The following is a 72,089-nucleotide window of genomic DNA, read 5'->3' on the forward strand; positions in this document are numbered from 1 at the left end:
GCTTATCGTTTTAGCCATATCACAAGTCATCAAAATCAAATCAAATCAAATCCAATCAAATCAAAATCAAATCTTCCTCTTGGGAGTCTTGAGATAGTGTTGATGGTCCGTGGTGGAACAGTGGTTAAGGGCGCTGTATTGCAGCGCCAGCTGTGCCATCAGAGACTCTGGGTTCGTGCCCAGGCTCTGTCGTAACCGGCCGCGACCGGGAGGTCCATGGGGCGACGCACAATTTGGCCCAGCGTCGTCCGGGTTAGGGAGGGCTTGGTCGGTAGGGATGTCCTTGTCTCATCGCGCACCAGAGACTCCTGTGGCGGGACGGGCACAGTGCTCGCTACTACAACAATTGGACATCACGAAATTGGGGAGAAAAATTCAACAAAAAATAAATACAAATAAAAAAGAGATGGTGTTGATACACAGCACCACCATGTTCTGGGTTTGTCATTATCCAGGCCTGCTGGGGTTCATGTTCAGCTGACGTTCCTCTAGGACATGGGTGTCAAACTCTGGCCCGTGGGCCAAATTTGGCCCGCGGGGTAATTATATTTGGCCTGCGAGACAATACCAAATTACTACTAGAGCTGGCCCGCCGGTATTATACAGCGCATTCACCACTAATACTACGAATCCCATAATGCTCTGCTGTTTTCGCGCACCAATCAGGACAGGACCCAGAAACGAAAATGAAAAGAAGTTTGGTTTCACAACAGAATATGTTTAAAAAAGCCACATCACAAAGCGAGGCTGCTGTAAAGGCTAGTTATATAGTGGCAGCAGAGATCGCAAAATCAGCCCGGCCCTTTAATGAGGGAGAGTTCATGAAAAAGTGCATGATGAAGGTTTGCGACCTCGTATGCCCAGAGAAAAAACAAGCATTTTCAAACGTGAGCCTGAGCAGGAACACAGTAGCTGATCGCACATGTGATCTTGCCACCAATCTGTATGACCAGCTGATGGAAAAGGGAAAAGATTTTGTTGCGTTCTCCTCGCTGTGGATGAGAGCTGCGACGCATCTGATACTGCTCAGCTGTCAGTCTTCATCCGTGGAGTGGACTCAAATCTGTGTGTTACGGAGGAGCTATTAGGATTCAAATCAATGCATGGCACAACCACAGGAAAGGAAATCTTTGAGGAGGTTTCCAAATGTGTAACTGAAATAAAACTGCCGTGGGATAAACTCGTTGGATTAACGACAGATGGTGCGCCAGCGATGTGCGGTAAAAAGAGTGGACTGGTGGGCATGGTTCGGGAGAAGATGCGGGAAGAGAACTGTGCAGGTGAGCTAACTGTTTACCACTGCATCATACATCAGGAAGCACTGTGTGCCAAAGCCCTAAAGATGGAACATGTTATGACCACAGTAACACAGGTAGTTAACTTTATAAGAGCCAAAGGTCTAAATCACCGCCAGTTTAAATCTTTTCTGGAGGAGTGTGGTTCGGAATACGCAGACGTGCCGTATCACACAAAGGTGAGATGGCTAAGCAGAGGAAAAGTACTGAACAGATGTTTCGAGCTGCGTGAGGAAATATGTCAATTCCTGGAAACCAAAGGGAAGGATACAGCAGAGCTCCGGGAGCAAAAGTTCCTGTGTGAGCTGGCCTTTCTCTGTGACATCTCGAGCCATCTCGATGCGCTGAACCTGCAGCTTCAGGGGCGGGGGCGCATCATCACAGACATGTACGCTGCAGTGAGGGCCTTCAAAACTAAACTGTGCCTGTGGGAGAATCAGATGCTGCAAGGAAACCCTTGCCATTTTCCCTGCTGCCAATCCATAAAAGCGCAGATCTCTACCGCCGTGTTCCCATGCGCACAGTTTGCTGAAAAACTCAGTGTTCTCGCCGCTGAGTTTAGCCGGCGATTTGCCGACTTCGATGCCCAGAAATGCAAGTTTGAACTGCTTAGTAATCCCTTCGCAGTTGATGTGGAAAATGCACCAACCAACATCCAAATGGAGCTGATTGAACTCCAGTGCAACGACACGCTGAAGTCAAAGTATGATGCTGTGGGCGCCGCACAGTTTCCACGGTTCATCCCTGACACAATGCCTCAGCTCCGCACCCAAGCTGCTCAGATGCTCTCCATGTTCGGCAGCACTTATCTATGCGAGCAACTTTTCTCCTCGATGAAGATGACCAAAACAACTCACAGGAGACGTCTGACTGATGAACATCTTCGCTCGATACTGAGGATTTCTTCAGCTCAGAGCTTGAGCCCAGACATTGATGAACTAGCATCCAAGAAGAGATGCCAGGTATCTGGCTTGGGCACATCAGATTAGACCAGTGTGCAATAATTAACGTTTTCTTTATGCACTTTTTCTTGCTACAAGGCATGGGCTTGAATGGTTGATTGATTTATTATCATTTTATTTGTAAAATTATTAGCCAGTGGAAAAATTTTATTTTGGTATTTAAATCAGAAGGCTGCAAATAGAAAAGAGGCATACAATTTTTATTTAAATTTTATTTATTTAATAAATGAATGCCATTGATGTGTTTTTTCATTTGAAATTCGATTTTGCATGTCTCCACTATTAAATTATATATTGTATGGTAATAAGCGATGCTTGTTCCATATTCAATGTTAATGCAAAACTTGTTTGGGTCCATATTAAAAGGTTAATTTGTTCAATGTTGGCCCGTGACTTTGTTCAGGTTTTACATTTTGGCCCGCTGGGTATTTGAGTTTGACACCCCTGCTCTAGGACATGCACACACACAGGCACCATATGTTGTCTGTATGATTCCCTGATCACACTGTATGTCAATCAAATCAATCACATTTATTTATAATGCATTTCTTACATCAGCTGATGTCACAAAGTGCTGTACAGAAATCCTGCTTAAAAAGCCATGTCTATTACTAAAAATGTTTATACATAGATGAGAAACTGTAAAAAGTATTACTGTATAGCTCCTGAGTGGCACAGCGGTCTAAGGCACTGTATCTCAGAGTCCCATAAGGCGGCGCACAATTGGCCCAGGTCATCTGGGTTTGGCCGGTATAGGCCGTCATTGTAAATAAGAATTTGTTCTTAACTGACTTGCCCAGTTAAATAAAATAGCTATTTACTATAGCATTTTACTGATGATTGATTGACCCTACTAACTAAAGGACACAGTAGGTGCTATGGCTTCATTTAATCCCCATTTTGGTGGATTTGTATTGCTCATAGTTAATAGATGGCCTATAAGACAGACTTTATAAGAATATAACACATTTATTGTACATTTCAAGGTCCAATTGCACATCAGTATACACCATTGTGGAGAGGTTGAGAGGTAAACTACAAAACAACTTAACGGTTTTAGTGACAAGTGTCCATACATTAGAGGATATATAGTAATAACAATACAACACTCATATAAAACACTTCCTGCATGATATCCAACACACACGATACAGCATAACACTTTCTTTCATCTGCAGCTCTAGTACTTGTAACGAAGTGAACACCCTGGGAAAAAGTGATTTGACTTTCTTCGACAGTAAGTCAATTGTATTGAAGTTCATGAACATCTTATAATTTTGCCACCACAATTAAATAGAACACATTGTATACATTCTTACTCAGGTGGTAACTACAGTTGTTCTTCTACACGTACCATATACACACATCACAGGAGGTTGGTGGCACCTTAATTGGGGAGGACAGGCACGTAGTAACGGCTGGAGCAGAATTAGGTGGAAAGTGATCAACAACATCAAACACATGGTTTCCACGGTTTCCATGTGTTTGATGCCATTCCATTCGCGCCATTCCAGGCGTTATTATGAGCCGTCCTCCACCCAGCAGCCTCCACTGACACGTATTACATACTTAAACCACTTTGCATTAGTAACAAAGGCGAAAACAATCATTCTGAGCAAATGTCAAACTTGGTTTGAGCAATATGAATTCTCAATCATAACTCTTTTAAAGACACCGCCTCCGAAACATTGGCAACGACTAAGTATTTTTTAAACATCCCACTTTGGGCTGGATGTGTCAATGTGCAGTTCATACATGAATAATCTATTATCAGAATTACTGTCTTACTGTAATTAGCCATGAAATCACTAGCTTGAAAGCGACTGTTTTTCGGGAAGCTGTACTTGTCCATTTTCCCTCCATGAAAGCGACTGTTTTTCGGGAAGCTGTACTTGTCCATTTTCCCTCCATTTTCCAGTTTGATTTCAACTAATGAGCTTCAACCCCTCTTCATAATAGTGACAGCTAGCAAGAGGCACATCATGCACCACAGTAGAGCGAGCGAGAGAGCGATGACGTGCTGCTCATACAGTATCTGCACACAATCTGATATAGTATACAATTTCCAGGGACCACTTTTGGCTTGTGAGAGCTACTTTCAGAACTACTGGCTAAAAAGTCTACAAAAGTACCTAGTTCTAGGCTAAAAAGTCTACAAAAGTACTGGATAATCTCTTTAATTCCTATTGAAAATAGTTTGAATATAGAATCTGAATAGGACTCCTTTCCAGTGACATCTATGCCTCTTCTTTAGTTGCTGGTTTGTAGATAACGTTCTGCCTGGAGTCCTTTTTGATACTGCAGAGAAAGGAAATACACAGACTTAGTCTACAAAAGGTGTACCTGCAGCCTCTGCTTAACTCAAAGGCATAGGAGTGTACATGTAACCCGTATGCTATGACATAACAATGTTCGATATTGACCAGTTTATATAGGTGTATGTATAGCTGTATGCATGTACTATAGTATGTTGGGTGCAGAGGGTCCAATCATTAGAAAACATGACGAATCCCGGAATCAAGGGAACAAAGGGTCACAAAACGACTTATTCTTATTCAAACAATCTTTTGACAAAGGACATTTTGGTCTTTGACGAAGGACATTTGGTCTTCAGCAATGAACATCTGTTGCATACCAAAACAGAGGCATCTTTCCATGGACATTTGGTTTTTATGATTGGACAGGCAGGCCAACGACTGTCTTTATTCTGGGAAATGCTGGGAACAACACCAGAACTCATAATATGTCAGAAATGAGAAAATCAAGAAGTCTTACCTACCTAGAGTATTTTTTACGCTGTTGGTATGCGTAGAGCGTGAAGAGCAGCAAGGTGACGGCAAAGAGAGCTCCGAAGGCTATGGCCAAGATATCTCCTGTAAATCAAGAGATAAATGAGATGTTTACCATGTAGATGTTTTTATAAAACCTACCTTAATAGGGCAGTTACAAACCAATTCTGAATTTTGAAAATGTAACATCATCAGTTATCAATTACATATGTTGTTTTTTAACTTAATTGAAATGCTGTTTAAGAAGTGAATACATGGGAAAGTATTTAAACGGTTCAAACTGTATATCTTATATTTAATTAGAAGTTGTACACGTTGGATTTGTATTACCGTTGAGCACAGCTTACCTCTTGCTAGGACCTCTACAGAAACATGACAAAAAGACAGATGTATATTAAAGCATGTAAAACATATACTCCATCATGTAAAATGTTAAACAGTCCGACATATAAACAGTCTGTGTTCTTGTCACACAGGTAAGGTCAGCATGGTGAACGTATAACATCAGCTCAGAGCACAAGGCCTTGTTTAACTTCTGATATGTACAATCTACATCTAAACGCCCCGTCAGACACTGATAATAGTGCTCCGGGGTGAAGTTTCCCCTAGGTACAGATCTAGGATCAGCTTCCCCTCCCCCAATCCTAACCTTAACCATTAGTGGGGAAAATGAAGTACTGACCCAAGATCAGCGTCTTGGGGCAACTTCACTCTACTCCAATAACAGTTTACCTTTACAAATAAAAGCTCTGGCATCAAAGCCAGTGACATCTATCACATCAATAATGAAAAGTCAAGATGCTGTGTACACACCGCACAGTACACACAGGACTCCAGTTAACTGTATGACAAACAGCCTAAGAGCATGTTCAAGAAAACATTAAGATAAGGGGAGTATGGCTACCATGCGCCACCTGCCCTTATTAAAACCCATGTACGTCCAGAGAATAATTGTCCTATGCACCACCAATGTTTTAACCTGGCCCCAGATCTGTTTGTGCTCACCAGCGTTTTAACCTGGTCCCAGATCTGTTTGTGCTCACCAGCGTTTTAACCTGGCCCCAGATCTGTTTGTGCTCACCAGCGTTTTAACCTGGTCCAAGATCTGTTTGTGCTCACCAGCGTTTTAACCTGGTCCCAGATCTGTTTGTGCTCACCAGCGTTTTAACCTGGTCCAAGATCTGTTTGTGCTCACCAGCGTTTTAACCTGGTCCAAGATCTGTTTGTGCTCACCAGCGTTTTAACCTGGTCTCAGATCTGTTTGTGCTCACCAGCGTTTTAACCTGATCCCAGATCTGTTTGTGCTCAGGTCAGCTGCTTATCAACTCCTTGTCACTCTTTGTCATGCCAAACCATGTTGAAATGATAGCACAAACTGATCTGGGACAAGGCTACCATATTTTTTCTAAATGGATGACAATTGGGACCTGCATAGTCAACACGTGATTATTAGCCCACATTTAAATGACATGGTTGTCCTTCCATATCTAGACTCTCTCGGTGCTCCGCATGACAGCGGCTGCGAGAAGGCACTATTATATATCCTATAACTTCAGGGTCGTCAGAGTTTGACTTTTTTTTAATCATACTAAAAATAGTCTTTGGATTTATAATACTTTGCTTACCAGATGGCCCAGTTGATGGCCCTTCACTGTTAGAGGCATCAGTCTCCGACAAGGTGTTGATAGAGATACTTGGATGTCCTGCAACTGCAAGCAAAAACATTGACTTATCTCAATGTTAATGGGAATAGATACAATATAAGTACAATATTAATAATAATACTATTAATAATCATATAAATAATAATACTATTAATAATCATATTAATATCAATAATATTACAAATAATTATATTAATAATATGATCAATAATCATATTAATATTAATAATATTAATAATTATATTAATAATATGATTAATAACCATATTAATATTAATAATATTAATGATTATATTAATAATATGATTAATAATCATATTAATATTAGTCATATTAATAATTATATTAGTAATATTATTAATTAGTCATATTACTATTAATAATATTAATAACTATATTAATAATAATAATATTAGTAATAATATTAATAATCATATTAATAATAATAATATGAATACTCACACTAATAATCACATTAATAATAATAACATTAATAATCATATTAATAATCATAGTAATAACATTAATAATCATTCATAATAATAGTAATAATATGAATACGCATATTAATAATAATAGCAATAATATTAATAATCATATTAATAATAATAGTAATAATATGAATAAGCATATTAATAATAATAGCAATAATATTAATAATCATATTGATAATAATAGCAATAATATGAATAAGCATATTAATAATAATAATATTAATAATCATAGTAATAATAATAATAATAATCACATTAATAATCATCATATTAATAATCATATTACTAATAATCATATTAATAATCATATTAGTAACAATAGTAATAATATTGATCATATTGATAATAACTATAATAATAAATATAATAACAGTAATAATATGAATAATAATATCAATGTGAATAGTGTAGTGGTCAGAAGAACATGAATGAATAAACAAATAAATGACAAAATTCCCTAGAGTCGACCACCTGCGGCCCTCGCATGCAACCGTCACACTAATAATATGAGATGCATCATGTAGAAGAAGGAATTTTCCGATTTTCTCGTGAAGGTTGCACGTTACCATGCAATACCCCTGTCTTTGAGTGGTGAGTTTGTTTCTGAAAGGTAAGTACTCCCAACCTTGACAAGGTCATACATGAACCCATTTGACATGAAGTATATGTATGCACACTGGGTTTCTGTCTTGTTAAACCTGTGTCGTGTTTACATACAAAACCTCAACAGAAAGTCTCTGGCTTGTAAGATATGTGCAACCAGGACCGTAACCCTTGACCTGGGCTCAGCTTCTCAAATGACGTTGGTCTATAGTTTGTGAATGTCTCACAAGACAGCAAGGTTGCCTAAGGTGGAACACACGTCAAGTGTGCATAGTGGGATGATGTTTACTAACCGACTATGGTGGGAGTGTCTGTGAACGAGGCGAGGACGTGTCTCCCATGTAGAAGCTGAGGTGCTCTGAAGTTCTTGGTCAGGTGCTGGTGTTGGCCTGCTTTCAGGGTGTCCTCCAGAGCACCCAACTGGAGAACACAACATGGGCACCATCAACATGGAAAACTATTACCATATTGTAGATTGAAGATAGATTCTACTGTTATGTTCAGCCCACATGACCCACACAGTTTTCAAACAGATTACCATATAATTGAATTTAATAAATGTCTAGAACAAATTAAAACAGTATCTAGTAGTGCTCTGTCTAAAGGTTATTTTGATCTTGTTTGAAGATCTATTTTTAGACATGAAAATACAGACAGTACAGGTAGTAGTGGGTCTCTTGTACTCTCAAGGAGGTATTCATGTCAATCTGTAAATCAATCTCCTTGGTTGGTGACCGACCTGCCTCCTGGAAACCCTGGTATCATTACTGACCTACCTCCTGTACACAATGGTATCATTACTGACCTGCCTCCTGGAAACCCTGGTATCATTACTGACCTACCTCCTGTACACTATGATATCATTACTGACCTACCTCCTGTACACTATGATGGTATCATTACTGACCTGCCTCCTGTACACAATGGTATCATTACTGACCTGCCTCCTTTACACTATGATGGTATCATTACTGACCTGCCTCCTGTACACTATGGTACCATTACTGACCTACCTCCTGGAAACCCTGGTATCATTACTGACCTGCCTCCTGGAAACCCTGGTATCATTACTGACCTACCTCCTGTACACAATGATGGTATCATTACTGACCTGCCTCATGGAAACCCTGGTATCATTACTGACCTGCCTCCTGGAAACCCTGGTATCATTACTGACCTGCCTCCTGTACACTATGATGGTATCATTACTGACCTGCCTCCTGTACACAATGGTATCATTACTGACCTGCCTCCTTTACACTATGATGGTATCATTACTGACCTGCCTCCTGTACACTATGGTACCATTACTGACCTGCCTCCTGTAAAACATGGCATCATTACTGACCTGCATCCCGTATACTGTGATGGTATCATTACTGACCTGCCTCCTGGACACTGTGATGGTATCATTACTGACCTGCCTTCTGTACACTATGATGGTATCATTACTGACCTGCCTCCTGTACACAATGGTATCATTACTGACCTGCCTCCTGTACACTATGATGGTATCATTACTGACCTACCTCCTGTACACTATGGTACCATTACTGACCTGCCTCCTGTAAAACATGGCATCATAACTGATCTGCATCCTGTATACTGTGATGGTATCATTACTGACCTGCCTCCTGGACACTGTGATGGTATCATTACTGACCTGCCTCCTGTACACTATGATGGTATCATTACTGACCTGCCTCCTGTACACTATGGTATCATTACTGACCTGTCTCCTGTAAAATATGGCATCATTACTGACCTGCCTCCTGTAAAATATGGCATAATTACTGACCTGCCTCCTGGACACTATGATCGTATCATTACTGACCTGCTTCCTGGATACTGTGATGGTATAATTACTGACCTGCCTCCTGGACACTGTGATGGTATCATTACTGACCTGCCTCCTGGACACTGTGATGGTATCATTACTGACCTGCCACCTGGACACTGTGATGGTATCATTACTGACCTTCCTCCTGTAGGCTATGATGGTATCATTACTGACCTGCCTCCTGGACACTGTGATGGTATCATTACTGACCTGCCTCCTGGACACTATGATGGTATCATTACTGACCTGCCTCCTGGACACTGTAATGGTATCATTACTGACCTGCCTCCTGGACACTGTGATGGTATCATTACTGTCCTGCCTCCTGTAGGCTATGATGGTATCATTACTGACCTGCCTCCTGGACACTGTGATGGTATCATTACTGACCTGCCTCCTGGACACTATGATGGTATCATTACTGACCTGCCTCCTGGATACTGTGATGGTATCATTACTGACCTGCCTCCTGGACACTGTGATGGTATCATTACTGACCTGCCTCCTGGACACTGTGATGGTATCATTACTGACCTGCCTCCTGGACACTGTGATGGTATCATTACTGACCTGCCTCCTGGACACTGTGATGGTATCATTACCAACCTGCCTCCTGGACACTGTGATGGTATCATTACTGACCTGCCTCCTGGACACTATGATGGTATCATTACTGACCTGTCTCCTGGACACTGTGATGGTATCATTACTGACCTGCCTCCTGGACACTGTGATGGTATCATTACTGACCTGCCTCCTGGACACTATGATGGTATCATTACTGACCTGTCTCCTGGACACTGTGATGGTATCATTACTGACCTGCCTCCTGGACACTGTGATGGTATCATTGAACATTGTCCAGTTGACTGTTTGGAAGCAGGGAGGAGTGGTAAGGGAGCCATTATATCTGTAGAAGCGCTCCAGCTTGTTTGGCAAAAGATGACGGACATTGAAGGCAGGGATCTCAGTGTTAGACTCTGGAAAGGTGTAAAATAGTTCATCAATTGTGTGGACCATGTGGGTCCTTAAGCTGTCATTTTGTTTCTCCTTAATGACTATGTCTCTCCTTCTGTTGTGGATTTCTTTTAACGCACTACAGTTTCTTTATGGAATACACATTTCTGTGAAAACTGACATTAAAGTACTATCTAATCTAATCACTAAGAATGTGAGAAACACCATGGGGGTTCTTAGTAATCTCTTGTGGACAGACGCACATAAATGCTGATTCCCGTTCGCAGCTAGCATACAGAAATCGGTGGTGGTAGTCCATGTTGTTTTTAACTGTAATGCAGTTGATTGGTGGCGATGACGTGAACATGTATTGGGTTTAACATCCATACAAGCATTATACTCTGATTTTACCTGAACATAGTGTGAAATATATATAAATATTAGCTTAAATGCAGGCAAAGTTTGCTGGGGGGGAAAGAGGAGATTCGGGATCTTTCCCCAACCCGTTTCCATGGCATTCCCATTGTTTTGGTTGAGTTCCATTGACCTCTTTCGTATCTATGGAAGGGGAAGCTTTCCACAAGAAGTGAAGACAGTTGTAGGATAAGCTCATAGAGCTAAATGAATGGTTGAAGTGGAGATGCAGGTGGGAAAACCATGCAGCCTTTTTACTTCATGTTGTCTTGGCTGAGTTCCTATGTCGAGCACCGGGAAATGGATTCCAACATCTGAGAAAAGGTCAAGTCTTGTTTTTTTTAAATTTAGCCAGTTGCTCGTAATTAGCTGGATGGCTAGATTAGCCCTGAATCTCTACGAGTATTGAATGCGTATGACAGCCCCCCGAAGCGCAAGAACTATGAATGCTCTTACTTCTGCAGATGTCAAATCTGGTAAATGTTGTACGGCCACTGAATTCAAATTGGAATTCATATGTTAGGTATAATACCTGTTGGGGATAATACCAAAGTGAAAATTGAATTCTTGGAATTTACCTAACATTTGAATTGATAGGAATTAAAAAAAAAAAAAAAAATTAAAAGACTAACCTGGAATTTAATTTAATGAAATGGAACTTACAGGTAGAGGTATTTGAATTAGAATATAATTTTCCCGAATTGACCCCAACCCTGCTGAGAGTTTCTGTTTAGGGGGGTGAAGACTTTGCTCGTCTTGTTAGCATCTTTTCTCATATATCTCCCCTAGAAGCTAATGGAGCATCTGATGCAATTATGCAAGATTTTAGTTCTGGGTTTCCGAGATTAGATTCTCAGTAATACAGTGCTGTTTAAATTTTCAGTCAATTTTCTAAAATGATCTTGCTATGTTGATTTTGTGAACCTAGAAAGCATAAATGAGAAAACAGTCTCCAATCTGTTGGACATTTCAAGAAAGGAATATGTAAACTACATCCAACGTTGTAGTACACAATGTTATGGCCACAAAAAAAAGGTCTATGGCTAGAGGTGTATCACGGGGTTACCTTCGATGCTGACATCAGCGAGCGCAGACAGGATCTTTTCATAGTTGTCATTCTCATGAAGACCAATCTAAATCAAAAAGAGTCAGAAAGAAGCAGATTAAAGTGATTGCTTCTGTATAATTTATTTAATCATCTCGAGGATTCTTCTGATTAATGTCTGTTTTTAAGTGTGTGAAACCCGAGACAAATGTCTTATCCTAGAATCTTATCCAATAGTAGTGCATGAAAATAGACTAATGACACTTCAAACCTTTGAGTCACCATGATGAGTTATTATGAGGGTACTGGTATAATTCTACATGTGTGGAATAACTTACCCCGATGAAGCCCCCTAATACAGCCAGGCCATCTGATTTGCTGGCTGCCTCGGACAGATTTGCATATTTAGAGTTGTAATGAACTATGTGGATCTGGGAAGAGAAGCATGGGAACATGATGATTGCACGGAACACCCTTCAATCTCCTACTGCTCAAGTGAACAGCAAACCTGGTTTCAAAAATCAGATAAAGCAACACCTCTCCCCTATTTGATCTGAATATGTTGTATGCATGTATTGATATGTAGGCTATGTGTAAGTGATGGCCTTGATGCTACTGAATATGCATTTAATATATGAATATGTAAATGTTAAAGGCCTAGAATATGTAAATGTTAAAAGCCTCGAATAGCAGGTTTTTATTCTCAGAGTTGAGTCAGTACAGACACTGCAAGTGTCAGTGAAACTATGAACACCAGCTAGAAAGAGTTTGTAGTGAATCATGTAAGTGATGTCCTCGGTGCTTCTGGATGGAAATGTAATGTATGAATATGTAAATATGTAAATGGTAAAGCCATAGAATATATGAATATGCAAATGTGTAAATGGTAACGTCCTAGAATATGTAAATGTTAAAGCCACAGAATATATGAATATGTAAATATGTTAATGAAAAAGCCCTCGAATGTGTAAATATGTAAATGTTAAAAGCCTAGAATATTAGGTTTCTTTTCTCAGTACTGAGTATGTACAGAACTTTTTTCTTGTTATACATTTCTGTAGTTCTGTCCTTGAGCTCTTCTCGTCTATTAATGTACTGTATTATGTCATGTTTCATGTTTTGTGTAACCCTGGAAGAGGTGTTGATGCTATCGCAACAGCTTATGGGGTCCTAATAAAATACTAAAATAGCTGTGTTGTCTTGTCAGTGTTGTCGCTTTTAGTATGTTGACAATGAGCCACATGCCAAAGACAACTTCCTGTCTTGACATATACATTTGATGGGCAATAAAATGATTTTGAGTTTAAACTAATTGAACCTGCAATAATTCTGGGGCATTTTTTCAGTTCCCCAGTATTTCTGACTTCCTCACCTCTGCAGGGAAATGGACGTTATCTATGGTGTGTTCAGATCCTGGCACCTCTTTGGTCCCCCAGTGGAAATGCAGTTGGGCGGCCCGGAACTCATTGTCAAACCCACTGGTGATGCGCATGGTGTTGGGCAGGACCAGCTGCACTGGAGACACACACAGGGTACAACAACTACTTGGTTCTATTTAGTTTTTCCAGTGTAGAACCCTCTGCAAAGCCATCCACGTTTTGGTACAGCTTTATAAGGAAAAATGTTGCCTAATAAATGTTGCTTGTACCGTCAATATAATGCATATTGGACGGCCAGGAACTTACAGGTATGGCCGTTGTTCAACAGTGTCAATGCTGAGCTGTCTGTCAGATCATAGTCCTCCAGAGTTATGGGTGGCAGGCTGCGGTCATAGAGGGCTCTCCTGGTATCAATGTCAATGGGAGACTGGGATTTTCCACTGCAGTGTGAGAACTCAGAGGACCAGGCAGCTTGATCTGTCAATAGGATGTGGGGAAATTATTAACAGAACAATGGCCCTTCGGCAGTGTGACTTAGTTAATGATAAGACACAGCTCTCTTCTTATGAACACAAGTTTTTTGCACATGAGATTTACACAGGAAATCCCAGAAGTCAATATGCATGACACTTCAAGTGTCAAAATGAAACTATGAACACCAGCAAGAAAAAGTTAGTAAGGAATCATTAAATACTAAATGGTGATGACCACCAGGAAATAGTGATGACCACCAGGAAATAGTGATGACCACCAGGAAATAGTGATGACCACCAGGAAATAGTGGTGACCACCAGAAAATAGTGATGACCACCAGGAAATAGTGATGACCACCAGGAAATAGTGGTGACCACCAGAAAATAGTGATGACCACCAGGAAATAGTGATGACCACCAGGAAATAGTGATGACCACCAGGAAATAGTGGTGACCACCAGGATATAATGATGACCACCAGGAAATAGTGTTGACCACCAGGAAATAGTGATGACCACCAGGAAATAGTGATGACCACCAGGAAATAGTGGTGACCACCAGAAAATAGTGATGACCACCAGGAAATAGTGATGACCACCAGGAAATAGTGATGACCACCAGGAAATAGTGGTGACCACCAGGATATAGTGATGACCACCAGGAAATAGTGATGACCACCAGGAAATAGTGATGACCACCAGGAAATAGTGGTGACCACCAGGAAATAGTGATGACCACCAGGAAATAGTGATGACCACCAGGAAATAGTGATGACCACCAGGAAATAGTGGTGACCACCAGGAAATAGTGGTGACCACCAGGAAATAGTGATGACCACCAGGAAATAGTGATGACCACCAGGAAATAGTAATGAATAAGCTGTATACCGTCTTATTTAACTCCAGGACGACAATATTTGATTAATGAAGTGGGAGTATTAATGTGTTTAGTTTAACACCTGTAACAAGAGGCTATAAATTAAAGTTCCTGATCACAACCAGTCATAAAGAGATCAACATTAGCAAACACAATTATTATTATTATCAATGAACTGTTTAATAACTATCAATCTTAGGTCACGCTAACTTCACTCATTCAGTTACATTATGGCTTCTTCTCACTAAGTAATACCAAGCTACAGGTAGAGTGGGATGTTCCACTCATATCAATGAAGACTAGATTCTAAGTAAGGTGTCTTGAGTATTGGTAGAGTTGACATCTCTGGCTTACATTATGATCTTATTTTACCACCGTAACTAAAACAAAATATGGTTCTCTCTTTATTACAGACATGATAAGCCTTTCTTTGAGCGACAGAAAAAGAGACTTGTGTTGGTAACTGATAGTTGGACTGATAAGGCAGATTAGCCTGTGCAGAGAGAAGGATACAGTGCATGTATTCTCGTAATAACAACGGTTGTGTATATTTACCTTCGTAGCCCCAGTGTCCACCATGTGGGACACCTGCAGAAAAAGAGGGAAGAGGATTAATTCATCAGTGATTTGTAGTGAAAGGCAGCAAAACAATATGAGCAAGCATGAATATATGCATTTGTGAGTTTATAATTTTACTGGTTACAAAAAAAATTGACGTTATATTAGAGAATAATAATTCAAACTGTTTTGTGGCTAAAGCTTCAGGCTAACAGGTTGTCTCATCTGATCTTGAAATATTGTGTCTATTAAAGTTAATTGCAAACTATGCTAAAGCAACATCAGGCTATTGCAGCAACCAAACAGAAATTGGCAAATGTACTCATCAAAAAAATCACTTGGATTATAAAGGCTGGGACATGGAACAACTGTAACCCATTGTGAATTTACATGTGTTAGGCTAAACCAATACATATCCGTTTACGATGAAAGTACATATTTAGGCATAACTGTACAATTCTGGTCAACCATTCAGGATGTATTTCATCAGTGCAGGTTCCTCTAATGGTTAAAAAGGAAGCAGCCAAGTTGAAAGAGCCAGGTATCTGAGCACTCTGGTTCTGGATGACGCAGATATTTGCTATTACTCTTTTAACCACACACACAATCCTAACTGTATGCTATTGTGTGAATGAGTCCATTATCAATCCCCACTGTATGCCCTTGTGTGAATGAGTATATTATCCAGGCTGCCAGTAAAGGCGTCAGCATGCTTCAGTTCGGCTGGCGCCTTGCGGAGAACCGAACAGTAGAGAACCTAACGAGTGTACTCGCATACTCACTTAAAAGACTTTCACTTGAAAAACTTGAAAAAAGCTGCAATAGTACTATTTGTCCATTTTGAGACACCGTAGCCAGTAGACACTTCCTCAAAATAGTCTGAATACATTTTTATTTGATTTATTTCACCTTTACTTAACCAGGTAGGCTAGTTGAGAACAGGGTTCTCATTTGCAACTGCGACCTGGCCAAGATAAAGCAAAGCAGTTCGACATACAACAACACAGAGTTACACATGGAATAAACAAATATACACTGCTCAAAAAAATAAGGGAACACTTAAACAACACAATGTAACTCCAAGTCAATCACACTTCTGTGAAATCAAACTGTCCACTTAGGAAGCAACACTGATTGACAATAAATTTCACATGCTGTTGTGCAAATGGAATAGACAACAGGTGGAAATTATAGGCAATTAGCAAGACACCCCCAATAAAGGAGTTGTTCTGCAGGTGGTGACCACAGACCACTTCTCAGTTCCTATGCTTCCTGGCTGATGTTTTGGTCACTTTTGAATGCTGGCGGTGCTTTCACTCTTGTGGCAGCATGAGACGGAGTCTACAACCCACACAAGTGGCTCAGGTAGTGCAGCTCATCCAGGATGGCACATCAATGCGAGATGTGGCAAGAAGGTTTGCTGTGTCTGTCAGCATAGTGTCCAGAGCATGGAGGCGCTACCAGGAGACAGGCCAGTACATCAGGAGACGTGGAGGAGGCCGTAGGAGGGCAACAACCCAGCAGCAGGACCGCTACCTCCGCCTTTGTGCAAGGAGGAGCAGGAGGAGCGCTGCCAGAGCCCTGCAAAATGACCTCCAGCAGGCCACAAATGTGCATGTGTCTGCTCAAACGGTCAAAAACAGACTCCATGAGGGTGGTATGAGGGCCTGACGTCCACAGGTGGGGGTTGTGCTTACAGCCCAACATCGTGCAGGACGTTTGGCATTTGCCAGAGAACACCAAGATCGGCAAATTCGCCACTGGCATCCTGTGCTCTTCACAGATGAAAGCAGGTTCACACTGAGCACATGTGACAGAGTCTGGAGACGCCGTGGAGAACGTTCTGCTGCCTGCAACATCCTCCAGCATGACCGGTTTGGCGGTGGGTCAGTCATGGTGTGTGGTGGCATTTCTTTGGGGGGCCGTACAGCCCTCCATGTGCTCGCCAGAGGTAGCCTGACTGCCATTAGGTACCGAGATGAGATCCTCAGACCCCTTGTGAGACCATATGCTGGTGCGGTTGGCCCTGGGTTCCTCCTAATGCAAGACAATGCTAGACCTCATGTGGCTGGAGTGTGTCAGCAGTTCCTGCAAGAGGAAGGCATTGATGCTATGGACTGGCCCGCCCGTTCCCCAGACCTGAATCCAATTGAGCACATCTGGGACATCATGTCTCGCTCCATCCACCAACGCCACTTTGCACCACAGACTGTCCAGGAGTTGGCGGATGCTTTAGTCCAGGTTTGGGAGGAGATCCCTCAGGAGACCATCCGCCAACTCATCAGGAGCATGCCCAGGCGTTGTAGGGAGGTCATACAGGCACGTGGAGGCCACATACACTACTGAGCCTCATTTTGACTTGTTTTAAGGACATTACATCAAAGTTGGATCAGCCTGTAGTGTGGTTTTCCACTTTAATTTTGAGTGTGACTCCAAATCCAGACCTCCACGGGTTGATAAATTTGATTTCCATTGATAATTTTTGTGTGATTTTGTTGTCAGCACATTCAACTATGTAAAGAAACAAGTATTTAATAATAATATTTCATTCATTCAGATCTAGGATGTGTTATTTTAGTGTTCCCTTTATCTTTTGAGCAGTGTACAATCAGTATAATACAATACAGTATAAAAATCTATATACAGCATGTGCAAATGAGGTAGGATAAGAGAGGTAAGGCAATAAATAGGCCATGGTGGCAAAGTAATTACAATATAGCAATTAAACACTGGAATGGTAGGATGTGTAGAAGATGAATGTGCAAGTAGAGATACTGGGGTGCAAAGGAGCTAGATAAATAAATAAATACAGTATGGGGATGAGGAAGATTGGATGGGCTATTTACAGATGAGCTATGTACAGGTGCAGTGATCTGTGAGCTCCTCTGACAGCTGGTGCTTAAAACTAGTGAGGGAGGTAAGAGTCTCCAGCTTCAGAGATTTCTGCAGTTTGTTCCAGTCATTGGCAGCAGAGAACTGGAAGGAGAGGCAGCCAGAGGAAGAATTGCTACGGGTGGGTGCTGCTATGGTGACCAGTGAGCTGAGATACGGCGGGGCTTTACCTAGCAGAGATTTGTAGATGACCTGGAGCCAGTGGGTTTGGCGACGAGTATGAAGCAAGGGCCAGCCAACGAGAGCATACAGTAAGCAGTGGTGGGTAGTATATGGGGCTTTGGTGACAAAACGGCACTGTGATAGACTGCATCCAATTTGTTGAGTAGAGTGTTGGAGGCTATTTTGTAAATGACATCGCCGAAGTCAAGGATCGGTAGGATGGTCAGTTTTACTAGGGTATGTTTGGCAGCATGAGTGAAGGATGCTTTGTTTGCGAAATAGGAAGCCGATTCTAGATTTAATTTTGGATTGGAGATGTTTAATGTGAGTCTGGAAGGAGAGTTTACAGTCTAACCAGACACCTAGGTATTTGTCCACATATTCTAAGTCAGAACCGTCCAGAGTAGTGATGCTGGATGGGCGGGCAGGTGCTGGCAGCGATCGGTTGAAGAGCATGCATTTAGTTTTACTTGCATTTAAGAGCAGTTGGAGGCCACGGAAGGAGAGTTGTATGGCATTGAAGCTCATCTGGAGGTTAGTTAACACAGTGTCCAAAGAAGAGCCAGAGGTATACATAATGGTGTTGTCTGTGTAGAGTTGGATCAAAGAATCACCAGCAGCGAGAGTGACATCATTGATGTATACAGAGAAGAGAGTCGGCCCAAGAATTGAACCCTGTGGCACCCCCATAGAGACTGCCAGAGGTCCAGACAACAAGCCCTCCGATTTGACATACTGAACTCTATCAGAGAAGTAGTTGGTGAACCAGGTGAGGCAATCATTTGAGAAACCAAGGCTGTTGAGTCTGCCAATAAGAATGTTGTGATTGACAGAGTTGAAAGCCTTACCCAGTTCGATGAATAAGGCTGCACAGTAATGTCTCTTATCGATGGTGGTTATGATATCGTTTAGGACCTTGAGCGTGGCTGAGGTGCACCCATGACCAGCTCTGAAACCGGTTTGTATAGCGGAGAGGGTACGGTGAGATTCGAAATGTTTGGTAATCGTTTTGTTAACTTGGCTTTCAAAGACCTTAGAATGGCAGGGTAGAATAGATATAGGTCTGTAGCAGTTTGGGTCTTAAGCTAAGATTTTAAAAAATATGTCATTAATTTTGACGTTATGCAGAGATCTTAGTCACATCTAACTAGGATGTTTGATGCAGTATTTTTCAATGAAAAAAATGCATGAAAAGGAGCGTAGACTTTAACTTGCCTCAAGAAAAATAATTGTGTGTCTGAACAGCCGTAAAAAACCCCACTGAAGTCCAAAATGAACAAAAACTTTACAAAGTGTCTTCATAATATATGCACAAACTCTTCCAAACTGCTTTGGCTGAGAAGCGAGCGGACGCCTTTAAACCTTGATCAGGGGGATCAGACAGGACAGAGAGACAGGTTCCTAAGGGATCAGACGGGACAGAGAGCCAGGTTCCTAAGGGATCAGACGGGACAGAGAGCCAGGTTCCTAAGGGATCAGACGGGACAGAGAGCCAGGTTCCTAAGGGATCAGACGGGACAGAGAGCCAGGTTCCTAAGGGATCAGACGGGACAGAGAGCCAGGTTCCTAAGGGATCAGATGGGACAGAGAGCCAGGTTCCTAAGGGATCAGACGGGACAGAGAGCCAGGTTCCTAAGGGATCAGACGGGACAAAGAGCCAGGTTCCTAAGGGATCAGACGGGACAGAGAGCCAGGTTCCTAAGGAATCAGACGGGACAGAGAGCCAGGTTCCTAAGGGATCAGACGGGACAGAGAGCCAGGTAGAAGGGTCCAAACAGGGGTAGAAGGGTCCAAGCAGCCTGATTGGAAAACCCTGGGTCATTGTTGCGTTACATGGCCCCTGAGCCACCAGGGAGACCAAGGAGACAGACTGGCCTCCATTGTAAATAGCTCCTCCGTCAGTTTCACCATTGTGAGCATGTCATCACCTAAAGACATGCCTGATGATGATATCATCAGAATGTTGACATCACTAAAACCGTGATCCAATTTGGAATACAGTTATACCCCTTTAAGAATAGACCATAGGACTGGACTGAGGAATCTTAGTGAGAAGTTTGATGCATTGAACTGGCAGTGAGACTTGACTGTGAAAACCTCACTGTGTCTGTCTGAGACATACTTTAGGAAGGGAGGTGACCCTTCATTTTGAAACCGGTAGTTCTGTGAGTGACGTCTTCAGACTTCATTTAGAAACTGGTGAGAAGTCACCCACTGCACACAGCCAGACTGAGTTGAGTCACCCACTGCACACAGCCAGACTGAGTTGACTTTCAGTTAGGTTTCATTTTCTCAAAAGGTTACCGTTTATTTTTTTTTAAATTTCAGTTAACACATTTTCCCCCCTAGTTTTAGTTTACTATAACAACCTCGCCAACAACTTTGGAGGGAACGTTCAGTTGATTCACCTGTCTGTTTGATGTATGGATATACTTATTGTACCACTGAGAAAAGCCACAAGCAGAACCCCAAGTTTAACACTTGGTCAGTAAATCCTCGAAATCAATATTTTACCCCAACATTGGTGATGCCTCTTTTTTTCATTCTACGGTTTCAAAAGAGCCACCATACTATTGGTTTGTGGTTGTGTCTCTGCGGCAGGCAGCCACACAGAAGACAGTAGTGTATTACTGCTATTGAGTTTGACACGTGGAAGGCCTGGCTGATGAAATGCCAGACTGCACATTCTGAATCACTGCACCTTTTGCCAGGGCAAATGGACTCTACGTGCCTTTAAAAACGTACAGTCAAGTCTCAAGGCAGAATGTGCTGTGATTCAGAATGTGCAGTCTGGCATTTAGTACCTCACTTCTTCCACAGTAAGTCAGTAGAAGGGAAAACCTGATGTCAGTATTTTTGAATCATTTCAAATAAATGTTACTATATTAGTCCACCTCATTCGAAATAATTGCATTATTACACCAAAAGATGCTAAAGAAGCACAAATTTGCTTTTATTTTTGGGTAGCTGTAATTCGACTTTTATATTGCCCATAAGGTGGATGAACATTAATTACAGTTAGGTTACAATGGTTACAATTTAATTGGGTGTAAATACTTTTCTATAAACTACTTTACCAAATCCCACTGCATCTGATTATTGTATCAAAAGAAAGATAAGAGTTAGAAATGAAAGCCCTTCCTATTCCTCAACAAGGATGTGTTAAAGTAAATGTTGAACTTTTATTTAGACAGTTCAAAATACCGCTGAGGCCAAATTTAGTTTCAAACAACTATCATGGAAGCATGTCTCTGTGTGAAAATAAACAGAAAATGTGTTTGTTCTCACAAGTGCTTAATATGGATTAGTAAACTCACTGTTTTGGTATTTGTAAACACTGAAACCCTAATTAATAAGTTTGTTGGGCAACTTCCATCGATGCCAAAAATCTTGTTTTAAAAGAGCTAAAGGATTCCTTGTTTTTGGAACTAAATTAAAATCTTCAAGTATTTTCAAAGGTCTGATTATTTGGAAAAAATAATGTAACTTTTTTTCTTTCTTCTTTTTTAAAAACATATTCTATCCATATTGGCTGTCTACTTAGCCAAACACAGCATGTCTTTTAGGGACAGCTATCTTTTTGACATATTCTATCCATATTGGCTGTCTACTTAGCCAAACACAGCATGTCTTTTAGGGACAGCTATCTTTTTGACATATTCTATCCATATTGGCTGTCTACTTAGCCAAACACAGCATGTCTTTTAGGGACAGCTATCTTTTTGACATCCCCATTTTGCTTCATAAATCCAATGTTACAGAATGTTCATCCAGAAGCTTTAAACAGTTTTAGTTCAGTCTTGTTCTTCATGAAAACCTGTCTCAGCCATATAAAAAAAAACGTATGTATAAATCATGTGTATAAAATTGGCTAGATCTAATATTTGAGACCAGATGCTGCCAAGTCAAGTGTGTAGTCTACAGTGTCAACACTAGTCTTATGAGTGGAGACATGGTTTATAGGACCTGTCTTGCTGTCTCCACTTTGTAACTTTCTGTCAAAAACAGACTGAGTCAGCCACGATGAAACATCATTGGTTTAGTTGTCAGTACTCCCAATACAGCACGTATCCCAGTGACTTTGCCTGTACCCCCCGAAATACCACAGACGCACTGCACTGTTGGCTGAGGCAAATTCAAACTTTTTTATTTTTTTGAATGAATTCCTGTGAGGCTTGTGTTCAGATCTGAGGTATTTTCTTTGGGAGCGAGCACTTAATTGTAAGCTGTCAGTAGAGTCCAACCTGACAGAAATGTGTTTTACAGTGACAATATTAAATAATTTAAATTAAGAAATTAGGCTGCCATTGGAATATTCATAAAGAGCAATAATTGAAGGTTTTACATGTCATGAAAAGAAATGGATGTAAAATATGATTTTGAATCTTGAAATCCTTACTTTGATTACTCGTGTATGCCTTTTCATGATGGAACATCTCTAACCAGCTTAAAACAAACAAATGGTACAATAGACTGGTTAAATACTGAATATTGCCTAGTGTTCTAATCTCAGGTGTAGGCCTCCTCCTGTTGAAATCAAATACATTCAACTAGGAAGCACTAAGTCATCACTTGTTGGAATATAATACTCTGCAATAAACAATATCCTCAAACTATTTGTTGAAATTTGAGATAATACTGTAGGTTATAACATAATCAATACTCCTTTCCCTGCCCCTGTATGTCTCGTCCATTGTCCAAAGTCTAAAGGAAGGACTCGTTTATCTAGGTGGTAATTGCGTCTGACACAATTAGGTGACTTATCTGCACTGGTAAATAAGCCTGAGGTGATCTGGAGGAGTGATTATGACAGTGGTGAAAAACACTGGCTCTATTTTCCTCGTGTTAGAACGCTTACCCACACACATCCGCAGCTTTGCCTAATCACTCTTACAGGCTTTAAAACACATGTTTTGGGTTTAAATATTTTTTTAATGAACTTTAATCAAAACCATTTTGATAAGACTTGCATAAAAGGTGAAAATTATTGCTGGAAAGACTAGCTTTTGAATACAAACTTGAGTAACAGTCTTTATTGAGATGTTACAATAAAAAAAACAGTATTGTAAAAAAAAAACATTTTTATATTGAAAGAAGTATTCAAATAAAAAAGTGAATCATGAATGAATCTCTAAATGAAGCAATGATGCAATACCAAAGACCTTGTCTTCTGAACTGAAACCAGGTCCACTGTCCATTCACCGTTTCGCCAACGTCTTCTGAAGCACCACACACATCACACTGCTACACACATCACACTGCTACACACAGCACAAATCACACTACTACACAAATGAAATAACACCACCACTAAACATCATAAAACATCCCACCTGACCAGTTGAAATAACACCACCACTAAACATCATAAAACATCCGACCTGACCAGTTGAAATAACACCACCACTAAACATCATAAAACATCCCACCTGACCAGTTGAAATAACACCACCACTAAACATCAGAAAACATCCCACCTGACCAGTTGAAATAACACCACCACTAAACATCATAAAACATCCCACCTGACCAGTTGAAATAACACCACCACTAAACAACATAAAACATCCCACCTGACTAGTTGAAATAACACCACCTTGCTGGGTCAGTAGCAGCCACAAAACTCACCTTTAGGATGATGCTCCCCGCTGTCCTTCTCACTGCTCCCGCCATCCTCCTCTTCGGAGGATGAGGAAGAGGAGGATGCATTTAGCACCAAACCATGGAGGAAGAGGAGGGTGAGGAAGATCTTGAGAATCATCTGGTCAAGGTATTGTTAGGATCTCCTGTGTCAAACGAGCACTGTGGCAGTTCTCTGAAAATGGTCTGTCAGCTATTCAGTCGACAGTTAAACTATGTCATGAAGTTTACTGTCTGTCTGTTAGGTAGTCTCCAGTTAGACTATGTAATGAAGTCTACTGTCTGTCTCTCAGGTAGTCTACAGATAGACTATGTAAGGAAGTCTACTGTCCGTCTGTGTTCAGTCAAACTGTCTTTAGTGAGACAGCACCCAGCTAGTTATCAACCGGACATTCAGTAGTCATTTTGTCCTGAGAAGAGAAATGTTCAGCTAGGCAACAGAGCACGTTTCCACAAAGCGCATTTCGCAAGAAGGTAAGAGGAGTAAAGTTGTCTTCAATATGCCCAGCTTCAGTCTTCATACTCTCTCTTCACACATTGACCTGTGTCTCCTCTCCTTCACCGTTACTGGATCCAGGGCCAGGACATCTGGGCTGGGCTTTTTAAAGGCAACTCAGAGGACAGCCCAGGCACCAATCAGGATCCTAGGAGCTGCTCAAGGTGCCTGGTACATCCCCTGTTCTCCCCCACCCCCTTCTCTTTCTGCTGGACTAGACCCACATACAGGCACAGTTGGTCAGACACACACACTTGTGCACAATTTCACACACACAGACACACACAGTCCCTATCTAATCTCCTGCCTTGTCAGACTCTCTCTTTCTCTATCTCTCAGTCCCTATAGCTGCACAGAGCAAAGTCCAGAGGACTGCCAAGAGGAGGTGTGAGAGGGGGAGTTTGATGGAGTGAGGAGAAATATATGAAAGTGAAAAATAAATCAATTAAGATGTATTGTCACATACACCGGATAGGTGAAGTGTGTTGTTTTATAGGGGTCAGTCAGAGTTGTACTGTGCCCCTGGAGCACATTAGGGTTAAGTGCCTTACTCAAGGACATATAAACATGTTTGTCACCTTCTTTGTTCTGCCTGACAAGGGGGTGTAACTGTACTTTGAAAGATAAACACATTTACTACAGCCAGGGATTTTTACTATTACTTACACATGTTGTTCACTGGCAACCCTAACAACAACACCAACAACAACCCCAATAACAACAACCCCAACAACAACCCCAATAACAACAACCCCAACAACAACTACCCCAACAACAACAACGCCAACCCCAATAACAACCCCAACAACAACCCCAACAACAACAACGCCAACCCCAATAACAACCCCAACAACAACACCAAATACAATGCCAACAACAACCAATAACAACCATAACAAAAACTCCAACAACCCCAATAACAACACCAACAACAACCCCAATAACATCCCTAACAACAACCCCAATAACAACACAACATCCCAAATAACAACCCTAACAACAACCCAACAACCCCAATAACAACCCTAACAACAACCCCAATAACAACACAACATCCCAAATAACAACCCTAACAACAACCCAACAACAACCCCAATAACAACCATAACAACAACCATAACAACAACCCCAATAACAACCATAACAACAACCATAACAACAACCCCAATAACAACCCCAACAACAACCTCACAACAACCCCAATAACAACCCCAACAACAACCTCACAACAACCCTAATAATAAAAATCATTTTAAAAAACAACAACCCCAACCATGTTTAGCAGCAATATTGAAACGTTTTTTTTTTTATTCAAATCATTTCTGGAAACATCAGCATTTTGCAACAGGAGAAAATGAGCAATTCTTACTCCCTATTCTGTGGAAGCCACATTCACCCTCCATTCTGTGGAATTTGTCCCCTCCCACTGCAACACACACACACACACACACACTTTGGCCCTCGAGGGCTTGAGTAGAGTCTATCTCAAGCTGGAGGTCATCAGGGATCGGTATGATCACATCTCTCAATAAATCACGCATACAGATTAATTCCATAGATAACTGATCCTACTCAGATGACAGTACATGAGGCTATTCATATTCATCTCCTGTTTAGGCACTTATATATAGAGGTAGCTTGCTGCATTCATCAATCAAATTCATTCATATCTAAACTGGTTTTCAATAGTATGGACCAACAAGTCATTGGGGGCCTTTTTCTCTGTGCAGATAGGCATCGATAATAACCATATCCTACTTCTTCTTCCCTAATTCTTGGTATTTTCAGAGTCATTGAGCGTGTAGACATTTGGGAGATCAACATGAGGTCAGCCCTGGATGATGAAAGCTAATGAATCAGGTAAAGACAAATAGCAGTAAGTAGCCTTGCCTCATAGTAGCAGGAAGCTATCTCCGGTTTCTGTAGCATGAGGGAGCTTGATGTACAACTACACCCCCTCAACAGGACAAATCAAATCAAAAAATCAAATCAAATGTTATTTGTCACATACACATGGTTAGCAGATGTTAATGCGAGTGTAGCGAAATGCTTGTGCTTCTAGTTCCGACAATGCAGTAATAACGAGCAAGTAATCTAACTAACAATTCCAAAAAAAACTACTGTCATACACAGTGTAAGGGGATAAAGAATATGTACATAAGGATATATGAATGAGTGATGGTACAGAGCAGCATAGGCAAGATACAGTAGATGATATCGAGTACAGTATATACATATGAGATAAGTATGTAAACCAAGTGGCATAGTTAAAGTGGCTAGTGATACATGTATTACATAAGGATGCAGTCGATGATATAGAGTACAGTATCAACGTATGCATATGAGATGAACAATGTAGGGTAAGTAACATTATATAAGGTAGCATTGTTTAAAGTGGCTAGTGATATATTTACATCATTTCCCATGATTAAAGTGGCTGGAGTAGAGTCAGTGTCATTGACAGTGTGTTGGCAGTAGCCACTCAATGTTAGTGGTGGCTGTTTAACAGTCTGATGGCCTTGAGATAGAAGCTGTTTTTCAGTCTCTCGATCCCAGCTTTGATGCACCTGTACTGACCTCGCCTTCTGGATGGCAGCGGGGTGAACAGGCAGTGGCTCGGGTGGTTGATGTCCTTGATGATCTTTATGGCCTTCCTGTAGCATCGGGTGGTGTAGGTGTCCTGGAGGGCAGGTAGTTTGCCCCCGGTGATGCGTTGTGCAGACCTCACTACCCTCTGGAGAGCCTTACGGTTGAGGGCGGTGCAGTTGCCATACCAGGCGGTGATACAGCCCGCCAGGATGCTCTCGATTGTGCATCTGTAGAAGTTTGTGAGTGCTTTTGGTGACAAGCCAAATTTCTTCAGCCTCCTGAGGTTGAAGAGGCGCTGCTGCGCCTTCCTCACGATGCTGTCTGTGTGAGTGGACCAATTCAGTTTGTCTGTGATGTGTATGCCGAGGAACTTAAAACTTGCTACCCTCTCCACTACTGTTCCATCGATGTGGATGGGGGGTGTTCCCTCTGCTGTTTCCTGAAGTCCACAATCATCTCCTTAGTTTTGTTGACGTTGAGTGTGAGGTTATTTTCCTGACACCACACTCCGAGGGCCCTCACCTCCTCCCTGTAGGCCGTCTCGTCGTTGTTGGTAATCAAGCCTACCACTGTTGTGTCGTCCGCAAACTTGATGATTGAGTTGGAGGCGTGCATGGCCACGCAGTCGTGGGTGAACAGGGAGTACAGGAGAGGGCTCAGAACGCACCCTTGTGGGGCCCCAGTGTTGAGGATCAGCGGGGAGGAGATGTTGTTGCCTACCCTCACCACCTGGGGGCGGCCCGTCAGGAAGTCCAGTACCCAGTTGCACAGGGCGGGGTCGAGACCCAGGGTCTCGAGCTTGATGACGAGCTTGGAGGGTACTATGGTGTTGAATGCCGAGCTGTAGTCGATGAACAGCATTCTCACATAGGTATTCCTCTTGTCCAGATGGGTTAGGGCAGTGTGCAGTGTGGTTGAGATTGCATCGTCTGTGGACCTATTTGGGCGGTGAATGCCGAGCTGTAGTCGATGAACAGCATTCTCACATAGGTATTCCTCTTGTCCAGATGGGTTAGGGCAGTGTGCAGTGTGGTTGAGATTGCATCGTCTGTGGACCTATTTGGGCGGTAAGCAAATTGGAGTGGGACGCTAGTCTATCTCAGGGCACAAGTACAGTGAAATGCCTTTATTGCAGACTCAAAACACAACAATGCAATAATCAATAACAATGTATTACTAGAAAAAACACACAAGAAATAAGAATAAGAAATATACTATAAAGTAAGTAAGAATACTATATACAGGTAATATTTAAAAGGTCAGTTCCAATACCATATTTACATGTGCAGGGATACTGGAGTGATGGAGGTAGATATGTATAGGGGTAAGGAGACTATATACAGGGTCAGTTCAGTACCATATTAACAATGTACAGGGATACTGGAGTGATGGAGGTAGATATGTATAGGGGTAAGGAGACTATATACAGGGTCAGTTCAGTACCATATTAACAATGTACAGGGATACTGGAGTGATGGAGGTAGATATTGATAGGGGTAAGGTGACTAGGCAACAGGACATAAGATAAACAGAGTAGCAGTGGCTTGTATGTGAGTGGATGTGTAGAGTCAGTATAAATGTATGTGCATATTATGTGTGAGGGAGCAGATGATGGAGTGAGTGTTTGTGTGTGCGTTGGAGTGACAGTGTGTGTGAGTGTGTAGGGCCCTGTGAGTGTGCAAAGAGACAGTGTAAATAATGAAATAAAAGGTCAATAAAGATACAAGTTAAACTCGGTCCGTCCGTGTAGCTATTTATCCATTTTATTGCTTGGGGATAGAATCTGTTCAAGAGCCTGTTGGGGTCAAACTTGATGCACCGGAACCTCTTGCCGTGTCGCAGCAGAGAAAATAGTCTATGGCTTGGGATCTTTGACGGTTTTACGGGCCTTATTTTCACACCACCTGATATAGAGGTCCTGGATGGCAGGGAGCTCAGCCAAGGATCAAACTCACAACCTTCCAATCTCAGGGTGGACACTAAGCACGAGGCTACAGAGTTGGACAAATGCCGTTAATCCTCCTGAATCCCAATGGGGATCAGCAGCCCCCCCCCTCCCCATTGTTGCCACCAACGTGGAATAGACGTTGAATTGAGGTCTGTGTCCAGTGGTTTACTCTCTGTCACTACAAGCAGTTAAATTACCTCTCTTCACACTGTGCTGGAGCGGTATTTGGAGAAAACATGCTTTTGACTGATGTAGCGACGTCACACCACAACACTAGATCTCAAATACGGAGTCGCCTCCCACCACCCCTCTCGTCTATGCCGTCTGGCCAGGAAGGACACCTTCTCCCAATCTGCAAATTAACACTAAAATGGAGAAGGCTGAACAATCTCCAAAATCACAGGAGACACCTTTCCACCAGGAAGAAGGCCCCCCATTCTACTTCAATGGCTTCACCTTATCCAGGAAGGCACCCAGCTGAGAACCCTACATCCCCTCATTCAAATGGAGATTAGACTGAGATTAGAATGCTGCCAAATGGCTATGGTTGGATAACAAAGGAAGTAGCCAAATGGTCTGCTTTCAATGGAAGACTATTCCAGTTTTGCATAACAAAGGAGATATGCAGAGTGTATGTCCTGGATGACACCCAGGAACCAGACAGCTACAGTAAAAAGTCCCTGAAACTTCCATTCACTTTTTCCTTTATTTAACCTTTATTAAACTAGGTAAGTCAGTTAAGAACAAATTCTTATTTTACAATGACGGCCTACCCCAGTCACCCCTTCCCTAACGACACTGGGCCAATTGTGCGCCGCCCTATGGGACTCCCGATCACGGCTGGTTGTGCTACAGCCCAGAATCGATCCAGGGTCTGTAGTGAGGCCTCTAGCACTGAGATGCAGTGCCTTAGTCCGCTGCGCCACTCAGGAGACCTATGGCCAATGAGTATTTCTGATATCCAGCGTTATAAATTAATGATAGAGTAGAATTACTATGCTTTGTGTAATGAATTTCAGATATTTGCTAGCAATCAGTTATTACTATGTCAATTTTGGTATCCACAAGGAAAATACACAAACATTGGGCGGCAGGTAGCCTAGCGATTAAGAGCGTTGGGCCATTAACTGGCAGGTTGCTAGTTTGAATCTCTGAGCCGACTAAGTGAAAAATCTGTTGACGTGCCCTTGAGCAAGGTTGTTAACCCTAATTGCTCCAGTAAGTCCCTCTGTATGACTAACCTGTACCCTCGCACATTAACTTGGTACCGGTACCCACTGTATATAGCCTTATTTAAAAAAAAACTTTAGTTCATTTAACTTTATTTTCTTAAAACTGCATCGTTGGTTAAGGGCTTGTAAGTAAGCATTTCACTATAAGGTCTACACTTGTTGTATTCAAAAACTCATTTTATTTGTTTTGTATAAGAGCGCCGGCTAAAATGTAAATATTGAAACAGGTTTTGTGATTGCACAAACAGAACCTAACTCAGCCACACCTGATCTGAAACTCGGTCAAGTAGACAGAGTCAAAAAAAATGTATTTACGTATGCAAGTCAGTTAATAAGAACAAATTCTTACATACAATGACGGCCTACGCTGGCCAAAGCGGGATGGCGCAGGGCCAATTGTGCGCCGCCCTATGGGACCCCCCAATCACGGCCGGTTGTGATACAGCCTGGATTCAAACCAGGGTGTCTGTAGTGATGCCTCTAGCACTGAGATGCAGTGCCTTAGACCGCTGCACCACTCAGGAGCCACTCCCTGGAGAATTATAACTATTGTGTAGACACTCCCTGGAGAACTATAACTACTGTGAAGACACTCCCTGGAGAACTATAACTACTGTGAAGACACACCCTGGAGAACTATAACTACTGTGAAGACACTCCCTGGAGAACTATAACTACTGTGAAGACACACCCTGGAGAACTATAACTACTGTGAAGACACACCCTGGAGAACTATAACTACTGTGAAGACACTCCCTGGAGAACTATAACTACTGTGAAGACACACCCTGGAGAACTATAACTACTGTGAAGACACTCCCTGGAGAACTATAACTACTGTGAAGACACTCCCTGGAGAACTATAACTACTGTGAAGACACTCCCTGGAGAACTATAACTACTGTGAAGACACACCCTGGAGAACTATAACTACTGTGAAGACACTCCCTGGAGAACTAGAACTACTGTGAAGACACTCCCTGGAGAACTATAACTACTGTGAAGACACTCCCTGGAGAACTAGAACTACTGTGAAGACACTCCCTGGAGAACTAGAACTACTGTGAAGACACTCCCTGGAGAACTAGAACTACTGTGAAGACACTCCCTGGAGAACTAGAACTACTGTGAAGACACTCCCTGGAGAACTAGAACTACTGTGAAGACACTCCCTGGAGAACTAGAACTACTGTGAAGACACTCCCTGGAGAACTAGAACTACTGTGAAGACACTCCCTGGAGAACTAGAACTACTGTGAAGACACTCCCTGGAGAACTAGAACTACTGTGAAGACACTCCCTGGAGAACTATAACTACTGTGAATGTTTTAGAGACCTGATTTCTTATCTTTCATCTCATTAAAGTTGGTTTTAATTCAAATCAGGTTAGGAAATAGGCTAATTGCGTTTTGGTATTTGATACTACTCCCGACTGGCGCAGCGGTCTAAGGCACTACATCTCAATGAGCAGAAGCTCTGCACTATCCAATCAGGCTCCAGTCCTACCTACCTACATATTCAATGCTCAGAAACTGTCCGTGTCCCCAGAAGCTCTGCACTATCCAATCAGGCTCCAGTTCTACCTACCTACCTACCTACCTACCTACCTACCTATTCAATGCTCAGAAACTGTCCGTGTCCCCAGAAGCACTGCCAGAATGCTTTGTGGAAAATCACTATCCCAAAACCCTTTTCATTTATTCTGTACCATTTTATCTTGTGTATTGTTGGTTTGTTTTATTGTTTAATAAATGTTGTGTTTTTACAAGCGTGTTGTTTCTGGTACCAAACTCTTCTAACAGCTATAGAATTCACTATACATTCAGATAGACCAAGTTAAGCTAATGTTCTAGTTTTATCTATGTAGTTATTGTTAAAATAACTCACAAGTCAGGTCTTTTTAAGACTTACTTTACCCAATAACGGACTGGTGCCCCGATTTCATAACTTGTAGTAGTAACTTGACACTGCCTTACACTGATATAAATAGGATTAAAAGCTACGTTTGCCGTTGTAATCCCTCATTAAATTCACGCTTTCCTGAAGGAAGTTTTAATGAATAACTCCTGTCTTTCCAATTCCCCGTGGACTGTGCAAGGCTTCCGCTTGACTGAGCCGACCCAATGCTTTTACAGGAGCAACAACGCGGTTGGTTAATGACATAAATGTTTTACAGGAGCAACAACACGGTTGGTTAATGACATAAATGTCTTATGTAAGTATCACACTTCTCAAGGAGTGACAAAGACATTTGTAACTTAATTCAAATGCATCCAGTTTCAATGTTCCTCGCAAATTTTCCAAATAAAGCAACCAAAAAAAAGAGTCATTTATGTACTAAACAGCTCAACTGAAACAATTCCCCCTGGGGAATAATATAATATACAGGTTAATATAATAATATACAGGTTAATATAATAACCTTTATCACAATAACCTTCTGCTATAGGAGTGATGTTGGTTGGCCAGTGGATAAGCCCAGCTTCACAATAACCTTCTGCTATAGGAGTGATGTTGGTTGGCCAGTGGATAAGCCCAGCTTCAGCATAACCTTCTGCTATAGGAGTGATGTTGGTTGGCCAGTGGATAAGCCCAGCTTCACAATAACCTTCTGCTTTAGGAGTGATGTTGGTTGGCCAGTGGATAAGCCCAGCTTCACAATAACCTTCTGCTTTAGGAGTGATGTTGGTTGGCCAGTGGATAAGCCCAGCTTCAGCATTACCTTCTGCTATAGGAGTGATGTTGGTTGGCCAGTGGATAAGCCCAGCTTCACAATAACCTTCTGCTTTAGGAGTGATGTTGGTTGGCCAGTGGATAAGCCCAGCTTCACAATAACCTTCTGCTTTAGGAGTGATGTTGGTTGGCCAGTGGATAAGCCCAGCTTCACAATAACCTTCTGCTATAGGAGTGATGTTGGTTGGCCAGTGGATAAGCCCAGCTTCAGCATAACCTTCTGCTATAGGAGTGATGTTGGTTGGCCAGTGGATAAGCCCAGCTTCACAATAACCTTCTGCTTTAGGAGTGATGTTGGTTGGCCAGTGGATAAGCCCAGCTTCACAATAACCTTCTGCTTTAGGAGTGATGTTGGTTGGCCAGTGGATAAGCCCAGCTTCACAATAACCTTCTGCTTTAGGAGTGATGTTGGTTGGCCAGTGGAAGGCACTCTTTATTCTTTAAGATCAATAGTGGATAATTGCAGAACATATTCTATCCCAAAATGCACGTGCCTCCTCCATTTCTACGAGCAAGGTACACTACAAAAGTGTGTGGACACCTGCTCATCGAACATCTCATTCCAAAATCATGGGAATGAATATGGAGTTGGTCCCCCCTTTGCTGCTATAACAGCCTCCACTCTTTTGGTAAGGCTTTAAACTAGATGTTGGAACATTGGAAGCAAGTCCCTGCAGTATTCAGAAACAAGAGTATTAGTGAGGTTGAGCACTGATGTTGGGCGATTAGGCCTGGCTCGCAGTCGGAGTTCCAATTCATCCCAAAGGCGTTCGATGGGGTTGAGGTCAGGACTCTGTGAATGCCAGTCAAGTTCTTCCAAACTAATTTTGACAAATCATTTCTGTATGGACCTTGCATTGTGCAAGGGGGCATTGTCATGCTGAAACAGGAAAGGGCCTTCCCCAAACTGTTGCCCGAACCATGAAATACAGCCCAAGACAATTATTCCTCCTCCATCAAAACTTTCCAATTGGCACTATGCATTGGGGGCAGGAAGCGTTCTCCTGGCATCCGCCAAACCCAGATTCGTCCGTTTGACTTCCAGATGATGAAGCGTGATTCATCACTCCAGAGAACGTGTTTCCACTGCTTCAGAGTCCAATGGCGTTGAGCTTTACACCACTACAGCCGACGCTTGGCATTGTGTATGATGATCTTAGACAGTATAATACTATTACACTGAACAAAAATATAAAAACACAACATGCAAGAATTTCAAAGATTTTACTAAGTTACAGTCAATTTAAATAAATTCATTAGGTCCTAATCTATGGATTTCACATGACTGGGAATACAGAGATACGTATCTGTTGGTCACAGAAAAAAACAAAATGGGCCTCGGGATCTCGTCACGGTATTTCTGTGCATTCAATTTGCCATCGATAAAACGCAATTGTGTCCGCTGTTCGTAAAATACAGCGCATTCGGAAAGTATTCAGACCACGTGATCTTTCCCACATTTTGTTACGTTTACAGCCTTATTCTAAAATTGATCAATTTAAAAAAAATGCCTCATCAATCTACAATTGTTCTTGTCTGACTTGTCTAGTTAAATAAAATGTTAAATAATTAAAAATATATAAATCAATCTACACACAATACACCATAATGACAAAGAAAAAACAGTTATGAACATGTTGCTAATTTATTACAAATAAAAAAAACAGAAATACCTTAATTACATAAGTATTCCAACCCTTTGCTATGAGACCTGAAATTGAGCTCAGGTGCATCCTGTTTCCATTGATCATCCTTGAGATGTTTCTACAACTTGATTGGAGTCCACCTGCAGTAAATTAGGCACAGATCTGGGGAAGGCTACCAAAAAAATGTGTGCATCATTGAAGGTCCCGAAGAACAGTGGCCTCCATCATCCTTAATTGGAAGAAGTTTGGAACCACCAAGACTCTTCCTAGAATTGGCTGTCCAGCCAAGCTGAGTAATCGGGGAAGAAGGGCCTTGGTCAGGGAGGTGACCAAGAACCCGATGGACACTGACAGAGCTCCAGAGTTCCTCTGTGTAGATGGGAGAATCTTCCAGAAGGACAACCATCTGTGCAGCCCTCCACCAATCAGCCCTTTATGGTAGTGGCCAGACGGAAACCACTCCTCAATAAAAAGGCACATGACAGCCCACTTGGAGTTTGCCAAAAGGCACCTAAAAGGACTCCCAGACCATGAGAAACAAGGTTATTTTATCTGCCAAGTGTCACGTCCGGAGGAAACCTGGTACCATCCCTAAGGTGAAGCATGGTGGTGGCAGCATCATGCTGTGGGGATGTTTTTCAGTGGCAGGGACCAGGAGACTAGTCGGGATCGAGGCAAAGATGAACGGAGAGATCAGAGAGATCCTTGATGAAAACCTGCTCCAAAGTGCTCAGGACCTCAGACCATGGCAAAGGTTCACCTTCCAACAGGACAAAGGCCCTAAGCACATAGCCAAGACAACACAGGAGTGGCTTCAGGACAATTAGTAACTTAAAAAGTAACTTCCAAAATAAAGGAAACACTTGAGTAAATAAGGGATATAAAGTATATTGAAAGCAGGTGCTTCCACACAGGTGTTTCCACAAAGGTGTTGTTCCTGAGTTAATTAAGCAATTAACATCAATCACATGTAGGGTCAAAAACTCGAGGTTCCCATTATTTTGGCTACCATGGCTAGAAGAGATCTCAGAGGCTTTGAAAGAGGGGTCTCACAGGACCATAGGGGGTTAAAAGGTGTGTGTCTCAGTCATCACATTTCAACCCAATTAAACACTTACGAGAGATTCTGGAGGTCCGCCTGAGACAGCGTTTTCCATCACCAACAAAACACCACCAGACATTTGCAGAATTTCTGCCAAGGCGCATTGAATCAGTTCTGGTTTGTGGTGGCCCAACATCTTATTAAGACACTATGTTGGGGTTTCCTTTATTTTGGCAGTTACCTGTATGTTTGGGGGCGGCGGGTAGCCTAGTGATTAGAGTGTTGGGCCAGTAACCGAAAGGTTGCTAGATTGAATCAACAAGCTGACAACGTAAAAATCCGTTATTCTGCCCCTGAACAAGGCAGTTGACCAACTGTTCCTAGGCTGTCATTGTAAATAAGAATTTGTTCTTACCTGACTTGCCTAGTTAAATAAAGGTTAAATAAAATAAAAAATACATGTTGTAGATATGTAAAGCATATACAGTAAAACTATGACCAAAAACAAATAAAAAGAGTGACAATTTATGTTTTTGTCACTACCATCGGTACTGTCAACCTTTGAATCCTCTAAACTAACAGACATAGGAGGCTATCCAGTTTCACATAAGACGTGATTCCCATCAGATCAGGCAGACACTATGAAAGCCTGATGTCGTTTCGCTCCATTGACAGATAAATCAGATGTTGCTAATGAGGGGAGGAAAAAGAGGCCATTCTGACCAAAGAGAACAATGTCTTTATAGAAACATAACAATAAAACAGTCGGAGGAGGTTACTTCCTGGAGACAACAGATGAGACAAGCAACTTGTACTTTAAATTAACTTCTTTTTTTTTTTACCCACCACAAAGCATGATGGACTGCTTTTCTTAACTATCTTACTGCATTTACTTCACAATTTCAGTAAAAACTAATGGCAGGTCTACTTTATGCAAAAACAGTGTTTGAAGGGTACCTACCTAAATACTTAATAAGCCATGAATACAACATTCATAAGCAGTACATGCTTATGTCAACAATCATAAGTAAAGAACATTACTGTGAAATAATGAATAGATAACATTGTGGATGTTGACGTAGCCATTGATGGAATGAATGTGTCAGGAAGTCCTTACTAAGTACCCTTTCAAATGAAGTGTTACCCATAAAGTATAGCAAATGATTGAGATGAATTATCTACATTTTATAGATGAAATAACAGAAGCAACTTGAGCTGCAACTGACCATGTTACAAAAATGTAACTTTCTTAAAAATAAAAAAAATGGGGGAAAAACCCAACAGTACAGTATTTAAAATGAAAGCTTACGATCAAAAGAATAATGATTGGCATTGAAAACGAGTTACACATAAAGATAAAAGGAAGAAGTCCTGCTTATATCTACCAACCTCAGGTCAACGGCGTTCAGATGTACACCACTAATGCAATTCTCCAAATCAACAGAGGAAGTTCAGAACGTTGCAGCGAGAAATGTAACGAATAGAGCTGACACGGTTCCCTATTCTATATGAAAGACCATCATATCCACTCTACACAATACATTTCAATGTTGTACCCTCATGAACAGGTATTTGTTACAGACACAACCATACGCGGTGAATACAACACTGTTAATCAAAAGGAAAGTCCTGCTTCGTCATAGTCCCGCAGGTTCATCGTTCATCAGCATACCGTACCTAATATCAAAAATCATCACATTTTTTCTCAGCAGGCACCTGGGTTAACTATGGTTCAAACGCCAAGGGACACAAAATATCTTGACTTACTGCAAGACAAAAGATGCCTCGAGAAGACCGTCGAGAGCAGACCGCCTCGAGAAGACCGTCGAGAGCAGACCGCCTCGAGAAGACCGTCGAGAGCAGACCGCCTCGAGAAGACCGACGAGAGCAGACCGCCTCGAGAAGACCGACGAGAGCAGACCGCCTCGAGAAGACCGTCGAGAGCAGACCGCCTCGAGAAGACCGTCGAGAGCAGACCGCCTCGAGAAGACCGACGAGAGCAGACCGCCTCGAGAAGACCGACGAGAGCAGACCGCCTCGAGAAGACCGACGAGAGCAGACCGCCTCGAGAAGACCGACGAGAGCAGACCGCCTCGAGAAGACCGACGAGAGCAGACCGCCTCGAGAAGACCGACGAGAGCAGACCGCCTCGAGAAGACCGACGAGAGCAGACCGCCTCGAGAAGACCGACGAGAGCAGACCGCCTCGAGAAGACCGACGAGAGCAGACCGCCTCGAGAAGACCGACGAGAGCAGACAGTCTCGAGAAGACCGACGAGAGCAGACCGTCTCGAGAAGACCGACGAGAGCAGCCCGCCTCGAGAAGACCGACGAGAGCAGCCCGCCTCGAGCAGCCCGCCTCGAGAAGACCGCCTCGAGAAGATTGGCGAGAGCAGACCGCCTCGAGAAGACAGGTGAGAGCAGACCGCCTCGAGAAGACAGGTGAGAGCAGGAGGTTATGGACTCACACAGTGGCTAATTCTAGGACTAAAAAAGTAGCCTGCTACTTGTAAGAGAGCAGTGAGACTCAAATGACTTTAAAAGCAGTTATTCCAATAAGGGAGAGTGATGAAGCAATGTGAAGAGGTTACAGGACACTTCTGACCACTATTTCCATTATTTATTATCAGAGCTTGCTGCTAGAAACGCCGAAATACCTCCACTCCAGAAATACACACCAGCAAACATGGGATCATTACCCTGTCTCAGCGCAGAGTGCCGACCACAGACGGGGAAATGACTGCCGTTAGGAAGTGTCACCAGAACAAGATCAGTGTTTCTCCCAAGAGGGGACATATGTCTTCTAACATCTCTAACAGGTTCCTGTTTAGACTGTCTCTTACTCAGATTGAATCATGGGACTGATTCCGTGAGATGCAACGTAGACATGTAATGAGTCTTGATTTTACACAAAGTGTGTATCTTCTACACAATCTACGTAAACATTCTGTAACGTTGCGCCCTCCTGAATGAGAAGACAATGTTCATGTATTGTTGAATAACCACCTCTGAACATGAAGTTTGTAATACTCTACTAAATGCAAGCAGGTATGACGCTTCGTGACCTGTTATAAGCAGGTATGACGCTTCGTGGCATGTTATAAGCAGGTATGACGCTTCATGACCTGTTATAAGCAGGTATGAGCCCTTAGTCATAAAGGATCATGAAGAGACGCCACTTACTAAAACACAGTGGGGTTCATATATTCTTATGACAAGTATTACATGCATTTGAACCACAATGCATTACTTAGCATCAAGTAAAGTTTTACCATGAAATTCTCTAAAAAAACCTACCTTTGACTACATGTAGGGTCAATTTATTGTTCAATCATACACTACATTCCAGTCACAGTTGGGGTTCTATGACTTGTTGCCATGAAAAACATAACATATACCTAGCAGGCACGGTATTATGATTCAGAGGTCTGAAATACTTCAAACAAGCATATTGATGATGCAAGGGTAAATCGATTTCATTCAGTCGTATGCCAGTTCGCAGTATGCTTTGTACCACACATTGGGCTAAATTTACTAAGCCTTTGCAATTGTGCGTTCAGTTTTGAATCATTTTTTAGAAGGGAGAACAAACAAAAGATAGAAAACATTTTTGTTTTGTCTTAGGATTCCATCCACCCATTACGGTTCCTTTGTGTAAAATGTGATTTGTCTTGTTCCAGGTGTAGAATAGGTACAGATACTTTGTTAACCAGGCGCATTGTGAGAGTGATGTGTTTTGCACAGAGGAATCTTAACACAAGGTTGTCACGTACCAGGTTGTCTTTATTGCAGTCGTACTGCGCAAAAATCACATTTAACATTGTGGAAACCACATTCGTATCATATAGCAATCTTCTGAGATGCACGACTGCAAAAAAAGAAGCTTGACCTGGAACGCGGCCATTGGCATCACAGTTGGTAGGACGAGGCTACTTGGAGCGGACACAGCTTGAGCCATTCAACATGACTGCCTGTACAAGACCATCTACACCAGCTCTATGACTTTGGGGATAAAGCGTAGAAGCACAATGTACAGTACTCTGTGCTTAGCCTCAGATCAGTTCACACCAGCTATACACACACACACAAAAAAAAGTGGTTCCCAACCTTTTTCGGTTACTGTACCACTGCAAATGAATTTCGCTCTACCCGGAGTACCCCCTCATGTGCATTTTACCAGCAGTCCTATGGTCTCATGAGTCTTCTCAAGTACCCCCTGTGGATAGACCACATACCCCAAGTGATCCTAGGACCCCTGGTTGGGAACCACTGCCCTAAAACATAAATCGGGAGCTCAGTTGGTAAGGCGGTGAAACTGACCAAAGTTGGACTATGTCGTCCATTAAAATTAGACAAAAACACACAAAAAACAAAAAAAAACACTGAAATTGGCAAGTTATGGCGTCGACTTCACTCACTGGCCAGATTTACTAAACATATGCTTTGTTCGTGTCAACAGGGAATGAAACCCCAAAGTTAAAACTCTATCTACCTTTATTTGACCTTTAAATCTACCTTTACCATTATTCTTCTCAGAACCTGTATTTTCAACCCTCCCCCCACTACTTTCTGTGATTAATTCCCCTCTATAAAAATACAGGTACAACATTTGCACCTGATGCAAATGCTTAGTAAATCTGGATCATATGGGCTGAATCCTAACTAGAGATCTGTGCACAAGAGTACAAACTGTTCATCCCTATCTTTTTTTGCCATTGACATCACTGCATGATTTCCTGGAAGCGAAACAAAGTTACTAAGAATCCCAAAGTAAGGATTCGGCTTGAATGAACAAACAGCGACACCAAGTTCACCTTTCTGTGCTTGAGAAAAAAAATTCAACCTACAACAGAAGACTTTTATATATGTGGTCAGTACTCTTCATCTCAACCATACGGTTGGAGGGGCTGCCGTTTCCATAGAACTGAAGTATCTGCTAGTGTGCCATTCCAGGGTCATGTTCATTAGGGTATACAACGAAAAGCAAAAAGAATTAAATAAAAAAAATGCATTTACTTCCTTTTGGTCCCTACTGAACACAACCATGGTGTCCGTTGGCTATTTCAGGAGTCAAAGCATTTCATGATGGCCTCCCTGTCGAACTTGAAGTTGAGGAAGGACCTGGAGGAGAGGTGTTCACAGTTGCTGTTGCAGACCACCTGCTGCCCATTGGTGGAGCTGCACGTGTCAGATGGCAGTGCTGCATCTGGGAAGAGAAAGGGAGCAGTTTCACTCAAGGCCAGTGGACACAGAGGGAGAGTTCACCTCAACACCACGATTTATTATTTGGGGGAGCAACCCTCTCACAACATAATTTTGTGACATTCTAGTCATGTGCTCCTCAGGATCTTGATTGGCTGAATCAGGTGTTTTAACTGTACCCGAGCTACAGTAGTTAGAAGATCTCCAGGAGTAACAGCCACCCCTGAGCTAGTTAGAAGATCTCCAGGAGTCACGGCCACCCCTGAGCTAGTTAGAAGATCTCCAGAAGTCACGGCCACCCCTGAGCTAGTTAGAAGATCTCCAGAAGTCACAGCCACCCCTGAGCTAGTCAGAAGATCTCCAGGAGTCACGGCCACCCCTGAGCTAGTCAGAAGATCTCCAGGAGTCACGGCCACCCCTGAGCTAGTTAGAAGATCTCCAGGAGTCACGGCCACCCCTGAGCTAGTTAGAAGATCTCCAGGAGTCACGGCCACCCCTGAGCTAGTTAGAAGATCTCTATAGTGAAAAATAGGGACCCAAAACAATGTGTATCTGAAAAAATGAACGTATAGTTGCTTTAAACAGCACATAAAAGCTGTTACATATCTATTGAAAACTTGTCTCATTCAAATAATCTTCACTTTGTGCCATACCTGTGTCAAAGTTGTCCTGTAGTCTCCTGGGCTGAAGTCTCTTCTCCTCTTTCTGGAAGAACAGTTTTAACATTTTAAATGCAAAAAAATATGTCCATGAAATCAACAGACTATGATCAAACTTCAAGCAAAAAACAACAATACACACAATCACCATTGAACACATGAATATAATTGCAATTTAAAATGCGAGACCGATTTGTATTAAATTAGTAGATAATAACAAGAAAGCTTTGAGAAAATGTGTGTAGTTTCTTCAGCTATTCACTTGTTTTAGATCTAGTTTAATCTTGGACACCCAGAACTAAAATCTTCCGTAATTGTTCCACTTCCGTAATTGTTCCAGATGCTCGATAGAGTTCTGGGGGAAATGGGAACCTGTGAAATTGTGATTTGTTAAAATGATCAGCGACGGAAAATCAGCATACCGGAACTAAGTTCCTCGTTGGTTGTCGCATACCACAGTCTGTGGACAGATGCTACTACCATTTATGTTACGTGCATCAGTCCACAAGAAATTAGATCTAGCTAGAAGTGTTGTTAGTATTGGTCTAGATTACATCTAGCCTGGTCCCAGATCTGTTGTCTCCTCCTCTAGCCTGGTCCCAGATCTGTTAGTGCTCTTGCCAACTCCATTACTGTTATTGTCAAGCTATAGATGTTTGGCTTGACAAAGAGTTGGCATGAAAAGACTGGCACTCAGACTTAATCTACGTTCTTATAGTCTCGGTAGAGGTCAAGTAAATTGGTCTAGATCCTGGTCTATAGTTTAAACTAGTTAGAGGTCTAGTTTGTATAATTAGCTTTATTTCGAGAGCGGTTCAGTTGGTCTGGACCTACATCTATGATGTGTAGAGGGTGTAGGTCAGTTATAGTTACAGCTGAAGTCGGAAGTTTACATACACTTAGTTTGGAGTCATTAAAACTTGTTTTTCAACCACTCCACAAATATCTCGTTAACAAACTATAGTTTTGGGAAGTAAGTTAGGACATCTACTTTGTGCATGACACAAGTAATTATTCCAACAATTGTTTACAGACAGATTATTTCACAATTGTAGTGTGTCAGAAGTTTACATACACTAAATTGACTGTGCCTTTACACAGCTTGGAAAATTCTAGAAAATTATGTCATGGCTTTAGAGGCTTCTGATAGGCTAATTTGACATCATTTGAGTCAATTGGAGGTATACCTGTGGATGTATTTCAAGGCCTACCTTCAAATGCAGTGCCTCTCTGCTTGACATCATGGGAAAATCAAAAGAAATCAGCAAAGACCTCAGAAAAACAATTGTAGACCTCCACAAGTCTGGTTCATCCTTGGGAGCAATTTCCAAATGCCTGAAGTTACCACGTTCATCTGTACAAACAATAGTACGCAAGTATAAACACCATGGGACCACACTGCCATCATACCGCTCAGGAAGGAGACGTGTTCTATCTCCTAGAGATGAACGTACTTTGGTGAGAAAAGTGAAAATCAATCCCAAAACAACAGCAAAGGACCTTGTGAAGATGCTGGAGGAAACGGGTACAAAAGTATCTATACCCACAGTAAAACGATTCCTATATCGACATAACCTGAAAGGCCGCTCAGCAAGGAAGAAGCCACTGCTCCAAAACCGCCATAAAAAAGCCAGACTACGGTTTGCAACTGCACATGGGGACAAAGATCGTACTTTCTGGAGAAAATGTCCTTTGGTCTTATGAAACAAAAATAGAACCGTTTGGCCATATTGACCATCATTATCTTTGGAGGAAAAAGGGGAGATGCTTGCAAGCCGAAGAACACCATCCCAACCGGGAAGCACGGGGGCGGCAGCATCATGTTGTGGGGGTGCTTTGATGCAGGAGGGACTGGTGCACTTCAAAATAGATGGCTTCATGAGGCAGGAAAATGATGTGGATATATTGAAGCAACATATCAAGACATCAGTCAGCTTGGTCGCAAATGTGTCTTCCAAATGGACAATGACCCCAAGCATACATCCAAAGTTGTGGCAAAATGGCTTAAGGACAACAAAGTCAAGGTATTGGAGTGGCTATCACAAAGACCTGCCCTCAATTCTATAGAACATTTGTGGGCAGAACTGAAAAAGCGAGTGCGAGCAAGGAGGTTTACAAACCCAACTCAGTTACACCAGCTCTGTCAGGAGGAATGGGCCAAAATTCACCCAACTTATTGTGGGAAGCTTGTGGAAGGCTACCCAAAACGTTTGACCCAAGTTAAACCATTTAAAGGCAATGCTACCAAATACTAATTGTGTATGTAAACTTCCGACTTCAATTGTAGATGTGTAGAGGGTCTAGGTCAGTTATAGTTAAATGTCTAGTTGATCTAGATGTATAGTGAAGTTTGATACCTCATAAGGATAGATCAACAGCTCCTGGAGTACACCCAAACCAGTCCACTGATTTAACTAATGAGGGGCTTGATTATAAATGGGACCATTTAGAATCAGCTGTGCTAGTTCGGGAATACATCAATAAGTGGACTGGCTAGGAGTACAGGTTTGGGAAACACTGAACAACAAGACAAAAGGGAGACAGCGACCAAAGCGGTGTTCCTATTTCCTACACTTCTCCTATAGGGTGTGCAGAAGGTTTCGTATTTTGCAAGTTTGACACATGTAGTGACTGCAGTAGTAATGGTAGTAGTTATAGTGAGCTATTTAGGGGTGGCATTATTGGCATTATTATAGTGGGTTAGGACAGTAAGGTAGTGTGAGTACTATAGGGGGGGCAGGAAGCTGTAAGGTTTTACATCTAGTCATTTTAGCAGACAGTCTTATTCAGAGCAAGTCCCAGTTACTACAGTTGGAGCACTCATCTTAAGGTAGCTATAAAAATCTGTATTGACAAAATCAATGGCCCAATGGTTAGAGTGTTGTACTAGTAACCGAAAGGTTGCAAGATCGAATCCCCAAGCCGACAAGGTTAAAAAATCTGTTGTTCTGCCCCTGAACAAGGCAGTTAACCTAGGCCGTCATTGAAAATAAGAATTTGTTCTTAACCGACGTGCCTAGTTAAAAGGTCAAATTAAACAAATCTAAGTTGAGACGGCTCGCACTTGTCAACGTCGGTTTGATGTTTGTAGAGCAAACAGTTGAAGACCCATATCGAATCTAAAATGGATGGCCTATAGGCCTTCGATTTTTTTTCTCCTTTAAAAAAAAATAAGTAATAGAATACACAAAATCCAGAAGTTTTTTGGCAAGCAATACAAGCAGAGTCAGTGAGAAAGTAGCATATATATAATTTTTTAAAGACTAGTGCTAGCCTGGATGTTTGAAAATAGTTTTGGCGTTGGTAGCCATTACGGTTTTGGGGCTACAGGTGGCGGAGGACAGCCAATAATGAGAAAAAGTAAGCCAGATTTCAGTAGTTGTTTTCACTTTCAGCAAGCACACCTAACAAACTATGGTGAGGCGTTACACACAGCTTCAGCCAAGCTAAGTTTCACCTGCTGGTTGCCGACTCCATTGGCCCTTTTCTTCAGGTTGGGAGAATCCTGGTGCTTCTTCCCATTGCCTTTCACATTGAGGTTCTGCAGACAGGAGCAAGTACCATAGAACCAGGACTCATACTTTGGACATTCAACAACAACAACAAAAATATATTGAGTAGCCACTGATGCACTTCTCCTACTATAGTGTCCCCTGAATAACATAGAAAATTGGGGGGAAAAAAATTGATTTTGGTTTAGGTCAGTTTTGATTAATGGGTGCTGTCAGAAAAGCAGGAATTGTTGATAAAAGAAATTATAATTTCAGGCTAGACACAGAAATATTTTTGCATTCTACAAGGCCTGATTCTGAACAAGGCCAAACTGGGAAGACTAGTTCTGTCACCCTCTGCTGGTAACACAAAAACAACCCAAAACAGACCTTTTGCCCTTGAGTGAATTGATGCTGGATTGCAATTGCTGCATTGTTTTGATCACACTAAGAGATATCGGTATGCTACAGTATCCTAGCGCAGAGTACACACACACTCAGTGTTGCCTCGCCCATTAATTAAACAATCTGGCTTTGCCTGAGGAAGACTGACAGTGAGCATGCAATGTGTTTCAACCTGAGTGTTTGTCATGCTTTTGTTAGTTTATCCGTTGTAGTATTTTTGAAGCAGATGTACCACAGACATTTCATACATCTACCCCCACCCCATCTTGTATTTGGTCTAAACTAAACGTCAGCTGCAGCAGGCCTCAGCACTCTGAAGTTAAATCTGTGGATAACTGCCCAAAGCATCTAATTTATAGAGTCTGCTGGAGCAAGTGTGGGGTACCTGAGCCGTAACATTTTCTGATACTGCACGATTCAGAGTTGAGATTAGTGCACGATAATGACTTTCCCATAAGTCATTTATTCATGTCAATGGGAGACTCGAGTTAAGCACGCGTGAGCATTTCGTCAATATATACAGATCTCTGGACGGATACACTTTCATGCCCGCTACATTAGGTTAGTGATACACAGAGCGCATAAGAAAGGAATGTGCACAACACAATGACAAGAGGGACAGTTCGTGAAAGTGTGCCTTATCTACTTTGAAGAACTAGTAAAATGATTGTCAGACAGCTCTGCAGCATACTTAGGCAGGCTATATAAATAGGATGACTAAAGACCGTACAGGAAGCACAGAGATGATGTGATCTGGGTGGCTGCTACTTCCTGAGCAGAGATGACTAAAGAATGAAAAATAATAAAGTCAAATAAAAACGAAATAATGTAACCAATTGAAATATTTTACTTCATAGTCATTTTCTATCAATGTCGACCCAATGTGGACCTGACAGACAACATATTTCTGTGATTTGGCAATTGAATGTTCAAAGAATGTTCAAATTTTTGCTTAGGAATTTCCATTAGAAAGCTCTAAAATCATTTTAAAAATGTAATTATTTCATTATGCATTTAACGTTTTTTTATTATCGAAACAGAACTCGAAACTATTAAAAAAATGTAAAAAAATCGAACCAAAACAACCTTAAATAGCACAAAAAAAAAAAAGTAAAAAAATTGCTCAGCACTACCCAAACAGACATTCATTCTGTTTGACCGTTCAAACAGCAGAGACCAACCAACCTTGGCTTTCAAGAGTTCAGAGACCTCGTATTGGCTCAGCTGTCCCAGAGGCTTGGGTTGCTTCTGCTTCCCCCACCCCTCTGCTGGAGATGCCTCAGGCAACATCTGGGCCCGTCGATGCTTGGAGCTATAGAAGAAGAAATTATTCAACTCATATTAAAAAAAATAAGCTTTATTGTCCACCAAATGTATATACAAATTGTCTTCAGCATGGGCATAAGTGTCTTACCGTGCTTTGTCCAGAGGTTTGCATGGAGTGCTGCCATTGGATGCAAAATCCTCATCACTGTCTGTAGACTCTCCTTTACGCTTGGCAATCCATTCTCGGAGTGGTCTGTGGAGGGCAAAGTAGAGATGCTAGAATCAAATGACTGAATTATTAAAAATGGTATTAAAAACTGGCGTCAGCTTTATACACAGGATAGACGATTACACAATAAAATACTGTACAAGTTGGCTACAACTATAGGGGACGCCTCCATAACAATTAACAACTGTGCCTTTTTAATAGTACATTTGTGTAATTTATTTCCTTCTTAATGCGTTTGAGCCAATCAGTTGTGTTGTGACAAGGTAGGGGTGGTACTCAGAAGATAGCCCTATTTGGTAAAAGACCAAGTCCGTATTATGGCAAGAACAGCTCAAATAAGCAAAGAGAAACGACAGTCCATCATTACTTTAAGACATGAAGGTCAGTCCATGCAGAACATTTCAAGAACTTTGAAAGTTTCTTCAAGTGCGGTCGCAGAAACCATCAAGCGCTATAATGAAACTGGTTCTCATGAGGACTGCCACAGGAAAGGAAGACCCAGAGTTACTGCAGAGGATAAGTTCATTAGAGTTACCAGCCTCATAAATTGCAGCCCAAGTAAATGCTTCAGGAGTTCATTTAACAGACACATCTCAACATCAACTGTTCAGAGGAGACTGCGTGAATCAGACCATCATTGTCGATTTGCTGCAAAGAACCCACTACTAAAGGACACCAATAAGAAGAAGAGTCTTGCTTGGACCGAGAAACACAGGCAATGGACATCAGACCGGTGGAAATCTGTCCTTTGGTCAGATGAGTCCAAATGAGAGATATTTAGTTCCAACCTCCGTGTCCTTGTGAGACACAGAATTTGAACGGATTATCTCTGCATCCGTAAAGCAAGGAGGAGGTGGTGCGATGGTGCTTTGCTGGTGACACGGTTTGTGATTTATTTAGAATCATTTGTTTTTCAACAGGACAATAACCCAACACCTCCAGGCTGTGTAAGGACTATTTGACCAAGGAGAGTGATGGAGTGCTGCATCAGATGACCTGGCCTCCACAACCCACTGGTATGATGAGTTGGGCCGCAGAGTGAAGGAAAAGCAGCCAACAAGAGCTCAGCATATGTGGGAACTCCTTCAAGACTGATGGAAAAGTATTCCAGGTGAAGCTGGTTGAGAGAATGCCAAGAGTGTGCAAAGCTGTCGTCAAGGCAACAGGTAGCTACTTTGAAGAATCACCACTTTGGGTTACTACATGATTCCATGTGTGTAATTATAGTTTGATGTCTTCACTATTAGTCTACAATGTATAAAATAGTAAAAATCAAGAAAAAGCCTTCAGTAGGTGTGTCCAAACTTTTGACTGGTACTATATATATATATAGAAATATATATATATAAAAATATATAAATATATATAAAAATATAAATATATATAAAAATATATATATAAAAATATATATAAAAAATATATGGGGATTGATTACATTGATGGAAGCTACAATATTACAGCTGAACCACCCACCCCAAAAAATAAGACAAATAATATTTCAGAAATGGGCATCTTTATCAGTGTGAAGCAAGAAAAAAAGAAACCTGCACACGGCTCTTTAATAAGCTTTACGTATCGGCCTCACGGCCTTTGTCAGAGCTTTTAAAAAATGAACACCCTTATGTAGACCTAGCCCCACCCACATCCATTCCACGCATCGAATGGGGTTGGAGTCGAGGAGAAACAAATAAGTGCTAACAAATACAACGATGTGCATTTCAAAAAAATATTCAAATAAAGTGTGTATATAAAAACGTATTAAGCACGTCTGTAAAAACCACAATGAGGACATCGACCTACCAAGCAAGTTTTCATGAATCATTGTGTACAGCGCAAGGAAACCATCAGCGTAATCTGAAATGGGGGTATAATTCATATTCACAACATACATTAGGAAATAATGTCTGGATGGTGAAAATCCCAAAACATTCTCTTTTATTCAGAGTATTATTTATCACCTCCCTGTCTGATATCTTAACTTTCTCTATGCCACAAAAAATTTGTTTTTTTACACATTTAAAATGTCATGTTTCAGGTCATTAAAATGTACTGCGACTGGATAATCCCTGTCGTTTCTCCTGATTGATCTTTTATGTTCACAAATTCTTTGAGAGAACAAGAGGTTTTACCTACATAACACAACCCGCAAGGACATTTAATCGTGTTGATAAACGTCGGTGGTGGAGCACGTAATAATGCCATTTATTTGAAACTGTTTTCCTGTATGTGGGTGGCAGAAATATCCACACTTCATCATATTGTTGCACTGTGAGCAACCTCTGCATTTATAGCTACCATTCAGAAAAGTGCGTAAAAGAGCCTGGCTGATTTCCTTTTGTGGCTGGCAGTTGGCATGGACCAATTTATCACGTAAATTGCGACCTCTCCTATATACAATAAGTGGTGGATTCTTAAATTCAGCTGGCAAAGCTGGGTCCGATGATAAAACATGCCCGTGTTTCTTGACAGCATCTCCCACTTTTCGTGAGTTCAAAGTATATGTAGCTGTGAACATTACAGAGTGTTCATTAGCTCTAGTGGGTCTTTTTTGTATCCATTCATCTTGTGTTTTCCCCAATGCCAAATGAAAAGCTTCATCCACACATTGTGGAGAATAGCCTCTTCTTAGAAACCGAATGCGCATCTCTGCTGCTTTTTCTAGATAGTCCTCTGTGGAGTGGCATATTTAGCACAGTCTGAAAAACTGTCTCGGGGTGGAAGCTGTCCCCCCTGTAATAGTGCGTTTCTGTCCATTTCTTTTCGGCGTTGTAAACAGGGTTCCATTTCATTTCTCAATCCATATGTTGAGGTATTGAACACATTTAGTGTCACATTCAATAGTGAATTTGAGATTGGAGTCAATGTCATTGAATAATGCCAGAAAGTCTGACAGCTCTTTCCCCCCGTTCCTCCCCATATGCAAAAGACTGTCAATCAATACCACTTCAGGACTTTATTCAAAAACAGATTTGCGTTTTCATTGTTAACAAAACGTTCTTCAAAATGACCCACATAAAGGTTAGCATAGCTCAGAACGAATGCGGAGCCCATCGATGTTTCAATCGTTTGGAGGTGAGAGATGCAAACTCGGTCTCAACCTTTAAGTCTTTACTGAAGACTCAGCTCTTCAGTGGGTCATATGATTGAGTGTAGTCTGGCCCAGGAGTGTGAAGGTGAACGGAAAGGCTCTGGAGCAACGAACCGCCCTTGCTGTCTCTGCCTGGCCGGTTCCCCTCTTTCCACTGGGATTCTCTGCCTCTAACCCTATTACAGGGGCTGAGTCACTCGCTTACTAGGGCTCTTTCATACCGTCCCTAGGAGGGGTGCGTTACTTGAGTGGGTTGAGTCACTGATGTGATCTTCCTGTCTGGGTTGGCGCCCCCCCTTGGGTTGTGCCATGGCGGAGATCTTTGTGGGCTATACTCGGCCTTGTCTCAGGATGGTAAGTTGGTGGTTGAAGATATCCCTCTAGTGGTGTGGGGGCTGTGCTTTGGCAAAGTGGGTGGGGTTATATCCTTCCTGTTTGGCCCTGTCCGGGGGTGTCATCGGATGGGGCCACAGTGTCTCCTGACCCCTCCTGTCTCAGCCTCCAGTATTTATGCTGCAGTAGTTTGTGTCGGGGGGCTAGGGTCAGTTTGTTATATCTGGAGTATTTCTCCTGTCCTCTCCGGTGTCCTGTGTGAATTTAAGTATGCTCTCTCTAATTCTCTCTTTCTTTCTCTCAGAGGACCTGAGTCCTAGGACCATGCCTCAGGACTACCTGACATGATGACTCCTTGCTGTCCCCAGTCCACCTGGCCGTGCTGCTGCTCCAGTTTCAACTGTTCTGCCTGTGATTATTATTATTTGACCATGCTGGTCATTTATGAACATTTGAACATCTTGGCCATGTTCTGTTATAATCTCCACCCGGCACAGCCAGAAGAGGACTGGCCACGCCACATAGCCTAGTTCCTCTCTAGGTTTCTTCCTAGGTTTTGGCCTTTCTAGGGAGTTTTTCCTAGCCACTGTGCTTCTACCTGCATTGCTTGCTGTTTGGGGTTTTAGGCTGGGTTTCTGTACAGCACTTTGAGATATCAGCTGATGTACGAAGGGCAATATAAATACATTTGATTTGGAGGTAGTATTCATCATCAAACCTGAAATAGTTGTACGTCAAAACATATACAGCCAGCTCAAAAATAAAGTTTGTTGGTGGGTATTCGTTAGTATCTCTGTCTCTCAAATAGTGAGCTAGGGCTGCCAGCTACCCCGTATGGGAATGCTGTTACATAGACTCCGACATTTAAATGTGACCAACAGTCTTCTGTTAAACCCTTTATTGGCGAGATCTTGTTTATGAAGTCTATAGAGTCTTTCACATATGATGGCAATACTTGCACATGTGATTTAATAAAAGAGTCTACGAAATGCGACAATGGCTCTAGCATTGAACCTATTCCTGTGATCACTGGTCTGCCTGGATAACTGCCTTGTTGTGTTTTAGGTTTGTGTCATTTTGGCAAAATGTACAGACATGGACGTACAACACATTTGCAGCAAAGCTATTCATATTCAGGTTTTGAGATAAGGTTATTTAATATGGCTTGCTCCAGATTAGAGCATATATCCCTTTGGAACACCTGTGTGGCATCAACACGTCAGTTTTCTATTGAAACGTTCATTATTGAATTGTCTCTGAATATCTTCTTTGTCATAATCTAAAACAACCACAGCACCCCCCTTGTCTACAGGTTTGATGACCAAAGATGAATCTTTCATTAGTTCATTAAGTGCCTGTTCTTTTGTCCTAGTGATGTTCTTCTGAATGTGTGAAGCGCAATAAGACCCTTACCTGACAAAAGGAATGGCCATGAAAAACTTGTTGGGGGCGAGTCCAAGTTTAGACTTGGGAGTCATGTCGTTTCTGTGACATGGTAGTTTCTCAATCGGGAACCACTCGATGTTCTAGGAGAAACACAGCACAATAGCTAGTCCTAGTTGTTCTCTTCATCTGCGTTGTAAATACAAATTGCAAATAGGAACAAAAGATGAGAAAGTTAAGGGGTAACCGTACCCTTATCTCCTTCCTTGTTTTGGGATTGAACTTAGTCTCCTTGGGTACCCCAGGTATTATGTACAATCGGGCCAACTGATCAGTGATTTTCTGCTCGATGTACGTATCTTTGCAGATGCGATCTTTGATATCGAAACCCGTCTCCTCCATAACCTAAGAGAATACAGACATGGGTATGAGAAAACATTATTGAATGAAACGTCATATATTATCTAGCCATTCTGTATTGAGCAAATACTTTCTTGCCAAATCAGAATTATAAAGAGCTATAAAACTGAGATAATTTAATAAGAGGCAATTACCTCTCGTACAGCACAAACATGGGGAGCCTCATCTTCATTGACTTTTCCCTTTGGAAAGCCCCACCCTGACTTGGCCAAATAGCCCTGAACCAGCAATGCCTAAAGAGAAGAAATATTAAATATTATAAAAGGACATACACCACACATACACACAACTTAAGACATATGAAATGTTTATCAGGAAGTATCACCATACACAGCCAGTGTTATAATGTATGTACTATACGCACATTGTCAAGCGACTCATCTAGAATAATGGCACCATAGGTTGGAACACCCATCTTATATTCCTTCCACTGTTCTAGAACCTTCTGTACATCCTCCCCATTGGGCAGCAAGAATGGACAATGATTAAAAAGTAGCATGGTGTCAAGGAGAATGTAAAAAATATTAAGTTTAGTTTTATGTACTGCTCCTCACAAGACGTTATTTGAATTGAAGGTGGTGGGGTCTTTGCAAGTTCAACAAGAAACGGTCAGGTGATGACATGTACATAACCTTTCACACAGCAGGCCTATGGTCATAAAGCATTTTAAATATTTTTTTAAAATCAGGAATTAACTAACCAAAGAAAAAAAGAACATGAAATCAACCCCCCCCCCCAGCCCCCTCTCACATCATTATTCTCATGTAAGGATATCAGCCTTGGCAAAGTCCCTTATCCCGCACTGAGGTAATCCTGGTGCATTCTGCATGCAGAAGTCCAGGTAGAACCAATGGGCAAGCTCGATCTGGAAGCACACGCGGATAGCATTGTCTCTCTCTTCACTAGGGATGTGGAGGATGAATCGACTGGAAGAGAGGAGGGGCAAATCAGTACAGTTCAGAACTACACGGACATAGTTAATTAGACAACATACTGTGGTCCATGTCACAATACAGTTTGAGTTATGAAACTACAACACAGTATAATGAAGTACCATGACGGTAGCCAAACATTAATGATGTACCATCATGACTGTAGCGAAGCTTGAGGTTCCGTTTATGCAGCTAGGGGCGCATTCATTACAGAAACCGTTTAAGAACCAAACAGAGCAAATCACGAGTTAATATTTGACGATTAGCCATCACTAGCACAGAGGCCACTTTAATTAATGGTACACTAGTCACTTTAATAATGTTTACATATTTTGCATTACTAATCTCATATGTATATACTATATTCGTCTATCTTAGTCGCTCGTCCATATATTTATACATTCTTAATTCCATTCCTTTACTTAGATTTGTGTGTATATGTTGTGAAATTGTTGGATATTACTTGATATTATTGCACTGTCGGAGCTAGAAACACTTGCATTTCGGTACACCTGCAATAACATCTACTAAAACACGTGTATGTGACCAATACAATTTGATTAACACATTCAGATAGGTCCCTCACCGTTTCGTTCCGTTTGAGAAACGTTTTGTAACATCATTAATACAACCTCTGAGAACACTGACGCAACGCACTTTCGTTAAGTCAACCCCATTGTCACTTGGAGACAGACTAACTACCTCGGTATCTAGCTAGCTATCCACAACCAACGTGACGACAAGCCACAAGCACAATAAAAGACACCCCTCCGGGTATAGTGTTAGTAAGAAAACAAGTTAGTCACGTTTGACGCGGTATTTACCTGCAGAGGTCGTCCAATACGCCGTTGGGAATCTCCCCTCTTTTTGTCTCCATGTTGAGGATAAAAACATCCCGAACTCGCGAAACAATGAGGCGAAAAATAAACAGCGCAAAGCTACTATTTTCTTAAATCTCGAATCAATGCATTCTATTGATCAATCAAGGCGAACTATATGTGCCAGGTTCGTCAAATGTCCCTAAACTTACACAAATAAATACATGTAAGCTACGTTAGCTCGCTAAAAACAAACTCCAACACCGCGCAATCGAAAAAGAAAGGTAGAAACGCCACTGTTGATGATGTGAGGGGACGTTATTATCCAATCGTATATCAGGGGAGGCTGGCCACGTTGAGTAGGTGGTACCTTATTAGGCTAAATGATGGCCTGTCAAAATATTCTAACCAATCAAGACGCACAATAACTCGAGCACAATGTATTAAGTTTGGTTGACAAAACAAGGAAACGGTAAGCAAAGATATTCGAGCAAGATTATAAAGTAGACAACTAGACATTATTGAGGAAGAGGCGAGGCCTGTGTAGCCATGTAAATGACATTTTATACGTGGACATCCCAGTGGCATTAGAACAGTTTCTCATTAGCAGTAATCACAATAAATAACATGCGATATCCTTGGCCACAATCACATTATTATAGGAATAAGATAAACTTGTTCTAGTAATAAAATATATAGAATATTGTTATACGTGCCCTTATATTATATTCTATATCTTCTATTGTGAGAGGCAAGCGACCTGTGAAAGCACTAAACCATTATACAGCTACAACCATTTATTCAGTCTACTGCCCTCGTCTACACGTGTGGATATTAATAGTTGTTTAATTCAATAAAATAGACAAAATTACCTCTCATTTGTGACAGTAATTTGAAAGTTGGATGCTCTTTTAGGATATGAATGGCAGAATGTCAGTGAACCCTAGGATTTAACTTTTTGAATGAACATGCATATGAATAAAATAAAACAAATATTAGGTTATATGGCATTATATATATGACATTATAGACGTTATAAATATTATGTGTTTTCATAGGCTGACATATTAATGTGTAGGCATATTAAATGTTTCATAAATGAGATATGTGTGACTGGGCTGTAGTAGAAAAATATATCATATAAAAAATGGTTAAAGGCTCCAGCCACCCAAGTCATAGCCTGTTCTCTCTGCTACCACACGGCAAGCGATACCGATGCACTAAGTCTGGAAAAAACAGGACCCTGAACAGCTTCTACCCCCAAGCCATAAGACTACTAGTTAGTTAAAAATAGTTAACCAATAACTACCCGGACTATCTTCATTGACTCTTTTTGCACTAACTCTTTTGACTCATCACATAAACTGCTGTTACAGTGCACTATCTATCCTGTTGCCTAGTAACTTCATCCGTACCTATATGTACATACAGTACCAGTCAAACGTTTGGACACACCTACTAATTCAAGGGTTTTTCTTTATTATAATTGGGGTTCTTTTTTCATTTTTTAAACAACTAATTTACTCATGTCTGTTCAATAATTTGAATTCCAATTTGTTCGTTTTCTCCCCCCTGCGAGCTCAATGCACACATTGCACAGTTTCTCTAGAGCTACACTACCGGTCAAAAGTTTTAGAACACCTACTCATTCAAGGGTTTATATTTGTACTATTTTCTACATCGTAGAATAATAGCGAAGACATCAAAACTATGAAATAACACATATGGAATCATGTAGTAACCAAAAAAAAGTGTTAAACAAATCAAAATACATAATCATATCAAAATCAAATAGCCACCCTTTGTCTTGACAGCTTTGCACACTCTTGGCATTCTCTCAACCAGCTTCATGAGGTAGTCACCTGGAATGCATTTCAATTAGGTGTGACTTGTTAAAAGTTAATTTGTGGAATTTCTTTCCTTCTTAGTGCGTTTGAGCCAATCAGTTGTGTTGTGACAAGGTAGGGGTGGTATACAGAAGATAACCCTATTATGGCAAGAACAGCTCAAATAAGCAAAGAGAAACGACAGTCCATCAATACTTTAAGACAAAGGTCAGTTGATCTGGAAAATTTCAAGAACTTTGACATTTTCTTCAAGTGCAGATGCAAAAACCATCAAGCGCTATGATGAAACTGGCTCTTGTGAGGACCGCCACAGGAAAGGAAGACCCGGAGTTACCTCTGCTACAGAGGACTTAGAGTTATCTGCACCTCAGATTGCAGCCCAAAAAAATGCTTCAAAAGTTTCAAGTAACAGACACATCTCAACATCAACTGTTCAGAGACTGCATCAATCAGGCCTTCATGGTCGAATTCCTGCAAAGAAACCACTACTGAGGGACACTAATAATAAGAAGAGACTTGCTTGGATGAAGAAACACGAGCAATGGACATTAGACGAGTGGAAATCTGTCCTCTGGTTTTTCAACAGGACAATGACAACACACCTCCATGCTGTGTAAGGGCTATTTGACCAAGGAGAGTGATGGCATCAGATGATCTGGCCTCCACAATCACCCAACCTCAACCCAAATGAGATGGTTTGTGATGAGTTAGACCGCAGAGTGAAGGAAAAGCAGCCAACAAGTGCTCAGCATATGTGGGAACTCCTTCAAGACTGTTGGAAAAGCATTCCAGGTGAAGCTGATTGAGAGAATGCCAAGAGTGTGCAAAGCTGTCATCAAGGCAAAGGGAGGCTACTTTGAAGAATCTGAAATATATTTTGATTTGTTTAACACATCTTTGGTTACTGCATGATTCCAATATGTGTTATTTAATTGTTTTGTTGTAGAATAATAGTGCAGACAATGTAGAAAATAGTAAAAATAAAGAAAAACCCTTGGATGAGTAAGTGTCCAAATTTTTGACTGGTACAATATTGCCTCAATTACCTCGTACATACCCTTGCACATCGACTCGATACTGGCACAGCACTTACACAAATGACTGATGATTGGCTGAGAGAAATTGATGATAAAATGATTGTGGGGGCTGTCTTGATTGACTTCAGTGCAGCTTTTGACATTATCGATCATAGTCTGCTGCTGGAATAACGTATGTGTTATGACTTTACACCCCCTGCTATAATGTGGATAAAGAGGTACTTGTCTAACAGAACACAGAGGTTGTTTTTTAATGGAAGCCTGTCAAATATAATCCAGTTAGAATCAGGAATTCCCCTGTTTAGGCCCCTTGCTTTTTTCAATTTTAACTAACACATGCCACTGACTTTGAGTAAAGCCAGATTGTCTATGTACGCGGATGACTCAATGTAACATTATAACTTTACGTCCGTCCCCTCGCCCATACCCGGGCTGGAACCAGGGACCCTCTGCACACAGACAACAGTCACCCACGAAGCATCGTTACCCATTGCTCCACAAAAGCCATGGCCCTTGCCTTCAAGGTCTCAGAGCAAGTGACGTCACCGATTGAAACGCTATTAGCGCGCACCACCACTAACTAGCTAGCCATTTCACATCCGTCACATCAACACTATACACGTCAGCTACTACAGCGAATGAAATGACTGCAACACTCAACAAAGAACTGCAGTTAGATTCAGAGTGGGTGGCAAGGAATAAGTTAGCTCTAAATATTTCTACATTTAAAAGCATTGTATTCGGAACAAAACACTCAATAAACCCTAAACCTCAACTAAATCTTGTAATAAATTACGTTGAAATTGAGCAAGTTGAGATGACTAAACTGCTTGGAGTAACCCTAGATTGTAAACTGTCATGGTTAAAACATATCGATGCAGTAGTAGCTAAGATGGGGAGAAGTCTGTCTATAATAAAGCGATGCTCTGCCTTCTTAACAACACTATCAACAAGGCAGGTCCTACAGACCCTAGTTTTGTTGCACCTTGACTACTGTTCAGTCGTGTGGTCAGGTGCCACAAAAAAGGACAATTGCAATTGGCTCAGAACAGGGCAGCACGGCTGGGCCTCAGAACAGGGCAGCACGGCTGGCCCTCAGAACAGGGCAGCACGGCTGGCCCTCAGAACAGGGCAGCACGGCTGGGCCTCAGAACAGGGCAGCACGGCTGGGCCTCAGAACAGGGCAGCACGGGTGGGCCTCAGAACAGGGCAGCACGGCTGGGCCTCCGAACAGGGCAGCACGGCTGGGCCTCCGAACAGGGCAGCACGGCTGGGCCTCAGAACAGGGCAGCACGGCTGGGCCTCAGAACAGGGCAGCACGGCTGGGCCTCAGAACAGGGCAGCACGGCTGGCCCTCAGAACAGGGCAGCACGGCTGGGCCTCAGAACAGGGCAGCACGGGTGGGCCTCAGAACAGGGCAGCACGGCTGGCCCTTGGATGTACACAGAGAGCTAATGTTAATAATATGCATGTCAGTCTCTCCTGGCTGAAAGTGGAGGAGAGATTGACTTCATCACTACTTTTATTTATGAGAGGTATTGACATGTTGAATGCACTACTTTTATTTATGAGAGGTGTTGATTGCACATGTTGAATGCACCTGAATGCATCGGACACCCATGCATACCCCACAAGACATGCAACAAGAGGTCTCTTCACAGTCCCCAAGTCCAGAACAGACTATGGTAGGCACACAGTACTACATAGAGCAATGAATACAAGGAACTCTATTCCACATCAAGTAACTGACGCAAGCAGTAAAATTAGATTAAAAAAACAGATTAAAAAAACACCTTATGGAACAGCGGGGACTGTGAAGCAACACAAACGTTGGCACAGACACATGCATACACACACACACACACAAGATAACATACACACTGTACATACACATGGATTTAGTACTGTAAATATGTGGTAGTGGTGGAGTAGGGGACTAAGGGCACACCGTGTGTTGGGAAATTGGTGAATGTATTGTATATTTTTTTAATATAAGTGCCTTAATTTGCTGGACCCCAGGAAGAGTAGCTGCTGTTAAGGCAGCAGCGAATGGGGATCCATAATAAATACAAATACAAATACCCCGTGTATATAGAAAATCGTTTGTCATTGTGTATTTATTGCTTGTGTTATTATTTTTCTATATATATATATTTTTTTTTAAATTTCACCTTTATTTAACCAGGTAGGCAAGTTGAGAACAAGTTCTCATTTACAATTGCGACCTGGCCAAGATAAAGCAAAGCAGTTCGACACATACAACGACACAGAGTTACACATGGAGTAAAACAAACATACAGTCAATAATACAGTATAAACAAGTCTATATACGATGTGAGCAAATGAGGTGAGATAAGGGAGGTAAAGGCAAAAAAAAGGCCATGGTGGCAAAGTAAATACAATATAGCAAGTAAAACACTGGAATGGTTGGAAAGGCCCTATAAGTAAGCATGTCAGGTTTAGTCTACACCTGTTGTTTACGACGCATGTGACAAATACAATTTGATTTTATACAATTTAGCAATGTCATCAAAGTATTGGGTGTGGCTGTAGACACATTGCAGTGACGTATCGTTCAGTGTGATTCTGGCCGTGCTTCCATTCATTTACTCTGAACAGCGAGAAGAAGCAGGATAGAGTTGCATGGGTGTCGCAGTTCAATAGCCAACCAGCACCATACAACACGAAAATCATGGCAGCAATGGTACAGGACATAAAAGAGAGATTCGACAAGTTTCTTCATGAAAAGAATTTCATGACCGATGCATTGGCAAAGATAGAAGCTAAAACTGGAGTAAACAGGGCCTATATCGCAATCGGTAAGTATTTTGCTGTTATGAGGGGGGGGGGGAATCTATTTATTGAAAAGAAAATGAGGGTATGCTGTGAGAGTTCTGGTAACACAGCCTGCATCGGTCGTGGCACAGTTTGTTATTTTGACAAATAACGTCAAGTCAATATTCTGATCAAATAAATTGTCGTACGTTTTGATGGGCTTTGTCCGAATACAATACGTTTCCATATGAGCATACTGTACACCATTTTTTATTGTTTGACTAGATGATATTTAGACAATCACTTATATTAATCGATGACATATTTGTAGCCTGTAGGCTAATAAACAGATGTTATTATCTTGCAGTTGTCGTCGTCATTCTCGCAATTTACCTGGTTATTGGGTATGGAGCCTCCCTACTGTGCAACCTCATCGGATTTGTTTATCCAGCCTACATATCGTAAGTCTTTTTTTCTTCTTCTCATAAATTGGTCATTTAGGATAGCAATCCAAATATTAAATTGTTGCTGCCCTGTTCTGGGCAACAACAAAAAAACAGTTAATGAATTGCGTCATATATGACCCACCCTACCCTGTTCCTCACACGCACGCCCAATAGCATGAACACTATCACTATGCTATTTCAACATTGCCCACAGAAAACGAGGCCCAACGGGGAATCAATCGCCCACGTTGCACGGAGAAGCCTATTTGATCTTGTGAATAATTTTAAACACATTTTGCTTGATGAGCTAGAGCGGTGTTTACCTTACTATTAGCTTGAGAGTCAGGATTCTTTGAATGGCACTGGTAAAGTACTCGGCAATATGCCAGCAGCATCTTACTACAAGTTGTTACATACTAACTAAGGTCAAATTGTAGACAATTGTGTCTGCAGGTCGGGTGTGTGTTTGATATCACCTTTAAAAAAACCTAGAGTCGATCGCGGAAATCTAATTAGCACAATACAAAAATCCCCATAAGAATCTGTCAATTTAAACTAGAGAGATGTTTTTTATTTTGCATTGGTGGCGGCTCAATCCACCACATCCGCCAACGTTGCACTTCCGTGTCTGCGGTGAAAGGTGGCAGAGCTAGAGCGGTGTTTGTCAGACCATGAGACGTCCCGGAAATCTCTCTCAAAATCGTCTGTAGCGTCCGAACGATTTGGCCTATAGGACAGACACTAAAGAACAAACTTCTTTTTTTGAGGGGGGCAGCAGACTACAATCTGTTGTTCCATGTAGTGAATGCGTTTGTATGGGCTAATAGCAGTAAGGACAAAAATAACTATTAAAATATTTAATTATTTTTATTTTATTATGCATTAAGGGGTCATAAAATTCCAAATCAAATACCAAGATTATCCTTGTATGACCTTAAAACAATTCCATATATCATAGTAGAACCCCTCCCAGAGGCTTAAACTGTTATGGGTTAAAGGCATCTTTCATAAGGTAGTAATGTATGGTTTCCTGTGTCTACAGTTGCGTAAAATACTTAGTGCAGCAATATGCTATAGCCGTAATCCTATTAAATGTATTGCCACATGATTAACTGGCTACTTTGTGTTGTGGTTCCGCTCTCTATTGTGCAAAAACCGTTGAAACATTAAAATGTCACAATCTAACACTTTTTTTGGTGTGGATGATCTAATCAAACTCTAACTGAATGATATAAAATCACTCCTCGGGGTGAGGAGATCACATTTTCTCCCAGACACACTGACCGTATGGATCTGCAATGAGTACTATATTTTAGTTATTCAACATGTAGGCCCAAATGTGGGAAAAGCAGCCATGAGGCTACTGCTGCTCTTGTGGAGTGTTGCAAGAGACTGGGCAATAAGCACAGAGAGGAAAATCCAGATGCACATGATTAACCACAGAAACAAAATGTAAGTGACTCAGTCATTTCAGTTGGTCCCAACCACAGTTGCTCCTTGTGATTAACTCTGCATGTCTGGACAAAGTTCAACTGAACTCTGACGTATAGTGTTATCCTCGTACAACAAGTTATATTATTAAATTCATAACTTGTTTAGATATGGATGAGTTTACAAACGTCAGCACACACAGTGAAACAACGCAAATGCTGTTCAAAGATAAAAATGGAACACTCACTCTTATTTGGCATGCAAAACATTGAGACAAGACTCACAATTTGCTCCGAAGTCCCACTCGTGAGTCAAAATATTACCATGGAAACCTAGTTGTCAGGCCGTATGGTATCTATTATGTTCTTTCTTTAGCCTGTAGCTTAACAGCCTGGCTATTCTTTCCCAAATATAAAATCAATGCGAATTCGTGTTTGTTATGAAACCTGCTCAGTGTGTTCATGTCATCTTGCATAATACTTTTCCATTATGCTTCTAGGCATCCTGTCGCTAACATGGACTTATCCTTTAATTGCAGGATCAAAGCCATTGAGAGTGTAACCAAAGATGATGACACAAAATGGCTGACCTACTGGGTGGTATATGGAGTGTTCAGCGTGGCAGAGTTCTTTGCTGACATCTTCCTGTCCTGGTTCCCATTTTACTACATGGGAAAGGTAATGCATACTGGTGTTTGTCCTTAACCTCAAGGTCCTGAAGTACAGTGGTTTCCTAATCTTTGATACTATTTGATGAGGTTAACATTGAGGGCATGATGTGCAGTGCACATACACACTCATTTGTCAAACTGTCCTGCTATTGTGAAACCTTCTGCACACAGTTGCCAACATCCAAACACACTCCATAGTTAAATAATTGGCTGAAATGTTTTCAACTTCAAAAGGTGTGAATTCTGAAAATAAATCACACTTACAGTACCTTCAGAATGTATTCACACCCCTTGACTTTTTCCACATTTTGTTGTTAGTGGGATTAAAATTGTTTTAATTCTAATTTTGTCTAAGATCTACACAACTAATGTCAAAGTAGAAGAACAATGCTAAAATGTGGAAAACAATTAATGAAGAAAAAACATTGCAGTTCTTTTTCTTGTTTTAAATGACTAAATCACTGATGTCTGTTCAATGATTTGAATTCCAATTTGTTCGCCCCCCTGCGAGCTCAACGCACGCAATGCAGTTTCTCTGGAGCTACACTACCGGTCAAAAGTTTTAGAACACATACTTTTTCTTTATTTTGACTATTTATACATAGTAGAATAATAGTGAAGACACCCAAACTATGAAATAACACATATGGAATCATGTAGTAACCAAAAAAGTGATAAACAAATCATAAAATGTTATATTTGAGAATCTTCAAATAGTCACCCTTTGCCTTGATGACAGCTTTGCACACTATTGGCATTCTCTTAACCAGCTTAATGTGGTAGTCACATGGAATGCATTTCAATTTACAGGTGGGCCTTGTTAAAAGTGAATTTGTGGAATTTCTTTCCTTCTTAATGCATTTGAGCCAATCAGATGTGTTGTGACAAGGTAGCGGGGTATACAGAAGATAGCCCTATTTGGTAAAAGACCAAGTCCATATTATGGTATGAACAGCTAAAATAAGCAAAGAGAAACAACAGTCCATCATTACTTTAAAACAAAGGTCAGTTGATCTGGAAAATTTCAAGAACCTTTGAAAGTTTCTTCAAGTGCAGTCACAAAAACCATCCAAGCGCTATGATGAAACTGTGTCTCATGAGGACCGTCACAGAAATGGAAGACCCTGAGTTACCTCTGGTGCAGAGGATAAGTTCAGTAGAGTTACCAGCCTCTGAAATTGCAGCCCAAATAAATGCTTTAGAGTTAAAGTAACAGACATATCTCAACATCCAACTGTACAGAGGAAAACATGCCTTTATGGTCAAATTGCTGTAAAGAAACCACTACTACAAGACACCAATAAGAAGAAGAGACTGGGCCAAAAAACACGAGCAATGGACATTAGACCGGTGGAAATTTGTTCTTTTGTCTGGAGTCCAAATTGGAGGTTTTTGGTTCCAACTGCCGTGTCTTTGTGGGATGCAGTGTGGGTGAACAGATGATCTCCACATGTGTATTTCCCATCATTAAGCATGGAAGAGGAGGTGTTATGGTGCTTTGCTGGTGATATTGTCAGTGATGTATTTAGAATTCAGGGCACACTTAACCAGCATGGCTACCACAGCATTCTGCAGCGATATGCCATCGCATCTGGTTTGGGCTTCGTGGGACTATCATTTGTTTTTCAACAGGACAATGACCCAACACACTTCCAGGTTGTGTAAGGGCTATTCTACCAAGAAGGAGAGTGATGGAGTGCTGCATCATATGACCTGGCCTCCACAATCCCCGGAACTCAAGTTGTGCTCAGCATATGTTGGTTACTACATGATTCCATATGTGTTATTTCATAGTTTTTATGTCTTCAATATTATTCTACAATGTAGAAAATAGTAAAAATAAAGAAAAACCCTTGAATGAGTAGGTGTTCTAAAACCTTTGACTGGTAGTGTTTATCAGATCAACAGGCCAATGTTCTACATAGTTTAGCTCATAAAACGTGGTAATTAACTATAATGACCATAATCCATTTCTTATCTACTTGTCCGGTCTGTTTCTTTTATGCCTGCTACGGAAGAGACGGAGTGCGTTATTTTGAGGGGTATCGGGCATCTCTACCTGAAAATACATGATCTAAGTGATAGTTGGTATTCAGCAGTAATGAAAGTATGCCTTATTTAGTTTGAAGAACTAGAAAAGTGATTTTTGTCAGACAGCAGATCTATAGAGATGAGATGACTTAGATTGAAATAAAGTAATCAAATAAAACAAATGTAATACACAACAACTGAAATATTTTAAAGCAGACATGATGGCTAATAAGTGATTAGCAGTAATGGGCAGTCACTACCATCATAGAACTTTTATTGTTTTGTTCTGTGTTACAGCATTCAACCTAAATAATCAAAATCAAAAATGTATTTCTTTTATAATCGAACTGAATCTGAACCAATCTAAAAAAGGACTAATCTCTCAGCACTAATATCTTGATTAGATAAGTATTGAACCCAGAGTCAATATGTTATAATCACCTTTTGGCAGCAATTACAGCTTTGAGTCTTTCTGGGGAAGTCTCTTATTACAGCTTTGAGTCTTTCTGGGGAAGTCTCTTAAGAGCTTTTCCCACCTGGATTGTGCAACAATTGCCCGTTTATTCTTTTCAAAATTCTTCAAGCTCTGTCAAATTGGTTGTTGATCATTGCTAGATAACCTTTTGCAGGTCTTGTAACTTGGCCACTCAGGAACATTCACTGTCTTCTTGGTAAGCAACTCCAGGTTAGATTTGGCCTTCTATTTTAGGTTTGTCCAGCTGAATTTTTTTAATTTATCTCCCAGTTTCTGGTGGAAAGCAGACTGAAGTAGGTTTTCCTCTGGGATTTTGCCTGTGCTTAGCTCCATTCTGTTTCTTTTTTTAAAAATTAAAAAACCTCCCAAGCATACCCATAACATGATGCAGTTACCACTATCCAAGATGGCGTAGCAGTGAAGACGTGTCTGTTTTGTCCTCTCGTGTACTTTTGTATTTTTCGTATTTTTTGTATATATATATTTCATTTGATTTTCAATCTCTTTTCAATTTTTTTATTCGATTATACCTTCCGGTAACCTGCCTCACCCAATGTGATACGGAATCGCTATTATTTTCAATTTTAGAACACATTCAAGAATCTCCAGAAGCTAACCAATTAATTAGCTACAAGCTATTTAGTCATTGTTAACCACTGCTAGCGGCTTTTACCTTCTGCACAGATACCAGCCCTGTTTTTAGCCTGGATAATACTCGCTAATCTACCAATATCGGACTGTCTCCACAACGCCGGATTCCTGCCGTAATCCCTGGACCACTACTGTTACGGAGTCTAGTTGATAGGTAATCGACTAGCCGGACTGTTCCCCGGACTCCAGTTGTAGCCATTCGTACAATGCACAAACAAGGCTATTGAACCTGACATTGGTGTCTGTCGTTATTCCTTTATCTAACATATCATACTGAAACATGGTATCAGAAGTGGCTCGGAAAACACACGCCGTTTCCTACTCACAACACTGATCAACTCGTTGTTAGCTGCCTAGCTAGCATCACTACCTACGTCGATGACTGAAGGCAAAGAAATCTCATATTCCATTGCTATGGCAGCGAACATTCCGCCACCAAATCCCATGGTTCTCACAGGGGACTGGAATACTAATTGGGACAACTTCAGGGATGAATTCGAGGACTATGCGCTGGCGACCGGTCTACATGAGAAACCCAACGAGGTACAAGCGGCAACTCTGAGGAGTTTAATGGGCAGCGAATGCAGGCATATCTACCGGCACAATCTCACCCTCACAGCACGTCAACAGTGTGATGCAAAGGCTATATTGGATGCATTGGAGAATTACTTCAAACCCGCCAGAAACGTAATTTATGAGCGGTTCGTTTTCGGAAGCTGTAAACAGGAAGAGGGTGAGTCAGTACACAACTTTGTAACCCGTTTGAGAGAGAAATCCGCCACTTGTGAATACGGGGGATTGAAAGATGAATTGATTCGTGACAAAATAGTGCTGGGAATTGCAAATGAGGATACACGCCGGCGTCTACTGAGAGAGAGAGACTTAACATTAGTAACTGCCATTGAAATGTGCCGCACTGCTGAAGTCACTGACATGAGAATGAGAGCAATAGAAATCGAAACCCCACGCTCCGACGTTGATACCGTTCACGCTGTTGCTAGGCAGACATTCAGACTAAACCAATCGAGGCAGAGCAATTCACCACGAACGGTGAACACAGAGAGCCCCGTAGCATGTAAATACTGTGGGAATACACACACACGTGGCAAGGAGCACTGCCCTGCCTACGGAAAACCATGCAGAGCTTGTGGAACTAATCATTTTGCAAAAGTGTGTCTCAAAAGCAAAAGAAGGGTGAGTGAGGGCAAGATTCACTGTGTTGATGATGTCATTCAATGTTCAGAGCTGAAAAGTGAAAGTGACATTTACATGCATGAATCCATTGGGGCTGTACACTCAAGAGGGAAGAAATGGTTTGTGACACTACGATTACACAACAAGCAACAACAATGTCAACTGGATTCTGGTGCTACATGCAACGTAATGAGCTACAAAGACAAAATCAATCTGGCACCTGACACACATCTATTGCCCAGCGATACTAGACTAAAGCTCTACTCAGGAGAGCTAATGAGCTCTATGGGCACCTTTGAGACCGAATGTGTTATTCGGGGACGCAAACACAAGCTGGAGTTTGAGATTGTAAAAACCAGTCAACATCCTCTCCTCTCAGGCTCTACATGCGAACGCCTGGGACTGATGCAGTTCACTGTACCAAATGACCTGCACATTGTGGATCATGTCCAGCATGGACCCCTGTCCAAAGAACAACTACTTAGCAGATATGACGATGTATTCAACATGCCCGTTGAATCTGTGCCTGGGGAAGGACAACTTTGAGGTGGATGAGAGCATCACTCCAGTCCAGTGTGCTCCTCGCAATGTGCCCATTGCAATGAAAGTGGCTGTGAAGGCCCAGCTGGACAAGTATGAGGCTGATGGCCACATGACATCTGTGACTGAACCAACTGACTGGATCAGCAATATGGTCATAGTGAAAAAACCAGAGAAGCTGAGGGTCTGCATCGACCCAAAGCATCTGAACCAAGCACGAGGCCGCAGTGCAGGAGATGAAATCTCTGGCTTCATCCATGCCAGTGTTGCGCTACTACGACGTCATGAAGCCTGTCACAATCCAGAGCAACTCCAGCCAAAGGGGACTTGGATGCTGCCTTATGCAGGAAGGCCAGCCCGTTGCGTTTGCCTCGAGCGCTCACCCCCACCGAACAAAACTATGCACAAATTGAGAAAGAGTGCCTCAGCATCGTCTTCTCCTGCCAGCGATTCCATCACTACTTATATGGGCGAGACCTGGTCATCGCTGAAACTGACCACAAACCACTCATTGCCATATTCAGTAAACCTCTCCTCAACGCGCCCAAGAGGCTTCAAAGCATGCTCCTGACTCTGCAAAACTACAGCCTGAAGGTCATTTACAAGCCAGGACCAGAGATGTACATCAGCGACACACTGAGCAGGGCAACAACACAATGTACAGGCAGAGGCACTGTCTATCAGCGGCAGGCCATCTGTTCGCTACAGCAGGAACAACAAGATGTTCAACAGATCAATCAGGCAGACTACTTAAACGTCACAGATCACCGCCTAGCCCAGATAAGGCAACACACTGACAAGGACGAACGCCTACAGTCACTGAAGTCCATGGCTCTCGCAGGTTGGCCATACCTGAAAGAGGAGACACCTTTCACAGTGAGAGAATACTGGACCTTTCGAGATGAGATCAGCGTGCAAAATGGCGTCTTGTTCAGAGGTCAGAAGGTCATTATTCCCAAATCACTACGTCCAGAGATGCTTACCCGCATACACTCCAGTCACGTTGGAGGTGATGCATGCTACCGCCAGGCTCGTGAAACATTATACTGGCCAAACATGCAAGCAGAAATTAAAGACTTTGTCAGCAACTGTACCACATGCAACGAGTACGCTCATGAACAGCAAAAGGAAACCATGATGTCACACGAACTGCCCACAAGGGCCTGGCAAATCGTCAGCATGGACTTATTTAGCCACAGACAAAAGGACTATCTTCTCATCGTTGATCACTACTCTGACTTTTGGGAAATTGAACTGCTCCCTGACTTGTCTGCAGAGACGGTCATAAAGCGCTGCAAGGCGCAGTTTGCAAGGCAAGGTCAGCCTGACAAGGTAATCACGGACAATGGCCCACAATTCACTGCACAGTTCAAGCGTTTCGCCTCAGAATGGGAGTTTGACCACGTGACCTCCTCTCCAAGACACCCAAAAGCAAATGGCAAGGCAGAATCAGCTGTCAAGATTGCAAAAAACCTGTTAAGCAGGGCCTTGCGCGACAACAACGACCCATGGAAAGCGATCTTACAGTGGAGGAACACACCCACTGAAAACATGGACAGCAGCCCAGCACAACGCCTTCTGTCCAGACGTCTGAAGACTACCATCCCGTAGCTAACGAGCTACTTGAGCCCTGCGTCATGGTTGGCGTCACGGACAAACTGCGTCACAGAAAGCAGCTCGCTAAGTGCTTCTACGACCGGACTGCTCGGGACCTACCAGAGATGGAGGTGGGTGAAACGATAAGGATGAAACCGCTGCCGGGAGACCACACAGAACTTTGGAGGCTCGGCACATGCCTGCAGAGAGTTGCACCACGTTCTTACCTGGTGGATGTTGGTGGCTCCCTCTATCGTCGCAATCGGTTGGATCTGCGCATAGCAGAGCAGACAAACCAGAACACGCCATACACTCACCTAGATGAGCTGGATCACAGTCCAGGCCTAAGGGTAAGGGGTGCAGAATTGAGACATGGGCCAACTGAAGGTGAGGCTTCTACCCCACCAAGCTCTCCAGCTCGTGCCCCTAATCCTACCCCTGTCAGAGCCAATACTTACTCACGGGTGGGTCGGCTGTGCAAGCCACCGGACAGGCTTACTCTGTAAGCAAGGGACTGTTAACTTGCCCTCGGTTAATTAAAATATATATTTGTTAAATAATTAAATTGAAATTAAAAAAGGAAGATGACAACTGAAGTAAAAAAGAAATGTAATGCTTTTTCTATTGTATTGACCTGACTGTTAAGAATTTAATGTTATGCCTTTATCTTTGCACTTTCTATTGAAAAGGATGATGTTACGGAGTCTAGTTGATAGGTAATCGACTAGCCGGACTGTTCCCCGGACTCCAGTTGTAGCCATTCGTACAATGCACAAACAAGGCTATTGAACCTGACATTGGTGTCTGTCGTTATTCCTTTATCTAACATATCATACTGAAACAACGACTTCTGATCTTCACAGCTAGCTTGCAGCTAGCTAGCTCACAGCTTACAGATAGCTTTCACTCACCGTGGCACCCAGTACCGAAGCTATCCCCGAGGCCCACCTCCCGGCCTACTCAGCTGTTCACACGAACCCCACTCAGTTTTAATTTTTTTAATTTTTATTTTTTTTAACACGGCTAGAGCCCAAAACTCCACCGGATCCTTGCTGTAAACTCTGGACCTTGGCACCGGATCACCACTGCTACCGATTGGATATAGTGGCTAACGCCACTGCCACAAAGCTAGCACCAGTTAGCCGTGAGCCAGGCACATCTCCCGGCTAGCAAACTAATTTCCACAATACCTCTTTCACCATCTGGCTTGGATTCTCTGTCGACACGGCGCCCCGCCGCACCACCACGACTGGTCTGCCGACGAATACTCCATCCGCTGTGCCTTCATCCGGCCTCCGTCGGACTCAGGCTATGTGTGTAGTTAATCCGACCCTCTCTGACTAGTCATCGCCATTTTACCTGCTGTTGTTGTGTTAGCTGATTAGCTGTTGTTGTCTCACCTGTTGTTTTAGCTAGCTCTCCCAATCAACACCTGCAATTACTTTATGCCTCGCTGTATGTCTCTCTCAAATGTCAATATGCCTTGTATACTGTTGTTCAGGTTAGTTATCATTGTTTTAGTTTACAATGGACCCCCTAGTTCCACTCTTCATACCTCCTTTATCCCACCTCCCACACATGTGGTGACCTCATCCATTACAACCAGCATGTCCAGAGACACAACCTCTCTTATCATCACCCAGTGCCTGGGCTTACCTCCGCTGTACCTGCACCCCACCATACCCCTGTCTGCGCATTATGCCCTGAATATATTCTACCACGCCCATGCTCCTTTTATTCTTTGTCCCCAACGCTCTAGGCGACCAGTTTTGATAGCCTTTAGCCGCACCCTCATCCTACTCCTCTGTTCCACGGGTGATGTGGAGATAAACCCAGGCCCTGCATGTCCCCAGGCACCCTCATTTGTTGACTTTTGTGATCGAAAAAGCCTTAAGTTTGTTTTACTCACTGCTTTAGCACACTCTGCCAACCCTGATGTCCTTGCTGTGTCTGAATCCTGGCTTAGGAAGGCCACCAAAAATTCTGAGATTTCCATACCCAACTATAACATTTTCCATTAAGATAGCCTGCAAAGTAATGTCATACTCTCCAGGTCCTTACCCAAACAGTTCGAACTTCTAATTAAAAAAATTAATCTCTCCAGAAATGTCTCTCACTCTTGCCGCCTGCTACCGACCCCCCCCCCCTCAGCTCCCAGCTGTGCCCTGGACACCATTTGTGAATTGATCGCCCCCCCCCATCTAGCTTCAGAGTTTGTTCTGTTAGGAGACCTAAACTGGGATATGCTTAACACCCTGGCAGTCCTACAATCTAAGCTAGATGCCCTCAATCTCACACAAATCATCAAGGAACCCACCAGGTACAACTCTAAATCTGTAACCCTCATAGACGTTATCCTGACCAACTGGCCCTCCAAATACCCCTCCGCTGTCTTCAATCAGGATCTCAGCGATCACTGCCTCATTGCCTGTATCCGCTACGGGTCCGCAGTCAAACGACCACCCCTAATCACTGTCAAACGCTCCCTAAAACACTTCTGCGAGCAGGCCTTTCTAATCGACCTGGCCCAGGTATCCTGGAAGGATATTGACCTCACCCCGTCAGTTGAGGATGCCTGGTCAATCTTTAAAAGTAACTTCCTCACCATCTTAGATAAGCATGCTCCGTTCAAAAAATGCAGAACTAAGAACAGATATAGCCCCTGGTTCTCTCCAGACCTGACTGCCCTCGACCAGCACAAAAACATTCTGTGGCGGACTGCAATAGCATTGAATAGTCCCCGCGATATGCAACTGTTCAGGGAAGTCAGGAACCAATACACCCAGTCAGTCAGGAAAGAAAAGGCCAGCTTTTTCAAGCAGAAATGTGCATCCTGTAGCTCTAACTCCAACTCCAAAAAGTTCTGGGACACTGTAAAGTCCATGGAGAACAAGAGCACCTCCTCCCAGCTGCCCAGGCTAGGTAACACGGTCACCACCGATTTAAATCCATGATAATCGAAAACTTCAACAAGCATTTCTCAACGGCTGGCCATGCCTTCCTCCTGGCTACTCCAACCTTGGCCAACAGCTCCACCCCCACCCCCCACAGCTACTCGCCCAAGCCTCCCCAGCTTCTCCTTTACCCAAATCCAGATAGCAGATGTTCTGAAAGAGCTGCAAAACCTGGACCCGACAAATCAGCTGGGCTTGACGATCTGGACCCTCTATTTCTGAAACTATCCGCCGCCATTGTCGCAACCCCTATTACCAGCCTGTTCAACCTATCTTTCCTATTGTCTGAGATCCCCAAGGACTGGAAAGCTACCGCGGTCATCCCCCTCTTCAAAGGGGGAGACACCCTGGAACCAAACTGTTACAGGCCTATATCCATCCTGCCCTGCCTATCTAAGGTCTTTGAAAGCCAAGTCAACAAACCAATCACTGACCATCTCGAATCACACCGTACCTTCTCCACTGTGCAATCTGGTTTCCGAGCCGGT

The 72,089-nt window shown here is 42.1% G+C and overlaps 3 protein-coding genes across 5 annotated transcripts in view; 1 reads left to right on the top strand and 2 right to left on the bottom strand.

Annotated features, from left to right (window-relative positions):
* Positions 1 to 3,203: 3,203 nt before the first annotated feature.
* On the bottom strand, positions 3,204 to 24,821 carry ca9 (carbonic anhydrase IX). The gene is made up of 12 exons (XM_042302689.1): positions 24,032 to 24,821; positions 15,347 to 15,379; positions 13,749 to 13,919; positions 13,436 to 13,578; positions 12,402 to 12,494; positions 12,085 to 12,151; positions 10,470 to 10,627; positions 8,101 to 8,227; positions 6,672 to 6,755; positions 5,394 to 5,408; positions 5,037 to 5,130; positions 3,204 to 4,555 (listed from the first exon to the last, which is right to left on the bottom strand). Exons 1-12 carry the CDS (start codon positions 24,162 to 24,164, stop codon positions 4,495 to 4,497), a joined length of 1,179 nt encoding a protein of 392 aa, XP_042158623.1. The 5' UTR covers positions 24,165 to 24,821; the 3' UTR covers positions 3,204 to 4,494.
* A 14,669-nt stretch (positions 24,822 to 39,490) lies between these two features.
* On the bottom strand, positions 39,491 to 54,260 carry dcp2 (decapping mRNA 2). Of its 3 annotated transcripts, none has more exons than XM_042302691.1 (11): positions 53,961 to 54,260; positions 52,979 to 53,130; positions 52,569 to 52,696; positions 52,339 to 52,437; positions 52,037 to 52,189; positions 51,815 to 51,927; positions 46,900 to 47,004; positions 46,695 to 46,797; positions 45,047 to 45,130; positions 41,584 to 41,635; positions 39,491 to 40,934 (listed from the first exon to the last, which is right to left on the bottom strand). In XM_042302691.1, the coding sequence occupies exons 1-11, from the start codon at positions 54,011 to 54,013 to the stop codon at positions 40,792 to 40,794; spliced, it is 1,185 nt and encodes a 394-aa protein (XP_042158625.1). In that variant the 5' UTR covers positions 54,014 to 54,260; the 3' UTR covers positions 39,491 to 40,791. The 3 variants fall into 3 exon arrangements, with proteins under 3 accessions (XP_042158625.1, XP_042158624.1, XP_042158626.1); XM_042302690.1 differs by having other exon boundaries at positions 46,671 to 46,797; positions 53,961 to 54,258; XM_042302692.1 differs by lacking the exon at positions 45,047 to 45,130 and having other exon boundaries at positions 46,671 to 46,797.
* Positions 54,261 to 59,434: 5,174 nt separating this feature from the next.
* Positions 59,435 to 72,089, top strand: part of reep5 (receptor accessory protein 5) — a 16,926-nt gene continuing 4,271 nt past the window's right edge. The window contains exons 1-3 of the mRNA XM_024381505.2: positions 59,435 to 59,657; positions 59,981 to 60,074; positions 62,029 to 62,167. Coding sequence (XP_024237273.2) covers positions 59,531 to 59,657; positions 59,981 to 60,074; positions 62,029 to 62,167 — 360 coding nt within the window. The 5' untranslated portion in view covers positions 59,435 to 59,530. The remainder of the gene's footprint in view (positions 59,658 to 59,980; positions 60,075 to 62,028; positions 62,168 to 72,089) is intronic.

The sequence above is a fragment of the Oncorhynchus tshawytscha genome, linkage group LG20 (genome assembly GCF_018296145.1).
Source record: "Oncorhynchus tshawytscha isolate Ot180627B linkage group LG20, Otsh_v2.0, whole genome shotgun sequence".
Lineage (NCBI taxonomy): Eukaryota > Metazoa > Chordata > Actinopteri > Salmoniformes > Salmonidae > Oncorhynchus > Oncorhynchus tshawytscha.

Coding starts and splice junctions, on each gene's coding strand:
- ca9 (XM_042302689.1), bottom strand. CDS start 24,164: ATGATTCTCAAGATCTTCCTCACCCTCCTCTTCCTCCATGGTTTGGTG. Junction 13,579..13,748: donor GTTGAACAACGGCCATACCT/GTAAGTTCCTGG, acceptor GTGTGTCTCCAG/TGCAGCTGGTCCTGCCCAAC. Junction 6,756..8,100: donor AGACACTCCCACCATAGTCG/GTTAGTAAACAT, acceptor TTTTGCTTGCAG/TTGCAGGACATCCAAGTATC.
- dcp2 (XM_042302690.1), bottom strand. CDS start 54,013: ATGGAGACAAAAAGAGGGGAGATTCCCAACGGCGTATTGGACGACCTC. Junction 53,131..53,960: donor GTATTGGACGACCTCTGCAG/GTAAATACCGCG, acceptor CCTCTCTTCCAG/TCGATTCATCCTCCACATCC. Junction 41,636..45,046: donor ATGGAGTCGGCAACCAGCAG/GTGAAACTTAGC, acceptor CTGTTCTTCCAG/AAAGAGGAGAAGAGACTTCA.